The sequence below is a fragment of the Lampetra planeri genome, chromosome 1, assembly GCF_965212315.1.
Source record: "Lampetra planeri chromosome 1, kcLamPlan1.2.h2, whole genome shotgun sequence".
NCBI classification, from domain to species: domain Eukaryota; kingdom Metazoa; phylum Chordata; class Hyperoartia; order Petromyzontiformes; family Petromyzontidae; genus Lampetra; species Lampetra planeri.
In genome coordinates this window covers 8,575,262-8,626,670 of record NC_136107.1, presented here as the reverse complement: position 1 = coordinate 8,626,670, position 51,409 = coordinate 8,575,262, and the positions used below count along the sequence as shown (strand labels likewise).

General features: G+C 45.8%; 1 protein-coding gene and 1 long non-coding RNA gene across 4 annotated transcripts; both read left to right on the top strand.

The window, feature by feature from the left end:
* Nucleotides 1-8,744: 8,744 nt before the first annotated feature.
* LOC144739493 (uncharacterized) lies at nt 8,745-13,451 on the top strand. The gene is made up of 2 exons (XR_013589454.1): nt 8,745-8,853; nt 13,223-13,451. It is a non-coding gene; the product is annotated as an uncharacterized LOC144739493 (long non-coding RNA).
* A 1,749-nt stretch (nt 13,452-15,200) lies between these two features.
* On the top strand, nt 15,201-49,757 carry ZGRF1 (zinc finger GRF-type containing 1). 3 transcript variants are annotated; one of them, XM_078622250.1, is made up of 25 exons: nt 15,201-18,463; nt 19,577-19,623; nt 20,577-20,657; nt 24,432-24,491; nt 26,880-27,038; nt 27,244-29,361; nt 31,551-32,113; nt 33,095-33,332; nt 35,432-35,602; nt 36,365-36,503; nt 37,026-37,143; nt 37,773-37,918; nt 38,217-38,363; nt 38,536-38,650; nt 39,361-39,596; nt 41,146-41,305; nt 41,658-41,735; nt 42,641-42,788; nt 43,687-43,814; nt 44,243-44,366; nt 44,742-44,918; nt 45,206-45,340; nt 46,068-46,344; nt 47,107-47,246; nt 48,542-49,757. In XM_078622250.1, the coding sequence occupies exons 2-25, from the start codon at nt 19,603-19,605 to the stop codon at nt 48,713-48,715; spliced, it is 5,853 nt and encodes a 1,950-aa protein (XP_078478376.1). In that variant the 5' UTR covers nt 15,201-18,463; nt 19,577-19,602; the 3' UTR covers nt 48,716-49,757. The 3 variants fall into 3 exon arrangements, with proteins under 3 accessions (XP_078478376.1, XP_078478437.1, XP_078478501.1); XM_078622311.1 differs by having other exon boundaries at nt 15,201-18,481; XM_078622375.1 differs by lacking the exons at nt 43,687-43,814; nt 44,742-44,918; nt 45,206-45,340; ... (1 more) ...; nt 47,107-47,246; nt 48,542-49,757 and having other exon boundaries at nt 15,201-19,623.
* Nucleotides 49,758-51,409: the final 1,652 nt, after the last annotated feature.

Below are 51,409 nucleotides of genomic sequence, written 5' to 3'. Positions count from 1 at the left end.
TGGCTTGGGGTCCAGGGTCTTGTCTCCAGGCGGGCTTCTGACTTCGGCTTGAGGCGAACTGCCCAGCGCTCTCAAGAACCCGCTTAATATACCGTTTCCCACTGAGGGGCGGGGCTCTGTGGGATCGCACGCATCCCCCAGCCCCCTCCCCTCAGAGGGGTCCTGGCCACCGTTGGCCCAACCCAGGGGTGTCCAAACTTTTGCAAAGAGGGCCAAATTTGATAAAGTGAAGATGTCCGGGGGCCAATAGTTCCTTCTGACATTTTTTTAACCACAAAAGTTACGTGAAAATACACACTGTTATAAAAAAAATGCATTGTCACAATTACCTTTATTGCTCAAATGACAATGTAATCAAATATAAGCCACTCAGGCAGACGTGAACAACTCTAAAAACACAATTCTGCCTTTCATTCAGTCAGATAACATTGAACAAACTGTATAGAATTCCTTAAATTTCCATGAGTTAAATATCTTTGCCTCATGAACATTTTAAACAGGAGTTATAAGTAATGCAAAGTGGTCTGTTATCATTAATCTTTGAAACAAGTGGATTTTGCCCTTGTCTTTTACAAGATCTTTCAGAAAGCAATAGTTTGTGTCACATCTACAGGTACATAACATCAACAGTTTTAACCAAATCTCATTCAAGAGTTTAATAAAACAAGTGCATTTGTGTGCTTTAGGCTTTTCCCTGTTAATAGTGAGCGATGTTACCGTTCAAAACACTCGATTTCAGATTGATCAAGGAACAGATAACTTGTTGACACTAATGAGAAGGGTGATACTGAGATCTAGGGCAGTGGTTGAGATGCGTAAAATGTCACGCAAGTGGGAGTCACTCATCCTTGACCTCAATCGGTTCTTGTTTAAGTTCATGACTGAGAATGTTTGCTCACACAAATATGTGGAGCCGAATAAGCTGAGCATTTTATTAGTGAATGCCCGCATTTCTGGAAACCTGCTTTGTCCAGCTGCCGGTAAAAGTCAACAAGAGAACACTGCTGGTGTTTTCCGCGGCACTCATCGTCACACTGCAGCTCAATGAGCTCCAGCTGCAGCTGCGGAGGAGCATCATCAGGGTCCACGGAGAAGGGAGAAGAGAAAAGCAACATGTCCTTTTCAATAACTGCAACGTCCTGAAAGCGTTTGTTAAATTCCACAGAAAGAGATGCGATAGCTGTTGCACAACTCTTCATTTGCGCACCGATGTTGTCCTGTGGGAAACTGTCAATGACCTCTTTAAAAGCTGGGAAGTGTGCGGTGCAGGGCTCTGTTTGGGACAAGTGTCTTTGGAAAAGTTGAAGTTTGGTTCCAAAGGCCTTGATGTGAGCGTATAGCTGGCTCACCACTGCATCTTTTCCTTGAAGATTAACATTCAGCGCATTCACATGCTTCGTTATGTCAACCAAAAAAGCCAGATTTTTCCAGCTATACAGGATCGGACAGTTCTTCCATTGGTTATCCCTTCTCACCCAAAAAATGTCCAATTTCCTCTTTGAGAGAGAAAAATCGCTGCAGTGCGGACCCCCGACTTAGCCACCTCACATCTTTGTGATATATTACATCACCGTATTCAGCCTGGATGTCACGCAAGAACTGCTGAAACTGTCGGTGGTATAGAGCTTTAGAGCGAACAGAATTGATTGCCTTTGCCACTGGTTTCATAATATCGTCAAATTTGAGATGTTTGGCGCAGAGAGCCTGCTGGTAAATGATACAGTGACGTTTAATAGCGTTACCTGCTTCTTCCCCGACTTTATTGCAGATCAGTGTGGACAATCCACTCCGCTCACCAGCCATGGCAGGCGCGCCATCGGTAATGATCCCAGAAACTTTACTCCATGGTAGTTTCATATCATCAACAGCTTCACAAACAGAAACGAATAAATCTGTTCCTCTGGTTTGCCCTTTAAGGCTTTTGAGGTCAAGCAGCTCCTCTGTCACGTTCATGTTGTCATCAACTCCTCTTAAAAAAAATAAGTAGTTGTGCAGTGTCAGATGCATCGGTGCTTTCATTGCAGGCTAATGAGAAATAATCAAAAGCCACTCCCCTGTCCCCCAGTTGTCTCTGAATATCTGACGATATGTCCTCAACTCTCCGTGCCACAGTGTTGCGTGCCAGGCAAACATTAATAAATTCTTGCTTCTTCTCGGGGCAAATGTTCTCCACCATGTTCATGGCACAGTCTTTGATAAACGCACCTTCAGTAAAAGATTTGCCATGTTTAGCTATTAACATGGCTACTTCGTAGCTGGCTTTGGTGATGTTTTCCTTTGACTCACAGGCCCGCGTGAAGAATCGCTGTTGCGATGCCAGAGCAGCTTGGAGTTGCTTCACTTTTTCAGCGCGGTCACTCCCTGTTAGCTTGTCGTATGTTGTAGCATGAACAGTCTCGTAGTGTCTTTTTACGTTGAAATCCTTAAACAAGGCAACCGCCTCTTTACAAATTAGACAAACACTATTGCCTCGATTTTCAGTGAAGAAGTATTGTAATTCCCACCGCTCCTGAAAGCGGCGGCCTTCACTGTCAACTTTTCTCTTTTTTTGCAGTCGCCATGGCAGAAAATGATTCGAGAATGGTTTGCGGCACGGATGCAGAGCCAGATAGCATTAGAATGGTGCTGCCACCGTGTAGTGAAAGGAGGAATTACATCTTTAAAGTTTTATGATTTATTTATTCTGACAGAGCTAGTGAGCCATAAATAACACATTATAAGACCGAAGCTTCGGGCCGTATGAAATCTGACCACAGGCCGTGATTGGCCCGCGGGCCGGACATTTGACATGCCTGCCTTAGACTATACATTGTGTAATGCGAGCGTAAATGGGGTTGCTGCTGGGCTCTGGCCCAATCACACGGCCCGGGGTATTGGGGGGCGAAGCCCGGTATGGGGGGCGTGTGGGAGGGGCCGCCTTTCACCTCGGCTCCAATGGAAAGCGAGGTGAATGGGGGTGGAGCCAGCAGGGCAGTATGGGAAGGCCGGATCTGACGAACCGGAAGGGGAGGAGTCAGGGTCATGTGGGGGAGAGGATATAAGTGGGAGCCCGGAAGAGATCGGGGGAGTTGTTGGAGTGAAGAAGCGGGACCACGTTGGGTGGCCGCCGCGCCATCAGCCACGTGGCTGATGGGGCTTCGGCACACCGTCGGCCAGCGGCGTGTGGAGCGGGGAGGAGCGGACCGACTGACGGGAGAGCACGTGCGGGGCGCGCGCGAGAAGAAGCTGATGGGAGTGCGCATGTGGGGCGCGCGCGAGGAGGAGCTAACGGAGGAGCTGAGAGTGAGCGTGTGCGGGGCGCGCGCGAGATGACGCTGGTCCGCGGAAGAGACCAGCGGGGTGCGGAGAAAGAACTTGAATAAAAGACCAACGGAGACCAGCAGTGCCTGACGGAGTCTTTATTACAATTGTAATATTACACTATGTATTATTCTACCCACCCTACTGTATACCACACTGCTGTATATTCACTATACAATTACGATACTATATATATTACCTTATACATTATATTAAACATTACGCTTTTATACTACTTATTAGACAATCTGCTATACACTATAACATTGACCGTCACGTGAAAGGTACTAAGAGGAAGCAACGGAATTTGTCAATGGAAGAGTGGTGGGGGGAGAGTTGCAGCGGAGCAAAGACTCCATTCCCTGCGGAGAATATAAAAGATGTATAGTCAATGCCAGTGAGTGGACTGCGGTCTGAAAGTCACCGTAAACATGAACACAATCAGTTAAGACCCAAAATGGTCTATCACGTCCTTCCAATGATTGCTGAGCCAGAATCCATCTTCTCGATTGAAATTGTCTCTGTGTTTGTATATGTGGATCACCTCATGAACGAATCTCTCATGGTAGCCAGATGGCTTGCAGAGAACCTCTGTCTTGGAGAAGTCAATGTCATGTGAGCCCACTGAATTATAACAGTGATCTGCCACGGCTGAGGTGTTTGTCCTACCGTGTTTCAGGTCTGCTTTATGTTCACGGATGCGGTCCGAGACATTTCGTTTGGTTTCTCCAATGTAACTGCTACCACAGAGACAACTTAGTTTGTAGACGCCAGGGTACTGTATGTCTGGAACCACGTCTTTTACAGACGGGACCAGATCACGGATTTTATGTACTGTGTTGAATCGGACCTGGATTTTGTGTTTATTCAGGATTTTGGAGATATTTTTTGTGACCCCCGCAATTTAGGGTAAGGTGATGGTTTTGAATGGCTCCTCAACAGGATCCTTCTTGATGGTTGGAGTGATGGCTTTGCGGATTGTGTAGTCGGAGTAACCATTAGCCTTGAGAGCTTGGCCTACGTGTGTAATTAAGGTCGTTGAGGCGACTTCTGGAATCCGGTCTTTTATTCACTTTTCATTACAGCTCTCCTTCACGCTGCTGACCGGCAGCGTGAGAGGGATAGAGAGAGAGAGACGCGCAGCCACGTGGCAACTTGGAGCCCCGCTCTCGCATGGCCTCCTCCTCCGTTCGTTCCAGTTCTGACCACGTGTTGTTCGTCTCCACCCCTATTTAATACCCGGGTCACGTGGTACGTTTCCACCAATCCTGATTAGCTTCTATGGAATATTCCAGACTCCCTCGTAGGCTCCCGGGACCACGCCCCTGACTCATCTCCCCATTGGCTAGGGCCAAAGCCAGCAGAACCTATCCTCTACTTACAGCTGTCACCTTTCCATTACATCAGGGCCACGCCCCTAGGCTTCCCCCCATTGGCTATGGACCAGGACCAGCAGAGCCAATCATCATGACGAGTTGTGATACGTCAGTGAGCCGGATATATCCTCACATTACACGTGCTTGAGTTCACTGGCAATGTGTTCCTGGTTGGAGATGCATTGGGCTCTATGGTGTAGTGTCTTGATGAGGGAATTCTTCTGGGATGGATGGTGGTGGGAATCCGGTTTTAGGTAAGCATCAGTATGGGTAGCTTTCCTGTAGACAGAGTGGCTCATTGAACCATCAGGTCTCCTTTTAATTAGGACATCCAAAAAGGGTAACTTGCCATCTTTTTCACACCTTTTTCCCACCCAGCCATCAGATTCACATGGTGAATCTGATGGCTGGGTGTATGGAATTGATGTGGTCGAGGACTTGGTCTAGAGCAGGCCGGCCATGTGGCCAGATGACAAAAGTGTTATCTACGTACCTCTGCTATGTATGGCAAAGTGATGGTTTTGCTTGGATCCTCAGAAGGTTGTCTCCCCATGGCTGGGAAAGCAGCTTTGCGGATTGTACGGTCTGAGTATCCGTTCATCCTGAGGGCTTGGTTTACGTGCTCCAACTCACTAGCTCGGTGGTGCTGGTCGGGTGGAATTCCTTTCCAGCTCAGACCCCGCTTGCTTGCCCATCGCCACATATATAGTCTTGTTGTGGCTCCCCCCTCGCGAGTTCAGCAGTTCCACTGCTGGATTATATTTTTTCCGCCTGAGGACGACCGCTTGTGTTGCGATCGAAACGTCGTGATTTATTATATTTTATACCATTCGTGACTTTACCGAAAGAACTAAAGAGTATGGATTCCTGCAGTCACGAAAGCTTCAAATCAAGATTGATGTGATTACTGATATGCAATACTCGGGTGTCTACAAACTGAGTTGTGGCTGCAGCAGCAGTTACATTGGGGAAACGAAACGACATGTCTCAGACCGCGTTCGCAAACACAAGGCAGATCTGAAACACGGTAGGGCCAATACCTCTGCCGTTGCTGATCACTGTTTTAACGCAGTGGGCTCACACGAAATTGACTTTTTCAAGACGAAGGTACTCTGCAAACCCACCGGCTATTATCAGAGATGTGTTCATGAAGCCATCCAGATATAGAAACACAGACACAACTTCAACCAAGAAGATGGGTACAAACTGAGCAATAATTGGAAGGACGTTATTAACCAGTTAAAGTCTTAACTGACTGTGATGATTCCTTCCTACCTGCCTATGTCAGCTGTTATTTCCAACTCTCTGTGTGTCTTTCTCTATCTATCTCTCTGTGCATCTCTCTCCAATCTCTACTCCAGTGACCCGGGTGCTGCTGCGGGGTCCACTTTCTGCCCAGCCTCCTTCCCGCCCCCTTCTCTCCCCCCCCCCCTGCAGCTGATCTCTCCAGTGCTGCCGCGGTGGTCCACTTTACTCCAGTGACCCGGGTGCTGCTGCGGGGTCCACTTTCTGCCCCGCCTCCTTCACCCCTCCCCCCTTCTCTCTCCCCCCCGACTGCCGAGGCCTATATAACATCACTAGCAGTAGTACCCGGCGTTGCCCGGGTGAAAAATATATTTCTTAATAACCTTACATATATACACACCCTCACCACTCACCACTCACCCTCACCATTCACCCTCACCACTCTCCCTCACCACTCTCCCTCACCACTCATCCTCACCAATCACACCCTCACCAATCACCACTCACCCTCAACACTCACCCTCACCACTCACCACTCACCCTCACCATTCACCCTCACCACTCTCCCTCACCACTCTCCCTCACCACTCATCCTCACCAATCACACCCTCACCAATCACCACTCACCACTCACCCTCAACACTCACCCTCACCACTCACCCTCACCACTCACCCTCACCACTCAACCTCCCCTCACCACTCACTAATCACCACTCACAATCGGCACTCACAACCGCCCTCACCATTATATTTTTGCCCCAGTCAACGCCGGATATTTCCCATTCGTAGCAGTTCATATCAACTCTATAACCAACTTATATTAAACAGGAAGCGCGATCCTAAAGTAATTTACAACCTTCGATTAGTCCTTTGTGCGATTCAAAGAATCGATTCCTGGCATGTTGGGGGTTTACATTTTGAATGATAGAGTTTCATTTTCATTGTTATTTTATTTTTTTATTTTTTCAGGAGTTTTTAATTACATTTTTGCCCCGGTCAACGCCGGATATTTCCCGTTCGTAGCAGTTTATATCGACTTTAACCAACTTATAGTAAACGGGAATCGTCCGAATCTAAAGGAATCTACAACCTTCGATTCCTTTGCGCGATTCAGAGAATCGATTCTTGGCGCGTCGGGTTTAAAAGTAATTACACAGTTGTTTTTTCATTGGTATGTAATGTTTGAAAGTTTTCATAAGATTTTAAATGTATTTTCCCCCCGGGCAACGCTGGGTATATCGAGTTTATACCACAAAGTCGTCGCTTGACACGGGTGGGGTGTCGAGGCCTAGTACCGTGCAGAGCCTCCGGCCTCGCCTAGATTGCCCACCCGGCTGAGGCTGGGTACCGGGGCCGTTACCCCCCCCCCCCCCGCGCTACAATAATACTGTGTAATCGCTATAATTGTATTATCTACCGACCCTATAATAGTAATTGCACACATTGTGGTGGGGGGGGAGTGAAGAGGACGTGAAACTTTGATGAATTTACCTCAGAGTCGCGTGGTGGGTGTCGAGGCCTAGTACCGTGCAGAGCCTCCGGCCACGCCTAAATAGCCCATCCGGCTGAGGCTGGGTACGGGTGCCGTTCCCCCCCCCCCCCCGCGCTACAATAATACTGTGTAATCGCTATCATTTTATTATCTACCGACCCTATAATAGTAATTGCACACATTGGGGTGGGAGGGGAGTGAAGAGGACGTGAAACTTTGATGAATTTACCTCAGAGTCCCGTGTTAATGCGTGCGCATATTTTTAACGGGAATTAAAAATGGCGTCCACCCCGCAGCGAATGCGTCGCTACCCGTTGCCAGGGGCAACCGCCGTCCAATGAAACTGCGTATGGTCCGGCGACACACAGACACACACACAGACAGACAGATTTGCGATTTTATATATATAGATGCCACGGCCGATTTCTCGCCTACTTCAGCAGTTTTTTCTTTCTGTGGTTGTCCCACCTGATGTCGATTGCTTGTGTTGCGATCGAAACGTCGTGATCTATTATATTTCAAAGAGTATAAGTATATGTGTTGAGAACATCCCCAGGCTGATAATTAAGCCTTATGGAACACGACAGCACATGGGTTTCTTAGAGGACTACAGTCCTTATATGGACATGTAGAAGGGACAGTTTGAGAGGTTCGAGTTTATCAAGCATTGAAATGTATCAGAAGTGCCTACAAAGTCACGGAGGTGCTCAAGGAGTATGGAGTGTTCTGTGGTGTCAAAAGCAGCAGCAAGTTATATGAGAATTAGGAGTGTAAGCCACAGAGTGCGAAGGGAAGAAAGTCACAGCAGGGACCTAAGTGGATACCATATTGTACTGGGTCATTGCGACACATTGTGGGAGTTATTTTCAGAGGGGTGGGAGACGAAAACCCTCTCTATGATTTTTCAGCGGAAATGGAGGCCGGAGAGTGGATGGGAATGTCTAATGTTGTTGGGATTCAGTGTGTGTGTTTTTTGCAGGAGAGTGGAAACATGAGTTTTAAGAGCTAAAGGAATAATACCAAATTAGATGGAGGCCTGGGAATACAAAAGGACACACGCATTCGTAATAAAAGAGTTAGCCATCAGAATTCCATTCCTGATTTTCTAAACCTATTCATATAAATCGTGTGTACGTTGTTCAAACTTGGACACTGATGTAGTGGATAAGGAAGCCATGCTCTGGGGACCATGAAGGGAATATAAATGCCAACCTATTGAACAAATAAACATTGCAAATAGCATGCAAATATCGAGATGCCCATGGAATACATCCCTATACAGCCTAAAATAGCAACGCTGATAACGAGTTCAAACGCTGTTTCCAGTTCCTCGTATGTAAAAGGTGCAACTACTTTACATAAGATTTGCTGGATATATACATTCTGTGAATGCTCTGACTTACTTCAGTCTGAACAAGTCTGAACAAGTTCCAATTGCAGGTAAGGAGTGCATGTTTTCAGGGTTGTGATATCTAGGCTGTCTGTCTTTAACACGCACCTGTCATAAGCAACGTTTTGTGATTTTTTTTTGGAACAAAGGAATAGTCAGTTATTTTACAAATACAATGTTAAACAAGATACATGTTAGCCATTTTAAATGTTTTAGAAGGTATTCATGTACCCCAACTAGGCAGAGTTTCTCGCTCTGCATTGTGCATAGTTTTCCCCTCATTGCTTGCAGTTCTTTCCTACTAGATTGAGCTTTTATATTTCTCAAACCCCTTTAACGTTGTTTCACATTTACATTCATATTAATTATTAACAATTACTCATCACTCACGTTTAACTTTGTAATGGGCGTTTTTATTGTCATTCATATTCATTTGGCAGCAGTGAAATTACATTCTATGGACCTGATTAGAAATAATGCTCAGTTTGAATCGTTTTTTATGCAATAAACACAGTGAGTGAAGGCGTTTGTGTAAATTATTTTGGATAATGAATCGGTGCTTCTCAATAGATGTGGCTGGGTAGTCTGGCACCATAATGCCTGTAATTCTCAAGACAGTATTTAGACACCCAGACATTTCATTCATTGGACCCTAAGTTCACAAGACCCTTAGGCAGGCCGATTCTGGAACACAACATTGAATTAGAGATTAATGTTATTTTACCTTAGTCTTTGTGCCCTTTTCCCCATGTGCATCTCCACCATGACCTATTTATGTATTGAGTTATTTAGATATGTTACTGGTTGTTTAAAATATAATGTATGTTATTAAAGTATTGATGGAATCGTTATATAAAAACTACTTTCTACAAAAAAGTGTTTTCAAACACCATTCACGGACACGAAAAAAGAGGGCAAGGTCAACATGGATTTCCAGTAAATGGTCAACTTTCCGTGTTCAACATTTCACCCCCTTTTCCACACGCAACCATTTTTACATCAGTGTTTAATTTCCAGCTATTATGACTTTTTGACAGTCGAGTTTTGCAGATGGAGCGCTTCCCTAGATTCCCAAACTATCAATGAGCAGTTTTGAGAGATTGTAATGATGACACTTTATTTAAATGACTCTGCATGTTTTTGACAACTATTAAACATACAACTAATTTAGATTATCCAAGCAAGCAAACCACTGCTCGATATGAGGGTTTTGATAATAATTTTATGGGGAAAAAATGGGCAAATTCGAGTTCCCAATATTGATATTTTACACAATTGCGTTGCACCCAATCTGATTTCTGTTTTAGAAAGGTAAGACTTACCTTTATGGTAAACGACCCTCACTGATGTGATAAGATTATCTTTGTGGCAAACATGTTATTTTTTTAAATAACTAATGCAACACTCCTGTTTTATAACAATGCTCATATGAACACAAGATTAACCCGAATAAATCACCACATGGTGGTGATTGTAATTCGGAGATGCCCCTTCAGTTGCAGTGGTAAACTTGAGCGTATGCACGGTTCATGAAAGTAATTCTTAACTCTATGCCGACTAGTTTTCAGACATATGGGCAGATACACAACATGTATCTACATATAGCTATTTCTGAAAAAACATTTCAGAATACCCTATTGCCTGCTTGTGCAATACAAGGTCTGCCATAATTGTATTGTCTGCTTTCCAAAATATATTTATATGATCACATTGGATCGTATATTTTTTGTATATAAAAATTTCTGACAAAATATTTACAACGTAACAAAAATACGTTGATCAAAATTTGAAATAAAATTCTGTCACCCTGTATATTCGGGCTTATTTATGACATTGCCGGAATATGAATTCATCATATTCGTTGTTCATTGAATTATAAGCAATGTTTTATTGTAACTGCATGCTGGTTGCAAAGATACAAAGATTAGAAGTCTTACAGCAGACTTGTGTTCAGTAAATTGCAGTTAAATAACTTTCAAGTCACCTTTATTCGTACTTTACTTACATCAATGTGCAAAACAAGATGATTAAATTATGACTTGCTCTTTTTAATAATCCTCATTAGAGTTGGTGCTAGTGGGCTGTTGGGGTTGGCCCTGAGCCACGAAATATCACTTTGGCCCATCCGAGTTCACTCTCCCAAGTGGTGAATGACTTTTAGAGTGCCCCCCCACCCCAATGCTAGAGGAGCCGGAGCCAGAACTAGGTCTGATCCTCATTAATGGCTGCTATACATTTCCACATGATGAGCCACTTCGTTGAGCTATCATTTGTGGCCAGGTCGCTTATGAAAAATAATTATATAGCTCAGTGGGCCTTACCTTGTAAAATAAAAAAAATTGTAAAAAACACTAATTTTAATGTCCACTTTAATTGAATTGCCATCTTCATGGTTGCCCTCAATTAAACACTACTTCCGAGAATCATACTAGTACAAATTCTATTATCAAAACTTACAGAAGAATAAGGTATTATTAGTACCTCGAAGATATCTACTTGCAGTAACTGAGGAATACATTTTACTGGTAGGAACCACCTGGTTCCACCAGCCCACAGGGGATTATTGTGTCCGTCCGTCCGTCGTGCAGGGAGGGGCTGGGTGGGGAGGGAGGGGCTGGGTGGGGAGGGGAGGGTGGGGAGGGGCTGGGTGGGGAGGGGAGGGTGGGGAGAGGCTGGGTGGGGAGGGTGGGGCTGGGTGGGGGGTGGGAGGGGTGGGGCTGGGTGGGGAGGGGCTGGTCACCCCGTGGTGCACTTATAAAACTCAACGTTTAACCTACTCACGCCGGCTTGTGCCCACCCTCACAGTCAGCCATATTTGCGGAAAACACCATGCCGCCGTTGACCCTGGCCATTGACCGAGCAACCCAACGTTCCTACCAGCTCCCTCCGCAGGAATGTGTTACCTCGGGCATGTACAAAGCGATGCCCGTGCGTCATTCGCAAGGCACAGTGCCTGTACACCTCTATACAGGTACCAGGAAACGAGCATTCTCCAAATCCAGCCATCCGATGAAGGAGCTGACACAAAACCCAACTTCTTTTCACTATGACCGTTGACCCCTTCTATGCGCAATCCAACAATAAATGTTTAGTTTTTGTACAATAGTTCCTATTGGCTCATTATGTGTTGGCTGGTGGCACTTGCCTATAACATCTGGAAACACATATTCTCAGGTTTTTTCGGTAAAGTCACGTGACTTTACCGAAAAAACCTGAGAATATGAATCATTGCAGTCACGAAAGCTTCAAATCTAGAATCTGGAAACACATCAGCGTTTGCTTAGCTAGCTTATGTGACTGAAAGTCGAAACCAAACAAAAGTTTGTATGATTAGAGAAATGCTCCTCAAAACATATGTCGAGAAAGCCCATTGACGAATAAAAATTTAGAGAAATGGGCTAGTGTATTGGCCCATAATCCTTAACAACAGCGCATTTACTGATGTTTGTATAAATCTACTGTTCCGCACTAGATAGAGGTCCCTGTAGATTAATGAAAAACGTTTCTAAACAATTTTACATAATTCGTTGATGAGATAATGACATTCGAATTTCGAATATTGGTCAGAGGCAGTGGCGGCTCCTGCAAAATCTCTCAGGGGGGGTAAATGTCTGGATGATTGATAAGGATAAGGTCCACCCATGCAAAGGATAAATTAACAGCTTAAGCATGTAAAGGCAACTTCACTTCTTTAATATTAATGAAAAATAAAGTGACTCTTACAATACATCTTGTTTGTTTCTATACTCACTATTAATACAATCCACTCATGTTTATTTTATTAAAGATTCCACTAGGTGGCGACAAATAATTTTGTTGGATGAAACGTGCTTACGTATGATGACATAAGCACGTTAGTGCGAGCCCTCCCGGAAGCCATAAAGAATGCATTGCAGCGCCCCCCCGTTCGAAAAAAAACATCTTTGAATGTAAGTCTATGGGACCACTCGGGGCGATTCTCAGCCGGAGGGAAATCGCCCAAAAAGAGGCGGTACTCCACAGAACGTAGCATGACGCTGATTGGACTATATCCAGAGGCACAGTGACGGCTAGCGTGACTCTGTGGTTGAATGACATTGGTGGTGCGTCGCCCAATCGCCCTAATGAAGAAACCGCCCCTGGTCAGAGGTTATGTAAAGTGCTTAAATGTGCCTAGACATGTTTCCCCCCAGAAGGCTGATTGATAAAACAGTTTTCAGATTTTAAAATGTCCTTATGCTTGGGTATAATGAAGACTGAGTTTAGAGTGGATGTGGCAAGTGTACAGGTTGTAAGATGATGGTATTTCTTTTAGTGCCATGATCTGTATTGGTCGTAATGACTTAAGTAACCTTTACCATTACTATGAATAAAAATAAATATTTACATCAATAGCCACCTCAAAATCTATATGTTGTTCTTTCTGTGTTGTGTTGAAAGGCCACCAGTCCTCCAGGTGAACAAGACAAGAATGCATGGACCGGACAATTCAGGGTGGTCCCAACCCCTTCCTCCCTACACCATATCGGGCGCGCAAAATGCAGGCCCTACATATCCACCGCCTGTGCCCCCCAATTACCCCATGCCAATGTCTGCTTACCCGCAACCTGTTCAAGGGCCTCAGATAGTCGTTATGCAGCAGCAACAGCAGCAACAACAGCAGCAACAACCACAACAGCAACAAACGTTTGTCAACATTGGACCAAAGAGCTATCTGGGCTGGTCTATATTCACCTGCCTTTGCTTGTGCTGGCCGATCGGCATCCCTGCACTGGTGTTTTCCACGATGGTGAGTGGTTTACCGTCTCCAGAAATACAAATTCCCATGGGCCCATGGGGTTCGAAACCCAAATATATTACCCAGAGAGACACGTTTATGTAGCCCAGTGAGCTCCAGAGACACACTGTGATGGTTTGAATATAAATTCTGTAATCTGGTGTTTTCACACAAATGTCATCCAATTGAACACGCACATTTCACCTGTGTGTGGGGTCCAGCTGATAGCCCTGTGGTTTTTTTGTGCGAATATCTCTCTTTGATAGAAGTATTTTGTTACGTCTCCGCAGAACAATAATGTTAATTTAGCCCACTATATGTAATAAGAGCTCTTCTGAGATGCAATAGACAATTACATCATCCCAAACTTTCATAAAATGTCCTATCGTATTCAGAAATGGAAAATTGTATTCATGTTAAGAGCAAATGCAGCTCAATTTTGTGTGAAATATCCATTGCTTTAGTGTTGTGGAGCATACTTTAAATCTAGCAATTTGGAGAGGAATGGTAAATCATGGAGGATTGTTACTGACCATGCACAAAACACATAAAAGCAGGTGTAATTAAGTACCTGAATAGATCATCACCACACAAGTATGTTGATGATATAGTCTTTATCAAGTGTTTGTGTTCTCCCACATGCATTGCTGTTTTTTCTGGGCACTGGTAAAATACTCAGAAAGAATTGTCCAAACAACACAAGCAGGACCCTTGTAAAAAGGAGTCTCTAAACTAGGTTCTTTGAGTATACTATTAATACTCTTAGTTCTTTCGGTAAAGTCACGTAGGTAAAAAATGAAATTAATAAAAATAAAACAATAAAATCACGACGTTTCGGAGGCAACACAAGTCTCCGTCATCAGGTGGGACCGTCACAGCCAGATTTGCTGCATCAAGTGCCTTTTTTTTAGCCCCGCCCCCCTCCCTCCCGATACGTTCCATTCATTGGCTACCACATTCTGATAAGCCCCCCCCTCTCCTCCCCCTCAACTTGTATTTAAGGGCTTGCATCTTGAATCCTTGCCTCACTTGATGCAGCAAATCTGGCTGTGATGGTCCCACCTGATGACGGAGACTTGTGTTGCCTCCGAAACGTCGTGATTTTATTGTTTTATTTTTATTAATTCTAGATTTGAAGCTTTCGTGACTGCAAGGAATCATATTCTTAGGTTTTTTCGGTAAAGTCACGTAGGTAAAACATCAAAATTAATGAAAATAAAATAAAATAAAAACAAAAATTCATTAATTTTGATGTTTTACCTACGTGACTTTACCGAAAAAACCTAAGAATATTATTTTTATTTCATTTTTTTCCTACGTGACTTTACCGAAAGAACTAAGAGTATGAATCCTTGCAGTCACGAAAGCTTCAAATCTAGAATTATACTATTAATGTATTCTATATCATTATGTGAGAGGATAAAAAAAATACCTTGTGCACCCTAATGGATCTCTTTATTTCTTGTAGGTGCAAGAGAAATGGACGAGAGGTGATGCGCATGGAGCACTGGAAAGTTCGATCATCGCCAGGAACCTCAATATCGCCGGAACCACATTGGGCCTCGTATGGATTGTGGCTGTGTGCATCGCAGTCCCTCTTTATTATCAAAGTAGTTATTACTATTATTATAATTATAATGGGTAGGCATGTTATATCTGTCTAAGATGCCTCATTTTTGCTGATTCTTGACATAGTATTGCCTTTTGATATTAGATTAATTTCAAACTCGTGGTAAAAGTAACCTCTGTGATCAGAAGTTAAACTCTATAAAGTACCAGGAAGTGAATTACAATGATGAAGGATGACACTTCAGACTCGTTGAATGCTTGCTAAGGCAGATAAGTTCTAATATATTTAATTCAACTGCCTGAAAATGTTTTCTTAACATCCTCATGTACTTCTTGGAGTTACCTTAATGTTTCAGTTATTTGCTTGCTACTTTGAGCATCACATGGCTATGAAAACAAATTTCAAGTGTATTCCTTGGGTCTTATTTGTAAACAATGATCATCACCTATAGTATACTCAGGCTCCACATGCTACCACTATCGGTTTTTATGCCACAAGCCAGCTCAGTTCTGCACATGAACTGATCTCATTGTTCCACCTCCACAATGGTCGTAATCTTTAGGACATTCCCTTATTTTGCTGCAATTCGATCACCAGTCTCGTTCACACCAACGACCAACTTTTTTGGCGATATGTTCTGGCTAAGTCTAATTTTGTTTTACTCATTCACATTAAGTGGAACTCTTCGTAGATTTTGTGAAGTTATTCAATAATTTTGGTTATCCATTTTATTTACTCTTTTGTCAGCAAATTTGAGTTCACTAATACTTTATCTATATGTTTATTCATTTATTGCTGTAATATTGGAATTTGGAAAATATATTGTAATTTTGCTTTGAATTGCTTTGGTGAAAATGTATCTTGTTGCCTGAGAATTTAGTTGACTTAAAATTCCTTTGAATAAAATATATTTTCTGTTAAATCTAGACTATTAGATAATCGTTTCTCTTTTTAAGGTCTGATTGATAACATGTATGTGATACGTGGTAGAAAATCCATTCCAAAACCAGCTTGCTGACTAAGTTAAACATTTAATGTTGTTTTTCTAGAGTATTAAAGTAAATATGGAACGATACTCACAATAATGGGATGTTTATGGTGTAATAATACTTGACGTTAGTCACTGTCATCGTGATATAAAATGTTATATCGTGGTGACAAATGTGGTGGTGTGTTCAATAATTAATTGTATGGTGCACGCATTGTGTAACATTCATGGTTGTAAGCACACTGAACCATCCGTTATGTACCTAAACTGGGAGCTAGTATTGTGCACTAACCACTGCATGATCTGTGTTGTGAAACCGCCGAACGGAGTTTTATTCCCACTCACAGCCAACGTCAGTTACGAATTACCAAACTTTGGTCGACTCAGCGTTAAATGAGTACCTGTTTCGTTCAGTGTGTAAATATAACCTGAGCTTACCTCTGTCTCGTTCATCAGCAATGAGGAGGCTGGCTACATCGCCCCCTTGTGAGCCGTGCCACCCATACATTGGTGCTAACAGCACTTGCACCTCCGATTAGTACGGTTGGAGACGTGCTGTGTTGTATGTGTAGTGGGTATAAATTGACGGAGAACTTCTGGTGAGGCAACACGATATTTATTTCGCTTTTCTATAAGGTCCCTAACACAAAGGGGTATAGCGGCCACCTTTACCCGATACCTGGGGAGGTATGGTCTCCGGACTATATGGGCCCTATCACTGGGAACCCCGTTAACCTTCCGTCCTCCGGCTGGGGCCCTAGGGGAGGCGATGCTGTCCCGACCGTACCGGGTCCTAGGGTCCTGACCACTGGCCTCACTGAGCTCCGGCCCTTAGAAGGACGGAGCTTGGGGTCCAGGGTCCTATCATCCAGGGACCTATCCTTCCCTGACCACTGGCCTCACTGAACTCCGGCCCTTAGAAGGACAACAGAGCTTGGGGTCCAGGGTCCTAGCTTCAGCCCAGGTCTTCGGTCTTCAGCGCGGAGATGACTGAGCCAGACCCTTGAGAGGTTCGGCTTATATACTGGTTAGTGGCGTCCTCCGCCCTAACCACGCCTCCCTTCCAGAACTTTCTGGAAGGTGACATCATCCCCCGGTCCTCCCTCCCGGGGTCCCGGGGAATGTGTCCCAGGATCCGTTTCCTAGGGATTGTCGTTGACCCCTTTTGGGCCATGGTCATGAGCCCTGGCGTGATAGCGCTTCTGCCCCCTATTGACGAGAAGGGGGAGCTACCAGCCCACAGAGTGGTGAGTGCGAATTACCCCTCCATATGTACATGCGTACATACAACAGCCTGTGTGGACTACACGGAGAATCACTTCATAAGTCGTCTGTATTAATGTCTGGCATAGACCATAAGCCCAGAGACTTAACTCAACTCTTGACAATGAACAAGTAGCCAATTGACACATCAAACCTGAACTTGAAACACAACCATGTGTAAAAAGCACAGTCTCTGTGCATATGCAAAACAAACTTATCAGCATTTCCTGAAGACGTGTACACTTGACGGTCGATTAAGCCTAAATTCGTCACCGATACGGTATGTTCAAAATCAGCACGGGGGGGGGGAGGCGAGCAGGTATGGTTCTTGTTAGCCTCAGGAGGTGCTCGCAAACCACACGTGTCACTTATTGTGCATAAGAGACAAGTCTGTACACAAGACAATTGGAATAAAGACGCGCCGTGAATAAAATGACTACAGTTGACTAAATAAATAAATGACACCAGCTGACTACTAATAACTGAATGACTACAGCTGACGTTACTCAATGAATGAATGACAACGGCTGACGCTACTCGATAAATCAATGAAGATTCGCTGCCATGTTGCTGTGGGAACTAATTCACTCCCCCCTCCCCTTCTCGGTTAATAGCGAAGCCATTGGCGCCTTAATGTCGGTCGACATAAACATCTAATAGGATTTTTTTAACGTAATCTTTACACAACTCATCGGTCATACGGCCCTCCGGAGTTAATAACTTCAGTGTCATTAATTTAGTCCAAGTAAACTGGACCTTTTTATTTTTGCCACGGGCTTGCTCCATCCCACAGTGAGGCGCCATCCCCTGAGCAACATGGCGGAAGGAAGTGACGTTGCCACCACGCGATTAAGACAAAAGGTTTATATATTTTTTTAAACGTAGTTTATCGCAATACAGCTTCATTGCGAACGTCTAAAATTCGAATGATAACGGGAAATACGAATAAATGTTGTGATTTACAAAACTTATCGCCTCGTATTGTCAACACGAGCGGATGTGACGTCGCGATCGCTGCCTGGAATAATTTCCCGCCTTTTTTTCGTAAACAGAAACAACGCAGACGCGGGCGACAGTCAAGTTGTGTGTGTCTGTGTCGATGTATGTCTGTCCCTCTGTCTTTCTGTAAATCACCGCATGCCCTTGTGTCTGGTTAGCTTAGTCTGTGCCTCTCAATCTTTGTGTGGTGCTTTCTCGTGGTGTGCTTGTGTCTCGCTTTGTCTCTGTATATGCCCCCTGTCTGTCACTCTTTGACTGCGCGTCTGTCATTCTGCGTCTGTCACCCATTCAAACTGTATCTGTCTATGTTTCTGCGTCTCTCCCTGTGTATCTCACTCCTTCCATTCGACAATATCATTGTCTCCATGTCTTTGTTTGCATGTCTTTCAATGTCTTTGTCAGTCTCAATGTATCGGCCTATCTCTCTCCTCTTCTCCCTGCCTACGGCTGCATTCGAATTCGAGATTGTTTTGTTTTAATCACAAGAATATAATATAATACGCGTTTCCCCCACTCAGATAAGCAGGCCGGAAACAATGTCGGAAATTCCTAATTCATATGGCGGGAGCCGGTTGATACAAAGGAGACAGCCACTGTTGTCTTTACACAAAGTGTTTGCTGTATTCGAGATATATATTGACTTCGGGATGACGATGGTGGTTATAGTGTTGGATTGCATTCGCCTTAGACGTAGGGTGGGGATGTTTCAACGGGGTGCAGTTTGTACGTAAAGGGAAAACGTGCGTGAAGTTATAATTCTGCCCTGTTGGTTATTCTGTGCATTATCTTCCCATTTGATTACTCTTGAGATCAACACTGGCGAACTGCGATGTGTGTGAGCGCGTCCAAGTCGCGTTGTGCTCGGAGTTCTTGACTGACAACTCCGACGTTCAATTAAAGACACTTCGTTCGGAGTGATTGATTGAGCCCATCATTTATCCTGTGTGGTTTATCAATTGACCACCGCTTTTTAAGAGATCTTTTCAGTGGTTGTGCATATAGACCGGTCATGCTAATGTACAATTACCACCACTGTAATGGTGTTTAAGCAGGGATTCAATTTAATTTTACATTCCTTTGCGTTTGAGATAAAGTACTGTATTTTAAGATTCCCTGCTTAATACTGTTTAATTTCTAAATGTGTTTTTTTGCTCTTTAGAAAAAAAATTGTCATGAATCATTGTCCATGTGTTTCAGGCTAAGAGTTTGAAGGCAGGTTCACAATGGCATCACAAGAATTCACTGTGAGTGTACTGTCATGTCACGTTGCCATCTACTGTGTAGTACACGATGTCTTGTGTATTGTATCATGCAAGGCCGTAGCCATGGAGTCAACATTGGGGGAGACCAAATCTTCCAGGGCGTCTGGGGGTCCCCCCCCCCCAGAAAAAAAAAAATCTAAATTTGAAAACGAATTTCCTGCCTAAAATATTAAAAAATTCACTAACACATAGGATGGACTCTTTATTTTTTTTTTACAATATTGTCTAATAGTGTATTGTATTACATTGCTCTGTTTCTTCTTTTTTACCTTTTCTTGTTTCATTGAATGTAATGGCAGTGATTAGGCATTAATAATGTACAACCATTACCACCATCATATAAACAGAAATCTATTTTATAGCAATATATCACGAGTGTCACGAGCTTATCAGTTATCTCTTTAGCGTTCCTTCACTCTTCAAGACCGCCTCCGTCACTGCCATCCTCAAAAGGGGCCCCTCTAACCCCGCTCATATTTGCCCAATTTCCAATCTCTCCTTCCTCTTCAAGGTGTTTGAGGTAATCTTTTCTTATTTCCACCTTGCCCTCCACGACTTCCATCATCCTTTGCATTCAGGCGTTCGTACTGTACACTACTGAAACTGCTCTTATTATCTTTCCCCGTTATCTACCTCACTCACCCTTGCGGTACGAATCATCCCTTTCTCCCTTCCCTCCATTCTCACCCACACCCCTCAAACACCCCTTTCCCTTCACTGCTATCCCTCCTCTACTCCTTACCCCTTCATTGTAGCACTTTAGGTTTAATATTTTACCTCATTCCTCATGAGCTATTTTAACCCATTATTAAATAATACATGTAATAAATACTCAATTTTATCGCATGTAAACAGCTTTGAGATGCCCTGACGTGAAGGGCGCTCTTTAAAAACGAATAATGTAATTGTTTGCTTGTGTTGTTCCCATGCCACAGGTGCTCTACACTCATCAGAAGACCAAGAAAGCTAAGGCTTGGCAGGATGGCATCCTGAGAACCCATGGCAATGGCGGCAAGGTCACAGCCCCTCAACCCCTCTCCAAACTCCCCGAGCCCTCTTCTCAACACAGCCTGCAGCTCTTAAGTTGTTTGTGTATCTGAGTGTGTCAGTCTACCATTGTGTGTGGATATCAGTGTGTGTGTGTATGACCTGCAGTGTGTGGGGAACGGTGATGTATTGCTATGTGCGCTGTGCTACGAACCCGGTGACCCGAGACTGATTCCCGCTCACAGACAATATCAGTGACAGCTACCTGGACCGGTCCTGGGCCTCCCCTAGGTCGACTCATCCTCAAATGAGTACCTGGTACGGTGTGCTGGCCACATCATTCCCTCGTGTGCCATGCTGGCCTTCATAACAGCACTTGCCCCAACAGTCTGCTAAGGCTATATGGCAGATCTTTCACTTTGACCTACACTGTGGTGATTGAACACAGTATGGAAGACCAAGTCCTCAACATGACGTTCACGGGAACAGTTGTAGTGATATAAGAGTGATGAACCAGCAACTGATCACCGGCGAGCAAGTGACTGGAGGGAATCATGTATTTGTTAGTGTATGTATGTGTTATGCAGTAGAACCACGCGGAGACGAGGAATACTCTTTGCTTCTTTCGGTAAAGTCACATAGGTATAAAATAAAATAAATTACGTGACTTTACCGAAAGAACCAAAGAGTATGGATTCCTGCAGTCACATAAGCTTCAAATCACTATAAGGGCTGTTGCCATTTATTAAATCACTGTCACACTCGACATGCTACGCTCACACCAGTGTAGGTACACTCTATCTTGGTCCTTTACCCCGGTCACTGAATACTATTTGGGTCCTACCCTCGGCTACTCCTTGGGCTCTCTCACTCGTCTGCCTGGACCGGGGGTTCAGCCAATACCACTCCGCGACGAGGAGAGCGAGACCCTCTTCCAGCTGACCCTTATTGAATACTACGGGACCCTACCCTCGGCTATCCCTTTGGCTCTCCCATTCCTCTGCCCGGAGCGGGGGTTCAGCCAACACCTCTCAGCGACCAGGAAGGGAGAGACCCCCTGCAACCCATCCTTACCCTGGCTCCCCACGACGACCACGCCTTCGTCACGGGGTCCCCCTTAAGAACCCCTTGGGCGGCTCCTCCCCTCAGCTCGGATCCGCCTTTGTTCCCGAAGGTGCCCCTTGCACCACCCGTGACGTTACGTCATCCTTGACTGTCAACCCGCTCGCACCTCCTGTTTGCCGCCTCTACATCACCCCCCCCCCCACCATAAAAAAACCCAGCCGTCCCGGCTGCTAACAATACTGAAAAACAACCCATGGCGGGGTCGACGGCAAACAGCCAGAAAACCATCAATAGCAACAATTACAATAATAATAATATCCCTGGAGGTGAGGCAGGGCAATCTGCGGGGGAATAACAAGGGTGTTAAGGCAGAACGGCAAGTTCGACGGAAGGCCGCCATCTCTCAGTCCATGGTGCCGACCACACCGCCGGTGACGACGGATGTCTGTCGATACGGGGCAAGAAGGAAGAGCTCAGCGGAACAGAGCGCCTCTGGACCATGTATGTGATGCCAGTCTGCTCCCACGAGCAGCATCTTGTGCGCGAGCGGTGCGACCTCCGCCGTCGTTTCCCCCGACGAGGATGCCGGCAGCTCCTCGGGATGCACCGCATCCCGGGCTGGGTGGCCAGGCTTGTCGGACACATCAAGCACCGGCCGCTCTGGAAGTGGGGATGAATCATCGGGACGGCAATACATATCTCTTCAACCTGGATGGATGAACAATCCAGTGACGGCGACCGAATCGGATGCGCACACACTGGCCGGCGGACCTCCACGACCTCAACGGGACTCTGCCAAGGGTAATGTCATTTAGGGGACGTCCCTTTGGGTACTTGTGGGCAATGCAGCCATGCTTTATCCCCCTTCCTCCACGGAAGCCCGAATCCCTGGTGTTTCTCCAACCGTTCATTAGCTGCTTGCCGATTGGCCGAATTGCTTACAGCGGTCTCCCGTGATTCCCGCAACCTGTCAAGCGTGACTCATGGAAGCGGGCACGGTGGATCCCTTTTTAGATGGGCCCATGCCCAGCTGTATGTGCATCAGGGGTTCGGGGTCCCTTCTGTACATTAAATAAAAGGGTGAAAATCCAGTTGAGGCGTGAGGGGCCAACCTATACGCGGCGAGGACGCTCAGAATAAACAGATCCCAGTCCGACTGGGCCGCGTTCACCTGGTGGCACAGCATAGACATGAGGGCGCGATGTAAGTGCTCCACCATTCCATCGGTTTGAGGGTGGTAGGGTGAGGTTCTAATTTTCTTCGTGCCCAGGAGGTCACAGACCTTGAGCAGTCGGGAAGAAAAATTTCAACACTGGTCGGTTGGAAGCTGCTTCGGGGCTCACTTGTCTAACATGTAGCCATGCAAAAAGGTATCGGTGATGGACGAGGCCGACTGATCATGTAAGGGCCACGCCATGGGCCAGCGTATGAGGTACTCCACCCTGATCAAAAGATACTTGTGGCCTTGCTGAGAAGTTGGAAATGGGCCTAAAATGTCAAGGGCCACAAGTTAATTTACGCGTGATACCTGGATAGATTGCAGCGGGGGCCGATTGCGCAAAACTGGAGGCTTCTGACGCGCGCAATCTTGATTAAAGCGCCACTTCGCCCTCCATGCCCGGCCAGTAATAGTCCCGTTTGACGGTCAACAAAGTTTTCTGAATCCCCAAGTGCTTACATTTTTCGTGAATTACGCGAGTTAGTTTCCCCCAGAGGACTGTGGGCACCACAATGCAATACCTCTGTAACTCAGCGTCCTATCACATAAGGAGGCCATCATACAGGGCAACGGCTGGGGAGGTCGCCGGAATGGCATTATGATCGCCGGATTTAACACGGCATCGCCATTTCAAGAGAGGTATCCTCAATCTGTAGGCGGGACCATTCATTACGAACGAGACCTAGTCCGCAATCCGTGGGCAGCGGCACACCTTGAAGAGCAGCCGTGTCGGCCGTCGCCACCAACTGAGGTGTGGATTGAACTGGAGGCCTGCAACGACTAGAACCCGTCGTACATGCACACCCACTGTCCGGTGCCAACCTCGACCGACAAGGCATCCGCATTTCCGTGTTGTGCCCCCTTTCTGTGAATAACATCAAACGCGTACTCCTGCAACACCTCGAGCCAGCGGGACAGCTGACCGGAAAGTTGATCTATGCGCAAGAAATATTGTGAGGCGGCATGATCCGTCCGGACAATAAACCGCCTTCCATAAAAGTAGGGCCTATACAATTGAACGAAATAGACAATGGCAAGCAGCTCTCTACGAGTTGCACAGTAACGCTGCTCTGCGGAAGATAACGCGCGGCTGCTATATGCTACCACCCTTTCAGGGAAAGCACAGCCCCTATGCCCGTGTCGATGGCATCAGTATCCAGAACAAAGGGCAGCGAGAAGTCGGGTTAACCCAGGGGAAACGCGTCAGCCAGGGAATCCCGTAGTGGGATGAATTACTCCTCCGCTTTTCCCCATGGAACTTTTGGCCCTTAGTGGACAGCGCGTGGAGTGGCTTAGCAATTGTTGCAAAATCAAATACAAACCGACAGTAGTATGAGGCAAAACCCCTTACACCACCCGTGACGTTACGTCATCCTTGACTGTCAACCCGCTTGCACCTCCTTCTGTTCGCCCCCACAATGGTTACTCACAATACTCTACATATGTAAGGTATGTTTATTTATGTTACGTTGTGTATATTTATATATACTGTTTGTGTGTGTATCTTTGTGTACTACAGGCGATTCTGTTTGATGACAAAGGTTTGCGTCTGGACTCAGTCTTCCTGAAGGGTCAGAAAGTAAGTGTGCATGTCTGAAATTTACAAAGTTATTACGATTGTAATTTGAGTCATGGAGGTGGGGGCAGGAGGGTGGGATTGCTGTTTCTACTCAAACCAACTGCCCCTTATTCGATACTTGCCAATTAACTATGTCATTAAAGTTATTTATAACATTTAAATGGTTACATACTTATATATATATTAAAAAGCCATTGTGTACGTGTTGTACCCCCTCCGCATGTTTTCCCATTACCTTTCCGTGAAATGTTTTATTCCCACACCTCGCTCGTGAATTTCACGAAGAATTTACCGTAACAAAATTGTTACATGAATCATGATGATGTGATCAGTGATGATTTTACAAATGATGTTGCTACTGATGATAGGCTAAATCTTGACTTAAAGCTTTCGGGACTACAGGAATTTATATTTTTTGGGTTTTTCGGTAAAGTCACGTAGATAGGTTAAAAGAAAATAACAAAAACGAACAAAAAACTACGATCACACAACTCCCACCATCATTCTTCCCAGAAGAATTCGCTCATTAAAAAAAACTACACCATAGAGCTCGATGTATTTCCGACCATCATCACCTAGCCAGTGAACTGAAACATGTACACCAAGCTCTCAAGATGAATGGATATTCAGACTACACAATCCGTAAAGCTATCACCCCAACCGTTGGGAAAGAGCCATCTGAGGACCCAATCAAAACCATCACCTTGCCATACATAGCAGGGGTCACCAAAAATATCTCCAAAACCACGAGCAAACAAGATCCAGGTTCGATTTAACACAGTACATAAAATTCGTGATCTGATCCCATCTGTAAAAGATGTGATCCTTGACATGCAATACCCCAGCGTCTACAAACTAAGCTGTGTCTGCGGCAGTAGTTGCATTGGGGAAACTAAGCTACATGTCTCAGACCGTGTTCGTGAACATAAGGCAGATCTGTAACAAGGTAGGACCAATACCTCGGCCGTGGCTGATCATTGTTTTAATGCGGTGGGGTCACACAAAATAGATCTCTCGAAGACGAAGGTACTTTGCAAACCCACTGGTTATCAACAAAGATTAGTTCATGAAGCCATCCACATATACAGACACAACTTCAATCGAGAAGATGGGTATAAGCTGAGCAATCATTGGAATGACGTTATCAACCACTTTAAGTCATAACTGGCTGTGCTGTTCCCATCCTACCACCTTCCGATGTTAGTTGTTATTTTCGGCTCTCTGATTTTACATTAATAGGTCAAATTTGTCACACTAACACAGCCACCTCGCTCGCCGAGCTTGACATTGCTGCTCTGCAATCTTCCATCAACATACTAATCTCTTCTAGATTTGAAGCTTTCGTGACTGCAAGGATTCATACTCTTAGTTCTTTCGGTAAAGTCACGTAGGTAAAAAATGAAATTAAAATTAATAAAAATAAAACAATAAAAATCACGACGTTTCGGAGGCAACACAAGCTTCCGTCTTCAGAAAAGGAGCGAAAATGCCCATGTTTATACCAGTGTTGGCTGACAATAAAGAGTACTGTTAAACGTTAGGGATGTTAACACTCGGTGAAGTAAAATAGTGCCTGTCAAATAAGATGGTCCAAAAGTGTGTAATTAAATCTTTTTTGCATGGTTGATAACATCTTTCCAATGATTACTAAGTTTGTACCCATCATCACGGTTGAAATTATGTCTGTGTTTGTATATCTGAATGGCTCCTTTTCTATTATGTACATCCACAGTTACTTGCGCAACACGTCCCTGACCACGAGTCCATTCATCCCACAGTGACTTGCGCACAAACAGCATAACAAAGAGCGGCTTAATCGTATCTAATTCATTTACCCACCCAGCAGTATAACAAAAGCAGTAATTGACCACTTCACAACTCCTCCTCCCCCGCTGCCCTTCCTGGCTCCTCCCCCCTTAACCACTATATAAGGTACAGATATTTTGCTGTGACGGTTTCACCTGAAGACGGAAGCTTGTGTTGCCTACGAAACGTCGTGATTTTTATTAATTTTTATTTCATTTTTTACCTACGTGACTTTACCGAAATAACTAAGAGTATGCTAATCTCTCACATTAACATAGCCACCTCCATGCCCTCGTCGTGGAGGCTGCTCTCTGATCCCACATAAACATGCTAATTTCTCACATTAACATCAATAGCCCCGCCCACTTCATTTATGACCCTTGGGCTACACCCATTTCAAACCTTTAAAACGGTCTGCCTCAGCAGCTTTTCCTCTTTTTTTTCCTCCTGATGACGATCGCTTGTGTTGTGATCGAAACGTCGGAGTTTTTTTGTTATTTTTTTCTTTGAATCTATCTACGTGACTTTACCGAAAGACCCAAAGAAGATGATAGGCTAAGTGGATCCCTTTGTTTGTTTCAGGTCACCGTTGGTTTGGAGCTGGAAAGTGACCGCTTCCTCATAACAGTCGAGGAGTCGACCAATCCTACAAATCCGTTAGTCAGTGCCACCCCTAAACCTACCAATCCAGAGCCGCCCAGACGTCCATGCCTTCCCAGCTTCAAGCGGAAACACACAACCGTAGGTTTTGTTGCAATCACAGTACGGTAAAATAAGGATTTATACAGCGTTTAAATGCAACAGCATGTCAGGGTGGAGTACAGAATGTGGGCACATTTGTTTATTGTTTGCACTTACACCCCAATTATGTTGCTATGCGTGTTGTGGTATTGTCGAATATTGTTTCATCAGGCCATGTGGTGTTAACAGTTTTTCTGTGTGGCAGGGTAGCTTCCGGACTCCCCGCGAGGTAGAGGTGAAGGCAGAGGAGTCTTCAGCGCCGGCACTTGGGTCGTCCCTCCCAGGAAATGGAGACACCAAGGCCTCCTCACTGCAGCAGGGACACAGTGCCGTCTGTCATCCAGACTACACCACACCCACGGAGAGTGGGCCTGGGAACACGGCGTTCCCAGCTCTGTGGGGCTCTCTGCCAGGCAGGGAAAGCACGACAGGAAAGATGCCCTCTCGTGCGACTCTACCATCAAATGAGGAGTACAGAGGGATTCCCAACAACATCAGTGGGAGGAGAGATGGTGTAATTGTGAGGGCTGTTCAGCCAGCAGATCTGGGCAGTGCCGAGGAGGGCATTGGTGTTCTATATGAGGACAGGATGGACAGGGATGTTGATCCTGACAGAAAAACATCTGAGTGCATTTTTGTGGTTGATTCAAATGGCCGTAGCACTGATGCAAAACGCACCAAAGCACAAATTCTGGCACTGCTGATGCAAAGTGATGGTGGTGGTGGGGCTGGTGCTGGTCAATTGAACAACTCCCCATCTTCCCAGGAGAAACACGCTTTTTGGGACCAGCAGAATGGCTCAAAAATTGGGCATACCAATCGAAGCTCTTCTCAGGATAAAGAACAGCCCATCTTAAGCAATAAACAAGATTGTTTGGGCAAACTGCATTGCGAGAATGTTGAAAATGTGCAGCCTCACAGGGGTGAAGAGCCTTCCCTGATTGGCCAACAGCCTTCGCAAGACAAACTATGGCCTCACATGGGGATGGACTCTTTCAAGCAGCATTCCCAGGCCATGCCACAGCCATACCAGCAACAGCAGCATTCTGATCAGTATAAACACTCTGACTGGAGCAATGCAGAGCCGTCGCAGGGCAGCATACAACTTAACCCAGCTGAAGAGCCTTGTCTTGAAAAACTCAATCTGTACAAAGACAAGGAGACATACCAGAACAAAGTACAGTCCTTGAAAAGCAAAGTACAATCCCACGAAAGCCTACAGCCTAACCCAGAAACACAGTCTGAATATTATGAACTACTGTCCTGTTTGGATGATGAGCTTCACACCATTGCGCAGTCATCCTCAGAGGGACAGCCACCTTTTTTGGACAAAATACAGCCTTATCCAGACATGCAGCCATCGGTAGACAAACAGTTTCACTGTGCTGAACTAAAGCTTCACCGGAACAAACAGCATCCCCCAGAAGAACAACATCCTACCTCCAAAATACAACCCAAAATAGACACACAACCTTATCAGGGTAAATTACAGCCCAATGTAGACCCACAGCTTCAGCAGGACACATTGCAGCCATTTCCAGTCTCAGTGGCATTGCCGAATACACTAGATCCTCATCAGCATACACTACAACAAGAGCCAACTCATCTAGATCCACAGTCTTCCCAGGACTCAGACTTGGTGCACAGGACGGTCCCAGCTGATGGCAAAGTTTTTAGGAACGAGACCACAATACAAGACTCCCAGCCAATGGTGGACTTTGATGTGTTCTCCGCATGGGCAAGTGAGCTGGGGGCGGGCGACAGCCAGCCTGGCACATTCTCCGAAGATGCAAGTGTACAGCCAGCCAAGCCACTACCTGAGCATCACCGTGCTGCTCAGTGGCCTGCAACATACAGTCCAGTCTCTGTAACTGAGTTGTTGGCTTCAGATGAGAGCTCTGCTGCTGTCAATGGGGTTGGCATCCATGCAGTGCTCACTGACTTGTCTGGCTTTCTGAGTACGACCATGGAGCCGTGCAATATTGATGATGAGATGAGGTCTGCGCACTACGTGCCGAGCAAGGTGCGCAGTGTGTGTGGTATAGGTGGAAGTGATGGTGGCGAAGATGACGGGGCTGGTAGCAAGGGGGTCGATTATGTTTGTAACATGAAGGCTAGTAACTCCGATAGCATCATTTACGAAGACTGCTTTATCGACAAAGCACCCGTGAGTCCTGTTGAGATTTCCCAGAAGAGAGGCAAGCCCATTGCTCTCCTACGGGCGACGGAAACCAATGCAAGCCAGAGCCAGACCTCTGTGGACACCATGGACATTTCACTGAGCTTGGAGGAGCAAGATGAACAAGTGGAGGAGGCGACGGAGGTGATGCATGGGGCTTGCATTCAAAGAGAACGCCTTCCACGGTGGAGTTCTCCAAACTTCTCTGTGGCTGAGCCAGGGGCTGTGGGGCATAGCGGCTGTGTTGGGCAGCAGGCGCACAGCTCACAGGGCAGTGTAACCACGTGGAGTGGTCGAGAGTCCTGCTTGGATGCTGATAGGAGTAGACAATGGGAGCACGGAATTGAGAGTCCAGGCCGGGGCCTTGTAGCACAGAGTCCAGAGCGGCATCGTGCAGAGAAGAGTGGTTTTAGTGAGGAGAGAGAGGACAGTCAGGAAGGTGTCTTGGTGGAAACCTTGGCTGGGTTTGACAGTTGCCTTGTGGAATGCAGCCGATCAGGGAGGTGTGCTCCATTGGAACGCGATGCTCTTGGCTGGAAAATCGTCGAACAGAGCCCTGTGAGTGTTAGAGACATAGAGGACAAGTTTGAGGGAGGTGAGATTAAGCGCTCGAGGGGAAACATCCATCGTGAAAGTAGAGGGGAGGGTGGTATTAACCACTCTGTGTTCACGGGAGGAAGCAACCATGATGAGACGTTTAGAGACATTTGTTTTCCACACCCACCGGTAGTCAAAGGCAGGACTACACGTCAGCCTTGCCTGGAAGAAGATACAATACACGAGTCGTATAATGTGCAGGGAGGTGCTCATAGTGAATCGTTTGTAGAGTGTGGCATTGTCGAGAAAGTGCTCACAGCAGGCAGCTGTTATTCTCTTCAGGAAGGAGTAATTCTGCTGGAAACATATAAAGAAGTCAGCCTTTCACAGTCGACTGCTATGGAAAGAAGCATATGTGATCAAACATTTGAAGAAGTAAACGTGTCGTCAGTGATTCAGCATCAGACTCAGGCACAGTGCAATGGTTCACACGCAAGCTTTAAACAAGGAAACTTCTCATGTTCAACATTTGTAGGAGATAGCATTTCATATTCAGTGTTTATAGAAGGTGGCAATCTAAGCCAAACAAATGCCAGAACTGGCACTCAGCATCTGCAGTATATTCAAGACAGTATTCCCTATCGAACAGTCACCACAGGCAGCAGGCAGCCATGGCCATTTAATGCAAGCAGTTGCCAGCATCTATTTATTAAAGGCAGCAATCATAACCCAGATTTTGGACGTTATGATCGTCGAAAGTTCGTGGAAGGCACTAGTGTGCACCCGTTGTCTACTCAAGGCAGCGGTCAGCATGAGGTGTTCACCAGCCATAATGCTGAAGACCTGGCGTGTATAGACATCAAGAGAGCAGGAGGAAAAGGTGGAGGAGGAAGAGAAGGAGAGGGAAGAAGTGGAGTAAGCGGAGTAGAGGAAGGAGGTGGAAGAGTAGAGGGAGGAGGCAGAGGGAGAGGAGGAGGGCGAGTCCATGAAGGTAGCACAGTCAAGCAGAAGCAAGATCGAGACTGCTGGGAGAAGGCAGCAGAAGGAGGCAGGATATCTCAACCCCCCCCTGCCACCAATGCTTTTGTGAGTTCTCGGGGCTGGGGACAGCCACATGGTAGCCAGGACAAGGGCTCCAGTGCCTCAACCTCAATTCATGTTCAGGGCTGTTGACTTGATTGAACAGAGTGCTATCTCTACCCTGGTTGAATTCTCTGTGCTCCTTGTTACAACTAAAGGCAGAAAATGTCGCTGCCGTTTACTGTAAATATATTGGTCATCTTTAATACTTACATATTTATACAAATGTCTGAGGCTAATAGATTCGCACTATGTCACCCTTCAGATTATCATGGTTCAGTGTTAATTCCAAAATCTTACAGAGCCAGACTCCGGTAACTTTAGGAACCAGACTTTAGGATTCTTAGGACTTAGTGTTTGGTTTGGGTTTGTGTCTTGTTGACTCATATTTTTATGCTTAGAGGTCGGATGAGGCCAGTTTGCTACGCCTTCTAAGAAAGCACCTTGCGTACCAATAATGACCCTTTCACTTCCCACTTGTGTTCAATGTAACTCACCCTTAAAGTAACCATTATCTACTCACCCACACCCTTTCTAAAAAGTTATTCATTATCACAATAATTCAGGGTCCTGATTACATTTAAAAATGGATTCCTGTAGGGACTCTATAGGGACTGGTTAGACAATGTTAGTTTGATGGACACGAAATTATGTTAGAATCAAACTGAGTCTCTCTCCCCGTGTCCCTCCCACTGCTCTTCGGGCTGCTGTGCCAGGTTTCCTCTCTGCAGCACTGCCAGCCGCAGCATGTGGTGAGCAGCCAGGATGTGTTCCGTGACCCTGAGGGGCTCACACCAATCCACGTATTTGAGCATTTCACTCATCCCGAGTGTTTGTCTCCGAATAAGAAGGCAGATCCTGCTCAATGCTTTATGGCTCAGAGGCAACAGCAGGACATACTTGCAAGTGGCTCATCGGATTTTGAAATGTCACGGGATTTTGGAGCTTCCACATTACTACCTACACCATGCCTACCAATTGGGACACAATCCTCCCATGGACCCTCTTACAAACCCAGCTCAATTCAGATCCCTGGCTCGGGGTTAAACTCGGGGAGCTGGGAGTCCCCTGAGACTGGGACTTGGCAGCCTACACCCCATGTGATAGACAGGAGTTTGGAAGGGCAAGAGGTTGTGGGTGGATCGGGCAGGAGGCAGCACCCAGGAGAGGGGGCAACAACACGGAGGCAACGGGGACAGGAGGAACCTGCGGGAAAAAGCGGCAGCAGCAGATGGGACAAGTATCACGACTCCTCCCTGGAGCATCTCATCGGAGCAGGGTGTGTATGTCCTTGTTGAATATCATCTACCTTTGGCATTCTTATATTCATTTTGGTCTTCTGCCAAACAATCTCTGCTCGATTGCCTACTTCAGCAAGCCATTCTCTCTACATCTTCCACATGTATGCTGATGATGTCTAACTTTACATTTCTGTCTCCACCATTGACTCCAAAGCCATGGAAGTGCCTTGGCACTTCATCCGATATAACATTTGGGATGAGTTTAAACTTAAGCTAAATTGAAAGATTTGCATCACTCTGGACTCAATGCCTTAAACCTCCTGGCCTCATTTTATTGGCTTCCTATCCATGTGTGAATGTGGACAAAAAGATCCTTGTCCTCGCATTTAAATCCTCCATACCTCTGCAGCCCTCACTAACCCTGCATCCTAGCCTGCTTCCTCTGTTTCTGAGATGTACTGCTGCATCATTGTAGGCTACTATTTTTAAATCCTTTATATTAAGTTCGCTTGCTTGCTTAGGACCGTGCAAATCTTTCGGTCGTTTTTTAACCCACTTCCCGTGATCCAATCGAGCTGACATTTTCCACACAGACTCGTTGTGCGTGACAATTAATTTTCATGAAAATTTTTCTCAAAAATTTTACACTTTTTAGGACAAAAAATATTATATTTAATTACCAATTGCTTAATGGTGCAATGCAATCATCTGACCCATAGGTGGCAGCCATCTCAAGCCAGAGGACGAGAGGACTCTAGCCGCCACGCATATAAAGGATTTATAGTGAAAAACTTTGTTTTTACGGGTTATACTTGTTAGCCACTAAACCCCCACCGTCTAGAAATTCCTTACCAGGAAACTTTGCCAATCTCTACCCAAAATGTCCTTTTCAACCGTGCTTTCTGACCCTCTTAATTTATTTTACCTCCTTTCCTTGCTCGGTCTGTCACATTCCCTCCCATTTTCCTTTCACACCACAGCCAAAGCAGTCCTAAACTCTTATGTTTAATCTCGTGCAGAGAAGGCTGCTTTCAGTTTGAACCATCCATCAGTGACGGCCTCGCCATGGGTGATGGTGACGACGATGATGATGGTGGTGATGGAGATGAGCTGGACTTTGAACTGGAGTTCAATGTCTCAGCGGAGCCTACCCCGGGCTTCAACGAGTACAGCGCTGAGAGCGGCGTTTTAGATTGGCCGTCACCGAGCAACCTGTCTCTACAACAACAGTGCTTTCCTAATGATGCTGTTGTCATGGTGAGTGGAAATGGACAACTGGGAGGGGTTGGGGTGGGGAGGAGAGAAAGGGTTAATGATAGAAATCAGATAGGGGTGGAGTTAGACAAATACATTATTGATAATGTGACAGGCGGGGATATAGGTAGAGTTAGGGATGGGTTGAGGATTATAAATGTGGTTCTGAGGATATCTTCATAGGTATAGTTATGGATAGGGTTCACGGTAGTCTGTTAGACAGTTGTAAGGGTTAGAGGATAAGGGTAAGGATAGGGGTAAAATAGGAATAGAATTATCATTAGGGTTAAATAATATACCTTGATTTGAAGCTTTCGTGACTGCAGGAATCCATACTCTTTGGTTCTTTCGGTAAAGTCACGTAGGTATAAAATAAAATAAATCACGTCGTTTCGGGCGCAACACAAACATCCGTCATCAAGTGGTGAAAGCATGGTCTGCTGCTGAGGCAGACTGTTTTAATAGGTTTGAAATGGGTGTAGCCCAATGGTAAAAAAGAAGTGGCCGGGGCTAGTGATGTAATGGGAGAAATTAGCATGTAACTGTAAGATAGGAGGAGAGCGGCCTCCTCGACGAGGGCACGGCAGTGGCTATGTTACTGTGAGCGATTAGCATGAAATAACAGCTGACATAGGTAGGATGGAAACATCACAGTCAGTTAATACTTTACCTGGTTAATAACGTCCTTCCAGTGATTGCTCAGTTTGTACCCATCTCGGTTGAAGTTGTGTCTGTTTATATATCTGGATGGCTTCATGAACAAATCTCTGAAGGTAGCCGGTAGGTTTGCAGAGTACCTCCGTCTTGGAAAAATCTATTTCGTGTGAGCCCACTGCAACGGCAGAGGTATTGGTCCTACCGTGTTTCAGATCTGCCTTGTGTTCACGAACGCGGTCCGAGACATGTCGTTTCGTTTCCCCAATGTAACTGCTGCCACAACCACAACTCAGTTTGTAGACACTAGGGTATTGAATATCAGGAATCACATCCTTTACAGATGGGATTAAATCACGGATTTTGTGTACTATGTTGAAACTAACCTGGATCCTGTGTTTGTTTAAGATTTTGGAAATCTTTTTGGTAACGCCTGCTATGTATGGCAAAGTGATGGTTTTGGTTGGATCCTGGGGGAGACAACTTTTTTAAAAGCCTCCAAAAATCATAAGCCAATCCTGTAGAGCACAATCCATTGCTAGAGTACTGACTGCAGTGCAGTGCTAAACTAAGACTGGCACATGACGTATCTGCTTTGTATGGAGATACAGCTAACCACAAGTCAGCGCTGTCAGAACTGCAATTCTTGATTTGTAAAGAAATCACTCTTCCAGTTTCTCTGGGTCCCCTCCCCAGAAAACCCCTATTATATGCATGACTAGATTTAACAACACACAATGGTTTGCTCAGAAACAGCAAAAATGCATGACTCCCATCATGCCTTTATATATGTGTCATGCGACCACCACAATTGGCCACCATGCTGATTTGAGCAGGAAATCATTTTGGCTTGACTTTAACAGTCTTAATTGTATAGCTGGTATGCCTTCATTGAATATGTATGTATGTAGAACTTTTTCGCACCATACATATCCACCGTGCTAGTCGGAGGTGCGGGATAATTGTATATTGGATATCTATATATATAAAAGGGAAATTTGTGAATATGTGTGTCTGTTCGAAATGTTTAGCATACTTCCCAACATGCAACAAACTTGAAATTTGGCATGTGAGTAGCTTCCAGACTGTACACAATGCAAAAAGTATAAAAATAGACTTTTGTATTTTGGGGGGGGGGGGGGGGAGCGCAATAATGGATATATTTTGCACGGCAGGTGAGCGATGACGTCACATCTGTGATGTCACCCGCATGCGGCAGCATTACGCAGTGTGCTTGCTGACGTCACGCATCCCACCCTCCGCGAAGGCCGTGTATTAATCCAAGACAAGAATCCAAGTCCCGGGCGAAGCCGGGTAGTAAAGCTAGTTGTGTTATTATTGGGTAATATTGTAATTTATAACTTATGTTATAGATTGTCAAGGTGTAGCTGGGCAAGCCTTGCTAACAAGTCCCAGTGATAACGATAATCCGTGTGTCATGTCCACAGGAGGAGCGGCGAAGCTGCACTCTCATTGGCCCATCTCCGGCTGAGCGCAGAGCGCTGATTGGCCGCCGCCTGGGGTCCTCACTGGCCTGGTCACGGCCATCTGTGGTGGTGTGTGGCAGCCGCCCTACAGGGTCTGGGGTCCTCGCACGTTGTCCGGAGTCCAGCAGGCAGGTGTGGAGACACCCATGGGCAAAGTGGATGTGGGCAGAAAGCTACAAAAGATAGAGATCCTGTTTTAAACTCCTGGCTCTGGGCGTGTTTTTAGGGGAATCATAATAGCTGCATTTGGTGCTTAATGGCTGCATCGGCCGTGTCAGCTTCCTAATGTTTGTTTTTGTGCTCTACAATCCCAGGGATTTGGGTTCAATTACCAGCCATGGATAACATCAGCGTCAAGTGATATATTGGAACCTGTCCTAAGCCTTCCTTAGGTTGACTCAGCTTTAAATGACTAACTGCTGCGGTTTGTCAACATCTATGGGAAGACAGACAACTATGCATGGTATTGACCACACCACCCCATTATGTGCTATTGGCTTAATTTGTGCTCACTAGCAACGTGTTTGTTAGGTGAACTTGGACTTACTAGTTACCAGTGGTGCTAACATGGGGCTCTGGCGGAGACTCATGAAACACGCTACTTGGCAGTTATAGGCAGTCGACCTCCAACAACGATGGGAGGCAAAGGAGCCGATGCTCACATTCCTGGGCAGAGCACCAGGTGGCTAAAGCACAGCAAGTTGGTACATTGGGGAGCAAAGGCGGTGTATCTCAGTTATATCCATAACACCTGGGTCTATGATGTGACCTGCCAGCAAGCCTTCAACACTTCACATGGCTTCTAAGTACACATAGCCTGACACAAACGCTTCGCCCGAGACAATGTCACGCCGCTTGGTAGCGAATGTCAACTTTTTTTGTATGTGGACACAGGCCGTGCGCTTATCAGAGCTGCGTTTTCCATCCATGGAGAGTGTCCTGAGGCAGCCGACTCTCAAACGAAAGATCATCATTCCTGTGTCTTTCTCCAGCCCTGCTGCATACAAAGACACCCTCTCGTCTGCCATCATAGGTAGACAATTCACCGCACGTACTAAAATTCCCTGCCCAGCTATGCACACACATTCATTATCCAGCCTCACCCTCATGTACACACTCACACTTCACTATCCAATCTCACCTATATATGCAGGGAGGGAGATGCGATCTTTCTCTCTTGCAAATTAGTATAAATATGTGTAATGTAGGGCCCTATATGAAAAGCTTTAAATTTAAGAAACCCATCCCTCTTTGGGAAGTTTATAGATCTGTTTCTGTGAGTCCCGGTCGCAATAGATCCACATGCACAATCATCTCACTTATCATAATCATTGCAATCATCACAATCATGACGTCCAGCAGTTGACTGAATTGGTATACATGCACAACGTTTCTTGTGGAAAAATTGTATACATGCACAAAGTATATATGCACAAAGTTTTAGTGGAGAAAGTTCCACCATGTAATGTGCTAAAACTGCACATAATCGGTAAGCAGTAATGGGTTACGAAAGGCTGCTTTTCAGAATGCCCCTGTGGGCACCGTGTCCCCACAGAACACCTCAATTTGATTCTGCATGACACGGCCTCTCGCCTTCACCGCAAGAAGATAGGGGGCCCGGGCAGTCGCGGAAGGCACGTGTCTCTGTATAGAAACTGTCGACTCTTCCGCCGGTGAGTGAGTTCCCAGATGAGGATGGCTGCATCTTCATTCTAAATTTTCAAATCCACCACTTTTCTAAGATTCAGGTTTTCATTGCCAATATTTGTATTTATAATTTATTTTTGGATTAGCATACTGTGCTTCGAACCCAGCGTCCCATGTTCAATTTTCACTCACGGCCAACATGATTGTCGAATATCTGACCGGTGGCTTAACCCAAAAATGTATTATAAACCACCACTTTAAATGATGATGAAACCTATTACAACAGGACTGCGTGCAGGCTGGAAACAATTATAAATAACATAAAGGTGTGCACAAGCAACAGGAAGGCATCACTCCCATCATGCCTTGCATATGTCATGTGAGCCCCATATTGCATGCACAATGCTCTCAGTCTTGTCTAAGCCATCAACTAAGGAGAGCTGAACATGTGGTCGTATTTAAAGTTTTTTTGAGTTGGTGGGCTAAACATGAATGCAGCTGTTGATGATTTTGTTGCTACTGCTTCTACTGCTGCTAATAATAATGTTTATGCTGCTGATGATGATCATGATTCTGCTAATAATTTTGATAATGACGGTGATTATGATGATAACGAAAATTGTAATGGTAATGGTGATTATTTTAATCCACACAGGAGTGTATCGGAAGGCTTTGGGGGTCGGACCCTGGTTCAGCGATTCCGAAAAAAAAAATTCGTGACAGAAGAGATGAATTCCGGAATTAAGAGGAAACTCTTCCTGCTGCTCAACCGCAAGGAGAATCACAGCAGCTACAGCAAGGGTATGTGAGTGCCTGTGAATCACTTTGTGTGTGTGGAGAGCAATGTTGTAGTGGTTTAGCACACTGCACTACTAACCCGGCGATCTGCTTTCGACAGTAACATAATTAAATCGGTCCTAGACCTCAGCAATAAATGAGTATTTGGTGCAGTGTGTAAACATCAGCAATGGGGAAATAAATGCAGCTTGGCCTGGTGCTAGCCACACCACCCGCTCGTGTACAAATTGGCCTTCATGAGTGGCTGTTTGTGTAGCTTCGTGTGACTGTATGTGTGGCTGTGTTTGTATGTGTGCTGTAGATGACCTCTGGGTCATTTCCACGGATGCCGGGTTCCCTCCTGCCAGCGTCATGGTAGTGTGCAGTGTGTTCTACGGCCCGTCGGCCTCAGGCGAGCTGGAGGTGTCCCCCTTGAGGGAACACACGTCAAGCACGTGGCCACAGAATGGTACCCACACTCACAGCGACATCGAGACACGAAACTCACAGTAGCATAGATATAGCACGAAGAGTGACACATTGGCATAAAGACACAGTGTTTTAGGGAAACAATACTCACAATGACAAAGACACGACACTCAAACTGTGCATGTATGCATGTCTTGTGTGCGTGTGTGTAGCGACTGTGCATGCGATTCACGTGTGCAACGCCAGCTGGGAGCTAAGCTGCCTGCGGAACATCCGCGAAAACGTGGAGGTGTCCACCTTGCCCATCCTGCCTCTGATGCTTAGCCTGTGCGTGTACACAAACACTGACACGTACATATGCAACTGTTGAAAACAGCTGGGTTCGTGGCTCAGTGGTCGAGCGAGCAGCTCGCATTTGAAGGTTGCGAGTTTCAATCCTGATTGGGGGTTGACTCAGCAGATCATTCTTCCCTCTGGGGTAGATAAAATAACTAGCACAACTTATGCCGTGCCCCCCAGTCCCCAGCTGCTCTGGATCCACAATCCATGGCATTGGTTGTGAAGTTGAAACTAGAAGGGTTTGCTAAGAATCACTGGTTGACTTCGGGAGGCCTTAATCCAGCATGTGGGTGATGATGATTAAGACGATGATTAAGGTGATGATGGGATTGATTACGTTTATGACCACGGTCATGATGACAATGATGATTACGATCACGACGATGATGATGATGACAACAATTATGATTATGATGACGACGATGATGACATTTATTACAATGAGGTTCGAGAAACGTTCCAGGGGGTAGAGGGTGGTCCTGAAAATTAAATTTCTTTGAATAGGGCCCAACATTATATGTATTTTATCTGGTAAATGTCAACAAATAAAAATGTTCGAGGGAGTGATTATCACCTCCCTCCCCTTTGGATCCAACACTGATCACGATGATGACAATGTTGACGATGATTATGGTCATTATGACAACAATTAAAATTATGTTCAACTGCAATGATACCCTGCCCCGCTCCCCACTCAGTGAGGGCTCACAGGAACGGAGCGTGAAATCTCGCCGAACTGGCTTCCGTCCCCCGCTCGCCCTGGCTCCGCCTGCGCATGGCAGTTGGGTCGACCCGGCCCAGACATGGCCCAGGGAACTGGCGGAGCGAACCATTGCGGAGCGGGGGCTCAACGGGGAGCAGGGTGACGTGCTGAGGAGAGTGGCCCACATGATACAAGCTGGGGCTGAGACGGCCGGGGTCACCATAGTGCAAGGTAGGAGTGACTTTGATAATGCTCATGATGATAATTGTGACCATGAAGACAACTGAAATGACGATCGGTGTGATGGTCAGGTGGCTCAGTGGTAGAGCGATCAGAAAGGTTACAAGTACAATTCTGGTTGGGGGTTAACTCAGCACATCATTCTTATGGGGTGATAAAATGAGTACAGGCATACCTCTTATAGCACTCAGGACGCCTTGGTAAACGGAACGCTATATGAAATAGCACTATAGGAGGTCGTTATAACATGGTCCCTATGCAGATTTGTTACTGACAGCTCAATTTTTTTACTTATGAGCTTTATATGAGGGCTTCATTGGGGTATCGGTCATCGCCTTAATAATTCTACTGTACACATGATAAATGTATTAACCCCACCATAAGAACGTAACATTCCCATCAATTGTACAGGGCTGTAAACATGAGATGAGCACCACATCAATGCTCACATTCTGGGAGTTTCTTCAATTCAGTTCCTCAAGAAACTTACAGTATATGCAGTGAAAGTTGGACATCATGCCAAACTACACGTGGTACAACCCTAAAACACATTGGAAAGACGTTACTGAATGTGATCATGGTGATAATATCAGAATATTGGATGTTAGGCTATTGCATCCTGGTGTCACCATCAAAATCTTCAAAAATGGAAAATTACTTACAAATGATTTCAGTGGGATTACTGTTGACAGCAACATCTAGTGGTAGATTAACCCTATTTACAGGCATGTGCTGAGTCATCTTGTCCCCCAGAGGAACAGCTGCAATTGGAGGTCTTTTTTTATAATGGTTGAGATAAGATGTGGTGTAAGGCATTTTGAGATGCTGAGGCATTTATTAAAGCGCCCTATACATGTGTAGTGAGTCCAACTGAGTCGCAGACGTCTTGGGAGTAACACTATTTATTACATCAACACGAACACAACATAACGTAAACTACACTCGGTGTTGAACGCCCATCTAACCACGCTACGGCAGAACTAGACACGGTTCCGTTATCCCGGTCCGGACCACAAGCTGGGTCCCAGACCACATGGCTAGAGGCTTCTTCAACCCGATGTGGATCTTCACTCCAACAGACACGAAGAATCCTGGGCCCCTCACGGGGCCCCGTTATATCGGCCCGGGCTGGGGCTGGCTCCGCCTCTCGCCCCGCCCACCTTCTGGATCTCTCGAGCTCTTTCCCGAAGGCTCCCGAGAGCTGCTGTGTACCACGTGACCACCCAGCGGCCCCCGTCCCCCGGTGGCCCCCCTCCAATATCATCCAGTCACGTGTCGGCAGGTCAACCAGCGTATCATGCCCCAACGTAACCCTCACCGGGAGCCCGCACCGCACACTGCACACGGTGTCCCCACGCTAACCAGCGCTCACCCAAGCCCCGCTAGGGCTGGTACTACGTCCAGTAACCGGGCTAGACATAATGACAACACAACATCCGCTGTGGCCTCGCAGGCCCGGCAACACAGTGACATTCCCAGTCACTACACATGCAAAGACTTTTGTAATATTTATTATGCTGCTGTTGATGATGATGCGCAGGTGTGTTCGGGGCTGGAAAGAGCTTCATGCTGTCCTGCATTGTCATGTACCTGATCGGAGTCCTCCGGAGAGTCAAGCACGAGGCCGGAACCAAGAGGACTCCTCTCAGGGTCCTCATCTCAGCCGCCACCAATGTAGCAGTGGATCGTGTCCTGCTGGGGTCTCATTCACACACCACTTACACAGTAGATACTACATACACACAATACCATAATATATACCAGATATACAAGACCAATTAGCCCTTTACGATACAATATTATACCATATATATTACTTTTCAGCAATTATCTTTGTCAAAGTCCATATTTCTTACCCATATGTCATAGCAGGTAGTATATTAAATCTTTCATCTTTAGGCACAGTGCTATGACATCAGAGTATGGATTTTATCTCCACTGGCTCAGGATGCCAATGGAGTCAGGCTGAATTTGTTTTTACCCCTTATTATGCCAGTGTTTATTATTTGGTTGAGGTTCCCATGTAAATGAGACTATTCGTTCTCTCCAAAGGCTGCTAGATCTCGGCTTTGAAGAGTTTGTCCGTGTTGGGAGCATCAAGAAGATCGCCAAGCCCATCCTGCCCTTCAGGTGCATGTGCTTGAGTTGTCTGTGTGTTAGGGGGTTAAAGGCAAAAGGTTGTGGGGCGGTTGAGTGGTCAGTGCACTGCACTACGAATCTGACGAGCCAAGTTTGATTCACGCTCACGACCAACATTGGTCACGAATATCTGAACTGGTCCTGGGCCTCCCCAAGGTTAACTTGGCCTTAAATAAGTACCTTGTGCAGTATGTAAACCTCACAACTGGCGAGTCGAGGGTGGCCTTGTGTGCCATGTTGGCTTTAATATGTGCTCACAGCACTTGCCCAAACAATCTGTTAAGGTACGGGGGATCTTTGTTAGGGGGTTGTGTTTTTAAGTTTATATTAACATTGATGTGTATCTAAGTTAACAAATGTGTGTATAATGTGTGTTTGTAAAGTCGCCCTGTGTATGCAGATATGACAGTGCCAATTGTTGCCATTTGCTTCTGTATTTGTGTGTCAGTTTCTATATACGTATGTCAGTTTGTGTGTGGGTCTGTGTATTTGTGCTTCTATTTCTGTATAGCTCGTGTGTTTCTGTCCATCTCATGTTTGTCGCCATCTCGGTCATGGTGTGTTTCTCCATCTGTCAATAACTATCTGTTCATGTGTCTGTACATTTTCTCCATTTTATACTCCCTATCACTCCTTATCTCTACATGTATCCCTCTGTCTGCACATCTCTTGTCTCTCACTTCACCTCACCCTGTCTCTCCCTGGGTCATCATGGCTCCATTCTCTTAATATCTCCCTATCTCTGCCTGTCTCTGTCTCTCCCCATCTCTTCATATTTCCCCATCTCTCCCTGTCTATCTCTCTCTCTCCCTGTATTAATTTTAATCATCACTCCCTATCTCTCCCTGTGTCCTCTGACTTACCCCCTCTCCATTTGCTTTCTGTCTGCTTCCCAGCCTGCATGCTGGCTCCGGTAATGATAGTGACCAGCTGAGGGAGCTACAGTCCTTGCTAAAAGAGCAGCTCTCCCCGGCCGAGCGAGTGTTTGTCAAGCGCAGCATCGAGACGCACAAGCTGGGACGCAATCGCAATCTGCTGAAGGAGGTGGAGTCCAGACACCCACACATCACTGAAGTGTCTCTGTCTCTCCCTGTGTCTTTATTCACCTATGGCCAAATCAACCGGAATGCAGCCGATTTCTTCAGATATTGGAAGCTAACCAGTGTTGAGCCTGGTTATTACTTGTGATGAGAAAATACCTTTTCTTGGCCCAATTTTGTTTTTGTTCATCCAAAAGTTAGAAACACATCTCTATTGCCAATAATATCATCATATGGCCTTGTAATTACCTGCATACTGTTCCATCAGAGTGGGTACAGGCACGAACATCTAGTGGACTGTAAAGTGCTGGAACAATGGATGTATGAATGTGGGTCCATGTTCTTGACACCTCGACCTCCCGTGGAGCTGATCTGCCAACTTCCCATCAGCTTGTCATCTCGAATATGCACCAGTCATTCTTCCACTGGCAGTGATGGGCATATGCCTAGGACCCCATTCAAACCTACAATATCTTGGTGTTGAGTCGCTCTTAAAAGTTGCTAGCAATAATTTGACCATTGCTTGTAGCTTGGCTTTTGCATCATCACCCCTTCCTCCTGATGCCAAGGGGAAATGAGTGAGGATCAGAACTGTTATGGATATATTGGGTACACAGTCCAGAACTCCCTAGAAAACCTGTCTGACAGAAGAGATGTTTCAGCTAGCTGAGACCAAGCAGCAGGCCCACTCACCATCTACAACATCCCACGTCGGAGAATGAAGAGGCTTACTGTAGCCTCTGAACCTAATGCTCCAGACCCCCACCCCCAAAAATTATTTAGCACCATGCCCTAACAAATAGCTGGGGAGAACACTCCTTTAAATGTGTCTGTCCCTATTTATATGTTGGTATGTGTATCTGTATGTGCGCGTGTTTGTCTTGTCTCTGTGTGCATGTCAGGTGAGTGTAGTTGGCGCCACCTGTGCTTCCTGCCCATTCCCCAGCATGGGTGGTCTATGCTTCCCATTCGTCATTCTCGATGAGTGCAGCCAGATCACCGAGCCCATGTCCCTGCTGCCCATAGCACGGTGAATGCAGCCTACACACACACACACAGATACATAGATACACAGATACAGACAAATACAGACACAAGCACAGATTAATATAGACTAGTACCAGCAATGTTAAGATCATCCTCTGCGGAGGAATCTTCCGAAGGAAACAACGAGTTGGAAGCAGTCATCATCCAACACCAGCAGAAAGCGAATGAGCACTGCTCACATGCAGCTAAAAAACAGCAAGATGGCACAGTGGGGAAAACAGGTGCTGCATCTTTTGGTCATCTCAGTCGTTTAACCCATATCAGCTGGTTCTGTCCCATGACCTGCGAGTGAGCCTTCTACACTTCACTTGAAGGTCTCAAAGTGCACCTAGCCTGGCACAAGTGCTGGGGTGACGTCAATACCACTTAGCAGCAAATGGCAGCTGTTGTGTCTGTGTGCGAGTGCTGCAGGTTTGGCTGTGAGCGTCTCCTCCTGGTGGGCGACCCGCGGCAGCTGCCCCCCACGGTGCAGGGCTCTGAGCCGGAGCACGAGTCTGGCCTGGAGCAGACGCTATTCACTCGCCTCAAACACATGGTGACTCCTGGGTGTGTTTGAATGTGCATAGGTGCCTGCGTGTAAATGAGTGTGTAAAGGAGTTTGAGTGTATATGTATGAATGTAGAGGTATGTATATATGCGTACGTGTAAATGTGTACTCTCTTTTTAGCTGCAGTACACACTCAAACAAGGTGGCACAGTGGAGAACATAGTCAGTGCATCTGCCAATTACAACTCGCACAGAACTTGTCCCAACAATATGCGCAGGTTACACAGCAGATCTTTGTACTTGTCATCTTGGGTACGTACTTAGCTTTCAAGAGATTATCTTAAGGTGCTCGATGATGTGCTCATAACGATGATGCTGTTTGCAAGATCGTATCCCAACTTAAGCACTGTCTCGGTCCTCCAGGGACACCCCCTCGTGCAGCTCAGGACACAGTACCGCTGCCACCCGCACATCAGCCTGCTTGCCGCAAGCCTCTTCTACCAGGGGGAGCTCCGTGATGGCGTCGGGGTTGCCGAGCGGCCCAGTGCGGCCCCATGGCTCCCCACTCTCACCTTTCTCGATGTGCCGGGGCAGGAGAAGGTGAGAAGGAGGAGTCGGGAGACAGAGGAGTGAGGAGAGGCAGTATGAATACGGCATAATGTGGTAAGCAAGGAGTGGGTAGGAATATGATGGTGAGCGAGAAGAGGGATTAGGGTAAAAGGAAGGAGGAGAGAGAAATGCAGGAGGAAAGTATATGTGGAAAGAGAGAGGAAGTATGCAATGGACAGGAAATAGGAGGAGGGAGTGAGGAGGGGTAGAGTTATGAACTAGGAAGAGGGAACACAGTGATGCACTCTACTCTTCCCCTGGGCTCTCCATGCTGGCAGGTGGACACATGTGGGAGCTACTACAACAAAGCAGAGGTTGACGCTGCTGTCAAGTTGGTTGATGCCCTGGTTGAGAGCCGGGTAGAGCCTGAGGATATTGCTGTCATCACTCTCTACCGCGCCCAGGCGGCCAGGGTAGGGCAACCGCCCACCACATCCACACCTCCCACAAACACCCACGTGACCGTGCCATGGCTGACCGGTGCTGTACTCAAGAGCCCTCGTCTCACATTTGGAATGCGGCAATCATTGCCCTTCAGTATCATCTCTGTTTTTCTGAGATAGGTAATGTATTTGCCACTGCGTGAAAAGTCAACATCAAAACTATCATCACTTTTATACTCACAATTGGAGAAGAATGTTTTCGGATTGTCCATAAAGATAATCATGACGTGTTCAACAGCAGGCATTTCTTTGAAAGATCTGCCCTTGAGGATTATATTTCCCTGTCCCTAACACCATTATAAGCATAAAGATCATCACTACCACCATGGTCACTATTACCACGTTACTATACTCATAATTATCCACATGGTCATAAATGACACCACCTCCAACTCCACCACTACCATCAACATCACCACCTCCACTATAACCTCCACCGCCTCACTACCACTTGTTACTACCACCATCATCACCACGAAATATAACCACGACCACTACCTTCACTATTTTCACCAGCATAATCATCACCACTTCCATTATAACCATCACAACTCCCACTTTTCGCCACCTCCACTATTACCATCATCATAATGATCACCACCTCCTTCAACCATCGCCTCATACTTTCTCCACCTGATTGTAGTCATCCTCACGTGTGACATCTGTCTTCCCCCTACCCGCACGGTGTGGCGTGTAGGTGCACGAGTGTCTCGCGTCCCTCTCCGGCTCGCTGGCAGCCGTCCGTGTATGCACGGCGGACGCGTTCCAGGGTGGCGAGGTGCGCGTGTGCGTGCTCAGCATTGTCCGTTCACCTCGAGACTCGTCCTCCTCTTTCTCCTCATCATCATTCGTGGAATCGGAGCAGCGTGCATGCGTGGCTCTGACAAGGGCGCGTGGGAACCTGGTGGTGCTGGGTTGTGCTACGTCGCTTGGCAGGGGTGCCCTCTGGGGGCGGGTGCTCAAGCACTGCCAAGGTGCGTGTGTATATGCGATGCTTACAACAACGAGGAGTGCACCGAGCGGCTAAAACACAGCAAAGCAAATTAACATAGTGGGGGGAACCGGTGCTGCATCTGCCAGGCACCTCCTTCAGTCAAGCCATAACACCTGGTTCTGTCCAGTCACCTGCCAGCGAACCATCCACACTTTGTGATTGCTTCAAAATAAGTCTAGCCTGGCACAAGTGCTGTGGTGAAATCCCCGTCACTTAGTGGCATATGGCGGCTGCTTTGTGTGGAATGTGTGCAGATGTAGTATGTGCATAATGGTGGTACAGTGGCTAGCGCACTGCACTACCAACCCAGCCACCAGAGTGCGTTTCTCACTGATGGTCAATAACAATTAATATCTGATCCATTGTTGGTCGATGCAGCCTTAAATGAGTAGATGATGCAGTGTGTTAACAATGACTGGTAACAACGGCAGTTGGATGTGATGCTGGCCACATCACCCCCTCGTCCTCCGTGCCAGCATTCATAAATGCTTGCTAACAGCACTTACTCCAGCAGCATATTAAGGCTATAAGAGGGGTCTTTGTGTGTACGTGTGTGAGTGTATGCATGTGTCTGTGTGCAGGTGCGCATGAGCATGTGTGCGAGTGTGTGGATGGTTATTTCCACATCTGACCCACGGGCACCAATTGAAGATCTCTGATGTAAGAGATTCCATAACAATGGGTTGAATGATGCACATGAGTAGTGATTCAGGCGTATTTGATTGACTGCTCATGTCTCCAGAGCATGGAGCCGTGCTGAGTTCTCGGGAGTTCTCTGCTCAGCTCGATCACATCATTGCCGCACGTGGGTGCGGGGAGCCCGAAGGCTCCAGAGGATCAGAGGAGCCGCAGAAGAAACGGAGGAAACAAAATCCAAGCAAGGTGCGGCAGTAATGATCCTCTCTATTAATCTGCCAGCTCCACTTGCATTCATAAAGTATCTGTATACAAAACCGTGCCTGGAATGCACCCAATTTCATCAGGTGCTCGAAAGCTAAGCAGACTTGAGCCTGGATTGTGCTTGGCATGTATCAACACCATGGCAAGTTGTCAAAGGTGGCTATACAGCTGTGCTACATTATAGGCAGCAAATGGCAGTGCAACAAAATCAATAGTTGTACTTCTATGCTTTCACTAACCCACACTGACTGATATCATTTGGTGAAAATATCCACCAGGATCAGCACGTGAATCAGTCATGAGCCAGCAGCGAATTGACTAAAGGGCACCACAACTACAGTACATAGACCTTATCACAAGACACTGAGGCTTGTAGATCATAAGTGTGGGAGGTGAGGAGATGAAAAAGATGCAGTGGAGGTGGAAAGATCAAGGTAATGTAAAAAAAAAATTTATCTTATGAAAGCTTCACTGATTCAAGATGTTTTCAGGAGCGTTTGGCATGAGGGTTTTTGGCCAATTCCATAAATGAGTTACATGTGGGAGAATAGCAGATTACCCATACAGATGTGGGAATCATTTTCGAACTCTACCATCTGGCCACCTAAAAGCCCGTTGTATTTAGGAATTTCACAATTATGCGTGATCTACCAACCATTCCCTAGAGTGCTGGATCAAAGGCGTCCGGCACTATGACCAGCCAGCAACAATGCAGATGAGATGAGAGCAAGTAGGCACTGGTAGAGAGAAATATCATGAATGTGTAGAAGACGAAAAGTCTTGAACCTAGACTTGAGAAGGGGGACAAACTGGGCCGTGCGGACAGGCAGAGGGAGTAAGTTTCAGACTCCGACAGTAGCAAAAGAGTAGCGACCACCCATTGTAAGTCCACTAACGCTTCATTGGGTGAAGGTTGACTGATATTGCAGCAGAATGCCATGTCTTTTGGAGTTAACGGCATGGGGAGGGGAGTAGAGCATATTGAAGTGGGAGAGGTAGGTGTAGATGATAAGTAGGGGATGTTAATGAAAGTGAGATTTTAGAGATCAAGAGAGACCTAAGCCAGTGGACCAGGTGACTGGGCAGTTCGTGGCTGGCTCGTCGGGCTGATCATCAGAATAATGTGTCTAGGTGATGATGTTGATAGCTTGCGATAGTGCATAATAGGTTAATTATTAAGTTGTGAGGATGACTGGGAGGTTGATTATATATATGGAAATCAGGAGGTTAATGGTTGTCATGGTGATGATATTTAATGGCGTGTTTGTTGCGGCCAGTCGCCCCAGGCCTCCAGGAAGCAGCCTCAACCCGGGGATGTGGATTTGCTGGGATCGGACTGGGAATCGGGCGATGAAAAGCTGGCCCCAGAAAATGATCTCAACAAAAGTCAGGGTCGCCCACAGCGTCGCAGAATCGTCGACCTCGGCTCAGAGTCTTCGGACGAAGAGTGAATCAGTTCACAGTCTCAGTTCCTGAGTTCATAGTTACAAGGAGTTCCCGAGGCCAGTGAAGAGTTTTACGGTCTCAACTGATTCTTGTAAATTATTTTTATATGCAGATTCCAGGCTTCACAGCTTGGCAAGGAAGACACCTGGCCAGAGCCAAAATACCAAACGTTATCAAAAACTAGGCATGTCTTAATTCTAAATTTGAAGCTTTCGTGACTGCAAGGATTCATACTCTTTGGTTTTTTCGGTAAAGTCACGTAGGTAAAAAATAAAATAAATGAAAACTAAATTAAATCACGACGTTTTGGGTCCAACACAACCGTCCGTCATCAGGTGGGAAAGCATGGCCTACTGCTGATGCAGACTGTTTTAAAGGCCTACTGCTGATGCAGACTGCATCCTTTAAAACAGTCTGCATCAGCAGTAGGCCATGCTTTCCCACCTGATGACGGATGCTTGTGTTGTGCCCGAAACGTCGTGATTTAATTTAGTTTTATTTTATTTTTTACCTATGTGACTTTACCAAAAAAAACAAAGAGTAGGCATGTCTTGCATGGAAGACCTTGGATTATAAACATGAAAAGTATACTCTAATGAAATTGGCGGAAGGTAAAAAGTGTTGGTTGAGGTGTGGCATCAACAGCTTTGGCCATGATGACATCTTGATCTTTTTTCGTGAAAACATTGGAAGATAAAATAAAAACCAAGTACAGAATAACTAAAACATCCCAAACATTAAATGTACCTGACATGAATCACAGCAGAATAAAGCAATATTTTATATTAATAATTGTACTAAAATACAAAATAATTATTTATCAAGCTGTTCTATTCTTCCAACATAAATTGAGTTGATCATTTAGAGATAAACTCTTCCATAGGAATGTGGAATGTTCACCACTCTGGGCTGCCAATGGACAAGAGTGCCACTTAATTTTGATAATACGCTTTAGCTTGTTTTAAATTAACAATGTGTGTTTTTATTTATTGTGCGTTAATGTTTGAGTGTAAAAGCCTAATAAACAAGTGTTTGTATTATTTAAAATGTATCTGTAGTGCTTTTTCTTTCAAGCTACCAAACGCCTGAGTGATTTCAGAAAGGATGGCCTGGCATTCTAGCCGAATCGCACCTCCGATTAGCAGAGGTGTGGACTCGAGTCATGTGACTTGGACTCGAGTCAGACTCGAGTCATGAATTTGATGACTTGCGACTCGACTTGGACTTGCATAACAATGACTTTGTCCCACCTATGAGATGTGGACTCGAGTCATGTGACTTGGACTCGAGTCAGACTCGAGTCATGAATTTGATGACTTGCGACTCGACTTGGACTTGCATAACAATGACTTTGTCCCACCTCTGCCGATTAGCCCGGTTAGTTACGTACGATGCGAACGAAATTCAACAATCCTTGACTTATGAATAGTTAGGCAGGTAGGGAGCTGTCCATGGAAGGCCACTTACTGAGCTGGGTTAGTCCTTACCTCATTCAATCTCATTCTTACCTTTATTCATTCTTATTCAGTCACAACTCTGATTCTTTCTCATTTTTACCTCGGTCACTAATTCCTCATTTGTTACTGAATTATATCACCTCTCGTTGCCTTAATCGCCCATTCTTATATTTCCAACCTAAATCAATTATTTCTCTTATTCTATCCATATTTCGTGTACTTTTTATTGATTCTCATTCTTACCTTATTACATCACCAATACCTTTCATTCATTCTTGCATCATGGAATCATTCATTCTCTTCAGCACCTCCCGCAAGGTTTTCTTGATGCTGTTCTATGATTTTCTGCAGGGCCAGCCGTTGCTAGAGATGCCTGTTGCTCGGCTAAAGGTCCGAGCAGCAAGATGAGAAACATTTGGATGATACCGTCCCTTCCACATTGGCACAGACCTCTGGAGTCCTGCTAGCTCTATGTGATAGAATTATAAACACTATAAAACACAAACGATACACACACGCACGTAAAGATGTAACACACTCGAACGAGTCCACACGCACTCAAAAACACTCGTGGCAAATGAACGCAACGTCACAAATTACTTTGCAAACACATACCTGTAAACCCATTATCAGTGCCCTATCTTATTACAGACCAATTCAGAACTTATTGGTCACCCCGTGTCCTTATAAATCTCAACGTTCATCCTACAAAGTCCCATCACAAGCGAGAAACACAAATAGACAACAAATGTTTGCCCGTATTGAAACGGCTGTACGCCGTATGGACCCGAATTTCCATGTTACAAGAATACGGGTAAACCGTATGGGTCGATAGGTTTGTGCCATGTGATAGAATTATAAAAAAAAAACTTTAAAAAACACGTAAGTAAACACGCAACACACTCGATAAATTACACGCGCACTCTCAAAAAACACTCGTGGCAAATGGATGCAACGTCACAAATAACTTTACAACAAAATAGCTGGACGCGAACTCTTGCCGCAAGTCCCGGCTCAAAGGGCACCGAGCGGCCATAGCAGCGGCTGTATTGCATGGGGGGTTGTTCTCCTGGTACCAGCTGATGGGCCGGTGCCGTGAGAGCGGCGACAATCCACAAAGATCCCCACCCCCCGTCTATTGGCTTGTTGGGGTCAAGTGCTGTTCGCGAGCAGCGCATATAAAGGCCGGCAAACAATCCGTAGCAAAGACAAAAAAAACTAATTAACATCCATATTCTTGGT

Bases quoted from the DNA above. Each gene is read 5' to 3' on its own strand.
- ZGRF1 (XM_078622250.1), top strand. From the start codon at position 19,603: ATGGCATCACAAGAATTCACT. The intron at 39,597-41,145 runs GTAGGAGTGACT...GATGATGCGCAG, and splicing joins CGGGGTCACCATAGTGCAAG to GTGTGTTCGGGGCTGGAAAG. The intron at 47,247-48,541 runs GTGCGGCAGTAA...TGTTGCGGCCAG, and splicing joins GGAAACAAAATCCAAGCAAG to TCGCCCCAGGCCTCCAGGAA.